Source organism: Sorex fumeus, unplaced genomic scaffold (genome assembly GCF_029834395.1).
Source record: "Sorex fumeus unplaced genomic scaffold, SorFum_2.1 ptg000265l, whole genome shotgun sequence".
Classification (NCBI taxonomy): Eukaryota; Metazoa; Chordata; class Mammalia; order Eulipotyphla; family Soricidae; genus Sorex; species Sorex fumeus.
Window position 1 is genome coordinate 41,483,598 of NW_026606322.1, and position 72,089 is coordinate 41,555,686.

The 72,089-nt window shown below is 36.6% G+C and overlaps 1 pseudogene; it reads left to right on the forward strand.

The window, feature by feature from the left end:
* Positions 1-5,543: 5,543 nt before the first annotated feature.
* LOC130018495 (poly(rC)-binding protein 2-like) lies at positions 5,544-51,971 on the forward strand (annotated as a pseudogene).
* The last annotated feature ends 20,118 nt before the right edge of the window (positions 51,972-72,089 follow it).

Sequence of the window (72,089 nt, forward strand, 5' to 3'; positions counted from 1 at the left end):
TCAGCATGGAAGCAGCTGACCTCATTTTGATCCCTAGCACTGTATATAGTCCCCTGAGCACTGAATGAAGTGACATATGATGCAGAGTCAGGAGTGAGCTCTGAGCACTACTGGGTGTGGCAGTCATTATATTTTCTAGGCCATACTATACCAGTTAATAAATTTAAATCTTAGTGATTTACCAAGTTACATAAATTTTTAAAAGTGATGATTTTAAAATACTTATACTATTTTTGCATGTATTAACATGCAGTTTTTACAAAAAGTTAAATGAGGATGTGGTGCAACTTATAATAATTTGGCATTGCTGTGTTGTTGGCAAGAAAAATAGAAGAGTGGGGTATAGAACAAAATATCAAAATAGAGCTAAAAATAATTTATTGCAATGCAAATATATTTCTTACTGTGACAAGTATTTTTACCCTCCCACCCGCTTCCCTCAACCTTCCTTCAGAATTTTCACCAGTTTCTTTGACAGGAACATGGCAGCTCTTTAAAACATGTTATTTAAGGAATAGAAATAATCAAGGGCTGGTGTTGTAACTCAGCAGTACAGCGCTTGCCTTGCATGTGAGACCCTGGGTTCAAGCCCTGGCACTTCAAAAGAGTGAAAAAAATGAGAAAGAGCATCAAAAATAACCCTGAAATGTAAATTACATAGAAGATTAATTTTGGAGAGAAAAAAGAAAAAAATCTTAAGAAACTAATCGCAATTTTTGACCAAAGCTGGTTAAATAAGTTCAGTGCAGTTCTCTGTAAAAAGCACGAGGGGAATTTAATTTCTGATTCTTCATTCTGCTCACTGAAAGTCATGGACTTAATGTAAATGATCCTACATTGCCTGGCTTTTCTGCTGCTTAATTAATAAAGTTGCCTTATGAAGTGAGGCAATAAAAGTTAACAGGCAGGAGTATATGCTCGAGATTCCAAGTGTCTGAAATCATACTAAAATAGCCTCACTCTTCTAAGCATTCTAAGTGGAAATAAATGTCCTTTGTAAGAGAGTTGTCATAAAAATAAAATAAAATAATCCATGATCAGAGCTTTAAACTTCTGAGTTAGAAACTTCTAACTATATTAAAAATAAACAATACCTTATCCCTATGCATGAGAAACAGATGCTCACAATTCATTTATATGCAGGTATTGTGAACCATTTAGAACATTAGAAGTCTGGAAATATAACTTTAATTATAGAAAAATTGTCATTGCATATTAGTGGTTTTAGTACTACTAGGTAGTGAAAAAAAAGAACAAGAAAATAATTTGGAAAAAACTATGTTGTGGATATCGTTGCATATGTCTCATAAAATATAATGCTGACCCACTGTGTTACTTTTTTATTATCTATTGATACACAATAAAATATTTGGCAAAAAGATTTCTGGTATCACCTCTAAAATCACATCTATATTTTTAAAATAGTTTAGACATATATCCCATTAATTATTATTATATTATCAACATGAACTTTATAATCATACTGATCATGGCCACTCAACAGTATCAAAGAGCAAGTCCTTTGAAAGAGTGAGACAAAGAAGGGAGAGTTAGGGATGTGGGCAGAAGCCTAGTGAGAAATAAGTGCGAAATGAATAATTATTTAATTCAATGATGTAATTGTACTATGTCTGTTGGCTCTGTTCCATTACCTTGTGCATAGATCTGATATATATATATTTTTTTTTCTCTTCAAATCCATTACCTAGTTGTCTTTATCCAAATTACCCTATCCGAGTCAATTTTTTTTTAATTTTGATCCAACCTATTCAGAGGTGAAGAGCATGGGAGGCCAAAATTCTTCTTGCAATAATTGAGTGTTTCTTCATTTGTTTGTTTTTTTAATCATTGACTAACATGTATTTTCCTGGCTGAATATTCCTTTTAGAAGGTATGTCGTGTCTACAAATGAGGAATGTAAAGCTGTCTCAAAAGGAATATTCTATTATTAAAATACAGGTGTCCCAAAGGATACTGGATAAACATTAACAGTTTAAACTTATTTGAAATATTTTCCACCATGAAATTTGCCATTTAAATTGCTTTGGGCATTTTGGTTTTCTCTACTCTCTCACAAACTAAGACATTGCTTCTTGTACTCATAACACACTTGTTTTTTTTTTAAAACCCTCAATAGTGAATCTATTAAACATTAGGCATATGAATGACTCAGGGTTATATTTCTCAGTCATGTTCTCTAATAAATACACATTGTGGTATTTATAAAGCACAATTACAAAAGAAAAATGAAACTAACAAACAAAAACTAAGCAGAGGCTATGATTCTGCCTACTTATTTCTTTTGAAAGTTTTTCTTAACTAAGAAAACTATAGCAGAGAACTACCAGTTCTAGTTTGTGGATGTGAGACTAATATCACTGTATCACTGTCATCCCATTGTTCATCGATTTTCTCGAGCAGGCATCAGTAATGTCTTCATTCATCCTAGATCTGAAATTTTAGCAAGTGCCACATTGGAGGCTCTTTCCGGGTCAGAGGAATGAGACCCATCATTGTTACTGGTTTTTGGCATATTGAATATGCCACGGGGAGCTTGCCAGACTCTGCCGTTTGGAAAGGATATACTCGGTAGCCTGCAGGGTTCTCCAAGAGTGAGAACTAGACAATTAAAAGTCTAATATATATTATATATATGTTATATATAACATAAGAGACTAATATATACCTATGAATTGTAGCTCAGCTGTTATTACTATGTAAACAGTCATTTTTGAAAACTTGTTGCAATTCTTTTTTCATTGAAACAGTAGTTTATTGAAGGATACAATTTCGGGGTTCTGTGCTTGTCAATGGAGTACATAAATAGTATTATGGTGTTGGTATGGAGATTACTTCTGAAATGCAGGGGCTTTTCCAAGAGGTGTCATTATAACATGATAAGGAAAAAGCATAATGGATAATTGCATAATATCCTCATACTATTACCTTGAAAACAGTCTAACAGTTCAAAGATATTATCATCTATAAGAGGAAAATGAGAAATGAAGGTTATGACAGAGTGGGGAGATCGTAAATCAACTACACAAAATGTTTTTATGACGAGATGAGTAACTATGAACTAGTAACTAGTTACCAGTAACTACTGGTAACGTAGTGCAGTAAGTAGAACACTTGCATTGCGTGTGGCTAATCCAGATTACATCTCTGGTTTTCCCACATGATTTGTTTGGTCCTGCCTGGAGTGATCCCTGAGCAAAGAGCCAAGAGTAAGACCTGGACAGAGCTGATTGTGACTCAAAGAACAAAAAACCCAAAAACTCAACAAATAAAAGCTATGACATTTTTATAGATAAAACTAACCTTTGTTGCTTTTCAGTACATAACCTACATTTTATTAATATCTCCTAGCAAACTCATTAAATAACTATAACAAATATGTATATATATGCACTATATATACACAATATTCCCACCTCAATTTTATCTGAGGCTTACTGCTTGTCTAATGTAGGACTTAATACTTTATTATTGTTCTGTAGAAAATTATATAGAGATAGAATGGATATAAGCATAATTAAGAATAGCTTCTTTGCGGGATAGACACAGAAAGATTGCATTCATCTGGGGAACATAAAGCAACAAAAAGGGAGACTAACACCCAGGAATGGCTGAGATTAGTACCAGGAATTTTGCTCCATGAATGGAAGGCCAGCCACACATTCTAGGTGAAAAGGAAGCTCAGATAGAGAAGAGAGCACCAAATGAAGGGTGTTGTGAGGACCATCCCAGGGTGGGAGAAGCATGCTAAAAGTAGTCTATAGACCAAACATGATTGCCACTCAATGCCTCTCTTGCAAAACACAGTACCCAAAAGAAGAGAGAGAGAACAAGGGGGAATGCCCTGCCACTGAGGCAGGGTGGGACGGGGGGATGGGGGGTGGGAGGGATGCTGGGACCCGTGGTGGTGGAGGATGGGCACTCGTGGAGGGATGGGTACTTGATCAATGTATAACTGAAACCAAGCACAAATATTTATAAGTCTATATCTGTACCGCATGGTGTTTCACTAATTAAAAAAAGAAAAAAAAAAGAATAGCTTCTTTGACTAATCATTATTTTTTTTAGGAAAATAACTATGGGTTGTTTAATTATTGAGTACAGTTGCATTCATTGTAGGAAGTATAACCACATTACCTTATATGAAGGTCTATTGCCATTCTTACAGATTTGAAATGTTAATGCAAATGGGTTCTTTATGACTGTTGAGGACTGAAGAAGTAAAACATATGTTACCTAACTTTTCAAACTTCTTGCAGTTTTCTTTAAAGTTAATTTATTTTGAAGGCTAAATAGTCTATTTTAAGAATATCTCAAGATCTTTTTGCAAGCAACATAACATACTGTGAAACATATATATGTGACTGAGATTTGAAGGTGAAAATGAGCATCATGTTATAGAAACTAAGCAATTTGCTTTCACTGCTAGTATGAGAGACTCTTGTGACATTTGTGTTAGTTTATAGTTTTTACATAAATTCAAGTGAATGCATTGAATTTTAAAGGTGTTGAGAGTTATAGGGCAGACACCTGTTTTGTGTTTGGGGACTCTAACAAGGTTCTGGGTGTCCATTTTGTGGTTGGAATTTCTACTTCTGAGATCTTCAGATTCCTGGACATACCAGATGAAGGAGATTTCAAAACTATTTTGGGTTGGGATTTTGTTTTGAGAATTCAGAAAGCTTTAATTAAAACCTGTCTCTTCTAGGACTGGTCAGATAGTTCAGTGTGTAAGGCATTTTCCTTGAATATGGCTAAGGTGGGTTCGATCTCAGTCATCCCATATGGTTCCCTGAACAGAACCAGGAATAATTCATGAGTCCAAATCCAGGAGTAACCACTGAGCAATGCTAAGTATACAACCCCCCCGACAAGAAAAGTTATAAAACCTCTCTTTTCTGGTATAACTGTATTCATATCTATTTGCTTCTGCTTTAAAGAGTTAGGATGGATGTAGTTCCTAACATATCATACAAATGACCTATATACGTGCATATATATAGTGTGTATACAAATATATGTGTATATATGTATATATAGTATTGTATAGTGTATATTGGTATACACTAATATATATGTGTGTTTGTGTATATATATATATATATCACAGTATCACTGCCATCACATTGTTTATTGATTTATTTGAGCAGGTGCCAGTAACGTTTCCATTTGTCCTAGTGTCAAAGTCTCAGGCTGGCTGCTGAAACCCCAATATCCCAGCGCTGAGATTTTAGCTGGGCACAGGGCATGAGTGTATGTAGGTGTATGTGAAAATGTGCATGCATGAGTCTGTACAAGCGTATGGGTGTGTATATTGTGTTTGTGCATGTATGCATGCATGTGCATATATATGTATATATATATTATATTATATGAATGGATATGGGGAAGAGTGCACATGTAGGTGCTGGAAGTAAAGGCCCTTTTGGTCTGCTTTGAAGTGTAACACTAATCCCTGGTCCCAGGGGGCAGATGTGTTGGGAGAGAAACACCTTTTGGTCTACTTTGTAGGGAAGACTGTTGCAATGTATATCAGAAATCAACGTTACCTGAGGACAGGATGTTTCTGGCAAATGTGCGGACCGAGTCACAGTGCCATCGAGCATGGAGTGGTGGCATCAGTGCATGAAGTGGCTCATCCACTGCAAGGTGCTGTCCGCCAACCACCGAGAGACTTGGTTATTGCGCAGATGTTTGACCTGGAACAGACGCTCCGCGTTGGGATCCCACTCTACCAGCTGCTCAACAACTTCCGGGCGCACTCTATCACCCTCAATGAGATCAACCTGAGGCCAAAGATGTCCCAAGTGCTGCCCAGAGATGCAGGCAGGAACATGTTTGTCAGCATGCAGATCGTTGCAAGGCATTACAATGTCTCTGTCCCTCTTGGAAAGACCGGCAAGCTACGGAGAGTATCCCGCCTGCATGGCAGAGCCTGACAAGCTCCCTGTGGTGTATTCGATATGCAAAAAACAGTAACAGTAACAATAACTGGCCTCGTTCCCCTGACCTTGAAAGAGCCTCCAATAAGGCAGCATTGGGAAGGACAAGTAAGGAGTGTGTGTGTATATCTATATAAATATACATATATACACATATATGTATATATACACATATGTGTACATATATATTTATATATGCATGTTTATTTATATATGTATGTATAATATATATGTATATATCTAGGATTTTTAATCAACATCTTTCCTGGAGATTTACTAGTGTTTCTTTCTCACTGGTTTTGGTAAAAACCATGGCAATGGCAAGACTGTGTTCCATAAGGAGAAGCTCACTTGATAAAGAAATATGGACAGTATTAACACATCACTATATCACTGTATCACTGTCATCCCATTATTCAATAATTTACTTGAGCAGGCACAAGTAATGTCTGCATTCATCCTAGCCCTGAAATTTTAGCATCTTCTCCTTACTCATCCTTCCCAATGGTGCCGTACTGGAGTCTCTTTCAGGGTCAGGATCCTGTCCGTTGATGGGATTTCATAGCACCAGGGGCAATTTGTGGGTGTAACTGCCTAGCAACTGAAAATGGGGGATCTTGGTGGAGGAGGCCCAGTCCCGATCCAAGCAGGGTTGGATATCTTAGTTCCAGGACCCACGCTCCTGGGTTCCTCTGCCAGTTCCTTCATGCATGAAGCTTGTCTGAGCATTTGCAGAGTGGCCTTGAGCATGGCTGTGGCTGGGTAGCAGAGATCTGCAACTGCCAGGCTCAGCAATACAAAAATCCTTGGTCCAACAAGGGCAAAAATGCCATCCCAGTTTAGAAATAGATCCTGAAAAGTTGAATTTAAAGTTGAGATAATATGACCAGTTAGCATATTGACTTAAGACTTTAAAGAGTTCTGAAGGAAAGAAGAAATTGGAATGGCTAAAAGGCACATGAGAAAATGCTCTACATCATTAATCATCATGTAGATGCAGATCAAAACAACAATGATGTCTCATTTCACACCAAATAGACTGGCCCACATCCAAAAGAATGAAAGCAACCAGTGTTGGCACAGATTTGGTGAGAAAGGGACCCTTCTTCATTGCTTGTAGGAGTGCCGAATGGTTCAGCCCTTTTGGCAAACAATATGGACGATTCTCCAAAAATTAGAAATTGAGCTCCCATTTGACCCAGCAATACCACTAAAGGGAATATATCCCAGAGAGGCAAAAAAAGTATAGTCAAAGTGATATCTGCACTTGTTTGTTCATTGCAGTACTCTTTACAATAGCTAGAATCTGGAAAAAAAACCTGAGTGCTCGAAAACAGATGACTCGTTAAAGAAACTTTGGTACATCTACACAATGGAGTACTACACAGCTGTTAAAAAGATGAAGTCATGAAATTTACATACAAGTGGTACTACATGGAAAGAATCGTACTAAGCGAAATGAGTCAGAAAGAAAGGGACAGACATAGAAATATTGCATTCATCTGGAGAATATAAAGTAACAAAATAGGAGACTAACACCCAAGAATAGCCAATATAAGTACCGGGAGGTTTACTCCATGTCTTGGGGGCCAGCTACACTCACTAGGGGAAAAGGCAGCTCAGACAGAGAAGGGAGCACCAAATAAAGAGTGTTGGAAGGATCCTCCAAGGATGGGAGAAGCATGCTGAAAGTAGAGTATAGACCGAACATGATTGCCACTCTATGCCTCTCTTGCAAACCACAGCACCCAAAAGGAGAGAGAGAAAAGAGGGGAGTGCCCTGCCATAGAGGCAGGGTGGAATGGGGGTGCTAGAGGGTGTGAGGGATACTGGGATCATTGGTTGTGGAGAATTGGCACTGGTGGAGGGATGGGTACTCGATCATTGTATAATTGAAACCCAAGCACAAAAATGTGTAAGTCTACAACTGTACCTCATGGTGTTTCTAATAAAAAATTTTTACTAATAAAAATTTAAAAAATAAATAAATAGTTCTGAAGGAGAATATTAATAAAACTTATGCTGAGATTGTATCACACAGTATGAGACTATAGAATAATATAAAAGTATTAGTTCATGGAATAAAGATTGTGGAATGTGACACATGATATCAACATCCATATCTATTTTATGCATATCTATCATTAAAAATCAGATTTTTCCAATAACTTCCCTTTGAATAGATCATTCTAATTCTTTACTCACTTCAGTGTTCATAGTGCTTGCTTTTTGGTTGATGTCTACTAGACAACTCATAATATTTTCTTATATATGTATTGTATATTACTTTTCATTTCAGGTCACACCCAGCTCTGCCCATGTTTTAGTTCTGGCTCTGGATTCAAGAATCGTTTCTGACAAGACTCGGAAGACCATATGAAGTGTTGATAATTGAATCCAGGTCTGCTGCATGCAATGCAAGCACCCTATTTACCATACACTCTCATCAGCCCTTATCCTAGGCAACATTTGAATCCTCTGTCTTTGTGATCACTCTCTCTCCCTCCCTCCCTCTCTCTTTCTCTCATGCACACACACAAACATACACACACATATATCCTATCTATTGTTCTAGTACCTTAAATTTGTTGTAATTATTTTTTTTAAATTTGTTGTTAATTCTTAAAAAGAAATTATGAAGAATATGCTAGCACTTTCATAAGATTCTAAGAAACATTTGTTTACCTAAGCGACATCAGTTAAATACCACATGGATGGTTGTCATTAAATGTTGAAAGAAGCTTCCTGATATTAATAAATAAGAGTACTATTAACAATAGTGTACATGAGGTAAAATATTTAATATTCCCTTTGTTAAAATAAAATGCTTATACCTCGTCTTAATGGAAATATAGCACATCAGAAAAATAATTAAAATCTGAGAGTTACTATGCCCAGAAAAAAAAATAATTACAAAATATAAGCAATGCATCCATTTATCTACGTATCCCTCTTGCTTGATAAAACATAAATATTTAATAATATAAAATGAATTACAAAATGACACATTTTATTTTGTTTTAATAATGATTCAAGTCTGAATCATGATTTACTACATCTTATTTCTTAAAGATGAATCTACTTGATGATCCATTACAAATATGCTCCATCTTTATTTGATAGACACGTTTTTGGATACATTTTTATTAACTTCTGATATTTTTAGCCTTGGCTAATAAGTAATACATTGAACACTGCTTGGATATGTTGTCAGAAAAACTGATTTGATCTTATCTACAAGGCGGTTTTTCATGTTAATTTCTATTCTGAAACTATGAAATTAAGTTATTTGAATGTATTTTGATTACTTTTTGACAACTGAAAATGCTTATTTTGAGTTCTTTTGGGATATTCATTTGGATGTTTGGTTGTACAACAAAATAATTAAAACATCCTTTCTATGCAACTGTCAATCAACATTAGCTTATATATATTGATTTAATGTCAACAGTATCAAAATAATATAGTAGTATCTATGTTTATATTATAATATTCATAAAATGGAAGGTATTCAATTTATTCTATTAAATTTATAAACATATTACAATCTGAATACATCTGTATCAATCTCAAGTCTTGTTCATGCACTCAAATATCTATTTAGCCACTGATAACATCCTTGATTCGTGCTTGCTTATAAATAGAAATATATATTGATATAGTTAAATGCTATTTAAAATTTGTGAGATATTTTCGTAAACACTTTGGCTTAAGGGAAAATAAAGTCTGAAATTAATAAAACATGCTTAAAATTAGGACACAAGACATGAAGAAGGAAAGGAGAAGGAATAAATTAATAAAGGCAAAAGCAGAGATAATTGAAATGGGAATGGAGATTCAAAATGAGGCAGCATTCAGTTATTGGATGGATCACCACTTTCTTCCTCCACAAATCTAAACAAAATAACAGAGATCTGAAGAGAAACTTCAGAAAACTGGTGAAGAAAAAAATACATATCAATAATAATATCAGGAATGAAAATGTCAAAATGTTGCAAGAAGTTAGAATGTATAGATTAATAAAAAAAAGTACTGCCTAAATATATGACAGAAAAAAATTGATGTTGAAAATTCTTCTATATTTCCAACAAAAATGATTCAAGTTTTAAAAATGTTGAAATAAGCTAAAACTCAAATAAAAGCATCCATTAGAGCTTAGTTTAGAAAGGGAAAAGTCACCAGGTACAGGTATTGAAATATCCAAACAAACTGAATATTATTGGCTAAAGCGACAATTCACTGGGTAGGATGTTTGTGCTGACTCAGGTTTGATTCCCGGGTCATATAAGGCCTCATGAGCACTGCCAGGGTTAGTTCCTGAGGGTAGAGTTAGGAGTAACCTCTGAGCATCAGAGGGTTTGACCCAGAAAAGGAAAAAAAAAAAGGAGAAAAAGAAAAGTTTGCCTTGCAAAATGAATAGCTATATTTGCTTCTCCACCTCCATTAAAACTAACCTTATTCAGTTCTATTTTAGTTGTTTATTTCAATGAGATTGTATATTACTATTCATAAACTATTATTTTAGATGACATTAATTCTTAACAAGTGAGGGCTTTCCTTACAATTATCATGAAATTATTTTATGACGTTTATATTTCAATTGTTAGGCTAAGCACAACTCTACATCTTTACATTACAATTTTATAAACTAGTTACTTGTAGTAAATGCTACAAACTTATATTTATATTATCTTCTTAACATTGTTCCTAACTCTGTGATCAGGATCACTTTGGGCATTGTTCTGGGGACTGTATACAGTGCTGTGGATGAAACCAGGACCAGCCATAGGCAAGGTAAATGCCTTACATTCTGTACTGTCTATCTGGCCATATTTACTTTTAATTTACCTTTTATTTACCTTGGATGAACATATTAGCATATGTCATTTCATTTGGTTTGTTTGGTTGGTTTGGACCACATCAGGAGATACTCAACTACCTTTTAAAAGTTCTGATTATCTCTGGTTCTTCTCTAAGTGATTGCTTGTGGCAACCTCAGGGTACCGTATGAAGTTCCAGGGGATGAACTTGGGTCTGCTGAATGCAAAGAAAGCATCCTACCCATTTAAGTATTATTCTGGCCTAATTATTCTGCTAGGCTGAAACAATGTATTTCAACCACAGTTAACTTACATTTTAGGATGGCATGGTGCTATACATCTCAGGAATTTGATTCAGGTTCTACAAGTAGAGATTGCAGATCCAAATATGGCAGCTGCCAGGTTTGGAGAGGTAACCAAAATGCTCCTTACTAGTTATTTTGACATCTATTATATCATATGATTTTATGCCCTATAGGACTATGGGACTGGAGTGCTGTATGTTCCATGTTCTAAGTGATTTCCAGGAATATAAAACTCTTTCTGATTGGCAGCTATTACTCTAGGTTTGGATTTATTTTATAGAATCACTTTTGTTTCAAGTAGCACTGTAGCACTGCCTTCCATCAATTTGCTTGAGCAGGCCCAGTAATAATCTCCAATGTAAGACTAGTTGTTACTGTGTTTGGCATATCAAGTATGTCATGGGTAGCTTGCCAGACTGCCACGCAGGCAAGATATTCTCAGTAGCTTGCCAGGCTCTCCGAGAGGGGAAGAGGAATCGAATCCGGGTCGGCAGTGTGCAAAGCAAACACCCGACCTGCTGTACTGTCACTCAAGCCCCTGTTCCAAGTACTCCTCAAAATACATATTAGAGTCCCAAAGCAGTTTGGGCCATCTGCTTTTGATACAGTAAACCCAGATTCAATTCCTAGCACCACCTTCAATTCAAAAGCATTGTCGAGATTGATGTCTGAGTACCATCTGGTATAGCCCCAAAGGAAAACAGAACGGAAACTAAAAAAGAAGAGATATTGGGTAAAAATCCTCAGATATTTCTTTCCTAAGAGTAAAGAAAATTACTGAACCAAGATAAACTAGACAAACTCTATCCTTTTTCAAAACACTTCTGGAAGCATTCTCTTTACATACATATAAAAGTTTTTATATATCCACTATTACAAGGTTGTCCAAATATTAGGATGCCAACAGCTTATTTAAGTGGGATTTTCTTTCTACAGATGTATCATGTAGGGTTTGTGTATCAAAGAAGAAAAGTCATACCTCAAGTCTGAAAATGAAATGAAACTAAAAAGAAATGGTTTCGGTAGTAGTGACAAAATAATGCACACAACTTCCCAATGCTTAATTCCACATGGGAAATATGAGTCATAATCAGTTTTATCTACTTATTGCCTTTGATTTAGTTGCTGTGATCTGCTAATGAAGAAATGCAATAACTTTCTTCCACCAAGAGGGCATTTATTTCTTAACAGAATCTGTCCTATAACCTAGAATGGTTCTCTTATGATGAGAAGTAGCTATATAAACAGATGATTTTCTTCAAGGGAGAAACTTGGAACTTGACATAAATAGCCAATTATTTCTTTGATTTCAGAAGTGTGAGTGAGGTTTCACTAAGTTTTCCTAGTTTTCCAGTGGTCTTTTTAAAATTCTTTCACAACTTCTTGCATTATCTCAGTATTTATATACTCTAATAACCTCCTGGATCGAAGTATTTTTCTTATCCATCTACAATTAGTAGTAATTTTAAAATATTGCTGTTTTAAAGGAAAAATGTCTGGATATCAAATCAAATGGGTTGTAGTGCATACTCTATATGTAGATGCTCAAGTTTATCCTCGGCAATGTGTGCCCACAAAGGTGGGAGCTTCAATGTATATTCCTCCCCCCCAAATTAGAATGGCATAGAGATAACTAATATTTTTTCACTTTTATATTGCATTTAGTACTTGTCAAAATGTGCTATTGTTATGGCAAAGTATATAACGTAATCTTCGGTAACTTGATTTTATACATTTTTGACCTGAATATATGCCTTAATGATTTTTAAATAGCTTTAAATCATATATGCCTGTATGAAAAAGTGTATTATCCATAAGAATTTTCTAGGATTCTGTAATTATTACACTAAATATTGTGTCCAAGGAATCTAAGGTAATAAGTGTAAAATCATATTGATATCTGTGAGCCTCCTTTGTTGTCTAATAGTTTGGTGCCACTAAAACTGTACATTCTTTTAACATTTATTTAGAGAGTACATTCAAAGCTTTATGGAAGAAATATATGAAATTCCTTCTTATAAGTAAAATAGAAAAAGAAAAATGACAGTTTGTATTTTGAGCTTTCACAATTAGCAAGATCTGTTCGGTGCTGAATTCATGCCTACATTCCCCTGTTGCCTCATAAACCTCTGGTTACAAATGCATGCTTCTAATAATACAATTGAAGTCAATCTACTATTGTTTTATTATATGACTTGATAACTTCTTAGGATGTCATCTTTTATATCCAATCTCAGAGTCCACGAAATTATTTTTATTTATACATCATCTAATTCCTGAGAATTGTTAAGTGAAAATGAAGTTTGAAACAATAAGTTACATTTTTTACAGACAATTAACAGGAGTAAAATTTTAGGAAGTATCTGAATTAAGACATTCCTGATAGAAATAGTCAATTTAAATACCATTTCTAACCAGAGTGTTTGGTTCAGGAGAAAGTTATCTGCATGGTAATAGCATTTCTCCTTTTCCTGTTTATGCTCCATTCTTCTCATGTTTTTCCTCACCTTTATCCTTCCTATCTCTCTAGTGGAAGCCTGTGAACAAAGAGCGACAGTGAAGTTGCAGCTGTCAGAATCAAGGAATCACCTACGAAGAAGAGTTTAGCAAGTGACTATTCTGTGGGAAGAACTTTAGTAGTAATTAACATGACAAAGAGAAGCAAAGGCCAGTTAATGGAAATTATCTGAAAGTTAAAATGTTGAGTTTAGACCTCATCTCTCAAGGCCTAACCCTTGAGCATGTGGTGTGAGAGAAACATTAAAGTTGCTGAGTATAAGTGTTTGGGAGCAGATGGGCAAGTAGAATGAAATCAATCTAAAATGTTTTGAAAAGATTAGATCATTTTATTTTATTTTTGATTCCTTTTTAAAACCTGGGCAGGAGCTATAGCACAAAGGGTAGGGCATTTGCCTTGCACACGGTCGACTGGGGTTCGATTCCTCCGCCCCTCTCAGAGAGCCCAGCTAGCTACTGAAAGAAGCTTGCCTGCACGGCAGAGCCTAACAAGCTCCCCGTGGCGTATTTGATATGCCAAAAAGAGTAACAACAAGTCTCACAATGGAGACTTCATCCCTCTTAACATTGACCCCAAGTTCCTTCCAACCTCAGTCTGTCTCCTAAAGGTTATTATTGCATGATTTCCACATGTATAGCAGTGTTGGGTTCAGTTGTTCTGTAAATATAGAGAGCCCAAACTTATGTCTCTTATGCCAACTTTACTTCCAAAGTAACTTCTCTCATTTTCCCAGTCCATTTGATGTAGGCAGGTAGACAGGGAAGGGCCCTTGGTAATGAAATTTAGATAACAAAATTTTAGGAAGGAAACAAGACCTGACAAGCCCTTCAGCAGACCCGGAAGAAACTTGATCCCTCACCAGCGAGCCGCCAGACACATTTGCACCTTTCAATCCACTTTTGGTGAATCTGCCCAGAGAAGATTCCAGAGCTTCCGGACCAAGACGACCCCCAAGAACCTATAAAACCCCACCCAAAAGCCCATTCAAGGCTCTCTCCATTTCTGGAGAAGCCCGCGTTCCCTCTGAGCGCGTTACTCTCTTACTCTTCATTTCCCCACTTACTCGCTTACCTCTCTCTCTTCCTCTCACCAAAAACCTTCAAATAAAATCTGTTACTTCACTGCTTGTCTACTCCTGAAATTCTTTTCTGCGAGCGTGACAAGAACCCTAGAAACCCCGGGTAAGGCTTGGGACTGGTCTCTCCTTTCCTGCAAAGAGTAAATTCTCGCCCCAACTTGAGTCCATGGCTCCCCGAGCAATCGGGTGGTGGGGATTAACTCCCGTGCCGAGAAGACCAAGCGGACTTCAGGTGTGGCTTGACGGCCACCTTGTGGGGCTGGCGGGGCTTAGGCCGGTACCAAGCAGGGGCTCACTGCAGACTTTACCAGTCCTAGCCTACCCAGGGACTCTTGGGTGGCTGAGGCGGAGTGAGAGAGAGTGATCGTCTTTCTCTCCTCCCGACTCGTGTGAGCCACCCATGGGGTCCACCGACATCACATTTCTCTCCTTCCCTGGCCCTTCATCAAGGTAAACCCATGATAGATAACTCGCATGACCCGGGCATGTTATTTTATTTATTAAATATTAGTGAAAAATATGGCATTTGTTCTTTTCCTTCTGGCTTATTCAGCAAACATAAATCCTCTGGTTCCATGTGTATCAAAGTAAATTGCATGATTATATAATTTATTGTGACTTTATAGTATTCCATTGTGTAAATATACCATAACATCATTACCTACTCTTCTTTCATTGAATTGAATAATTTTGGTATCCTGTCAGTTATTTTAATTGCTTTGATGAATATGGATGTACATATATTATAAATGATCTTTTAATTTATGATCTCAGGCTAGACACCAAGCAGAGATATCATAGGGTCACATGGGAACTCTATATTTAATTTTTGAGAATCACCATATTTTCCAAGCTGTTGAACCAGACAGCATTTCCTACTAAGTTCATGTGAATTCCTTGTGCTCCACATTTCCTCCAATTAATTTAGGGTTAGCTTTTGGTATGTGCTTTTGTCTCTGGTGTTTGGTGGTCTTTCATTAACATCTTAATTTTAATTTTTCTGATATTAAAAGACAAGATGAAAAACACTTTTTTTATATGCCAACTGATCACCTTTTGTCTGAATCCTTGAGAGAAGTGTACACTTAATTTATTTCCTAAATTTGTATATGGCTACTGGGTTTACTGTTTTGATCTTCACTAATGTTTTAAGTGTTTGGATGTACTGTTCATATGACGTGCTGGGTACTGAAATTTTCCCAATTCAGTTGGGTACATCTTAATCTTAGCCAACTTTCTTTAGCTAAGCAGAATATATATAATCTGATATATTTACGATTTTGTCATCTTTACCAGTGGAACATCATTGAAAATACCAGTAAATCCAAATCTTTGAACTTTCTGACATTGTTTTCCTCCATGTATTTTGTGGATTTTGGTAGAAGATTATTTTTAAAGAAAGAAAATATAACATGAAGGATACAACCAAATCATTAACTTCTAAAAAAATAATATGATAAAAGATTATTTCAGTATATTTACCATGAAATTACAAATTTCTAAAGGAGGAAATTTGTGGAGATATTGTTTCCAGAAGGTGGTAAGTAAATGGAGGAAAGGAGAACGGTACAGAACACATTTTAGAAAAGAACATGCAGATGATTTCTTTAGGATAGTATTAAAAGTTTTACTGTAGTACTGTCCTCCCATTGTTCATCAATTTCATTGAGCAGGCACCAGTAATGTCACACCACAAATTGTGAGACTTGTTGTTACTGTTTTTGGCATACTGAATACGTCACAGGTAGCTAGTCAGGCTTTGCTTTGCGGGCAAGATACTCTCGGTAGCTTACCAGGCTCTCCCAAATCTTTTTGATAGAAATATTATATGAGATTCGAAGCTGGTTCTTGGCTTTTCCTGAGTACATGCCCCAGGCATCCTCTAGGACCCTGGGACACTCACCATCCCTGAGACTCTTCCTGTTTATCCCCAACACTGTGCCCGGTCTTCTTTGTCCCCTAGGTTGTACACCCTCCACACACAGACCAGGTACCTGTAGGGAGTGTGTCCTCTTCAGAAGTGTGTGTGGCTTCTGTAGAAGTGGTCGTGGCCTAAATTTAGGCCAGCGGTCGCTCAAGTGGCCACAAGTAAGTAAATTATACCCAACAATCTGGTGTACCATCTCAGTCTCCATACCTCCACAACAACATAAAGAAACAACGTAAATCCCCACCATGAGAGGAGAATGATGAAAAGAGTCCAGAAGCCTCAGTAGGTCCTACTCACCAAAAAGACCTCTCTGAGAAAGAATTCAGATACGAAGTAATGAAGATGTTCAATAAACTCAATGAAACAGTGAGACAGATATCCAGTAAATTAAAGGAGGACATGAAAGAAACAATCGAGAAAATACGGGAAGAAATGAGAGCAGAAATTGGAAAGCTATGCACAGAAATATCATGAATAAAAGATTTCGTGATGAAATAAAAAAACTCAGTGTGTGCCCTCAACAGTAGAATGGCCACAGCTAAAGACAGAATCAGAAGCTGAAAGATCAGCTGCACAAAGCCAACAGGCAACAACAAACAATGGCAAGGGACCTCAAAATAGCTGTAGAGCCAATCAGAGTTCTAGGAGATTATTCCAAGATGAACTAAATTAGAATCATTGGAGTACCAGAAGGTCAGGGAAACAATCCCAATGGAAAAAACATGGTTAAACAAATCATTGCTGAAAAGTTCCCAGAGCTGGACGATACAGCCATTTAGATTCAAGGAGCCCGAAGGGTGCCAGCTAAAAGAGACCCTAACAAAAAAAACTTCAAGAAATATCATAATTAGAATCATGGATGCCGCAGATAGAGACACAATACTGCAAGCATGAAGGTCAAAGAAGGAAATCACCTACAAAGGAGCACCCCTTACAGCAGACCTATCAGAGGAAACCCTCCAAGCACAAAGGCAATGGTGGGATATAGTGGAAAAACTCACTAAAATGAACGCTTTACCAAGAATACTCTATCCAGCTAAGCTCTCACTTAAACTCGAAAGAACGGTACACTATTTTCTGGATAAACAGCAGATCAGGAGCTTCATAGACTCAAAATCAAACCTAAAAGAAGGGCTAAAGAGGTTACTATAAGACAGGACAAATCCTACGAGCACAACAGCCCCTTACAGAAAGATGACACAAAACCCCATAACAATAATCTCTCTCAATGTCAATGGCCTATATTCACCAATTAAGAGACACAGAGTGGCAAAATGGATTCAGAGACAGAACCCAATATTCTGCTGCCTACAAGAAACTCATCTGAATAGTCAGAACACACACAGACTCAAAGTTAAAGGATGGAAAGCAATCCTACAAGTAAACAGCTCCCTCAAAAAAGCTGGTGTGGCATGCTTGTATGCGACAACATAAATTTCAGGTTGAAAAAAATTAGAAGGAACAGTGAAGGGCATTTTCTATTTATCAAGGGATACATACAACAGGAAGAAATCACACTCTTAAATGTATACGCAACTAATGAAGATAGACGTGAATTACACAGAGGCACGGAGAACCAAATCAAATATTTGGAAATTAAACAACTCAGTGTTAAACAACGAGTGGGTCAGGAAGGAAGTCAAGAACGAAATCAAAGATACCTGGAAGCAAATGTGAATGAAGACACGAGCTACAAGAACCTATGGGATGAAGTGAAAGCCATGGTAAGGGCAAAGTTTATAGCTCTGCAAGCATATCTCAGGAAGGAAGAAATGGCCCACATAAACAACCTGACTTAACAGCTCAAGATCGTACAAAAGGTCCAACAAAAGGAGCCCAAACTAGGCAGAAGGAAAGAGATCATAAAACTTAGAGCAGAAATCAACGACATGGAAGCCCAAAACACAATTCGAAAGATCAATGAAACCAAGAGCTGATTCTTCAAAAAAATAAACAAGATAGATAAACCACCAGCAACACTCACAAAGAAAGAGAGAGAGAACCCTAATAAACCAAATCAAAAATGAGAAGGGGGATATCACAACAGAAACCAAAGAAATTCAAAAGATCATCAGAGGCTACTTTGAAAGTCTGTATGCCACGAAACAAGAGAACCTAGAAGAAATGGATAAATTCCTGGATTCCTATAATCTCCAAAGCGGAATCAAGAAGATCTGAAAAGTCCTATTAAAATCAAGTAAATTGAAACTGTAATTAAAATTCTTCCCAAAAACTAAAGCCCAGGTCCATATTGATTCACTAGCAAGTTTTTCCAAACATTTATAGAGGATCTCTTGCCAGTTCTTTTCAAGCTTTTCCAGGAAATTAAAGGAACAGAAACATTCCCAAACAGTTTCTATGAAGTTCATATCTCTCAAATACCAAAAGGAAACAAAGACACCACAAGAAAAGAAAACTACAGGCCAATATACCTGATGAACAAGAATGAAAAGATTCTCAACAAAATACTAGCAAATAGAATTCAACAACTCATCAAAAAGATCATACACCGGGGCTGGAGCAATAACACAGCAGGTAGAGCATTTGTCTTGCACGCAGCTGACCCAGGTTCAATTCCCAGCATCCCATATGGTCCACTGAGCACCTCCAGGGGTAATTCCTGAGCGCAGAGCCAGGACTAACCTCTGTGTATTGCTGGGTGTGACTCAAAAAGAAAAAAAAAAGATCATCCACCATGACCAATTGGGATTCATCCCAGGGATGCAAGGATGGTTTAACATTCAGAAATCAATCAACATAATCCATCATATCAACAAAAGAAAAGACAAAAATCATATGATCATATCAACAGATGCAGAGAAAGCATTTGACAAGATCCAACACCTGTTTATGTTAAAAACCCACACCAAAATAGGGATAGAGGGGAATTTTCTCAATACAGTTAAAGCCATCTACCAGAAGCCTATTGCAAACATCATTCTTAATGGGAAAAACTGGGAGCCTTCCTTCTAAATTCAGGGATGATACAAGGATGTCCACTCTCTCTAGTGCTGTTCAATATAGTACTGGAAGTACTTGCAATAGCGGTTAGGCAAGAAAAAGTTATTAAGGATATTCAAGTAGGAAAGAAAGAAATCAAGCTCTCAGTATTCGCAGATGGTATGATACTATACATAGAGAACCCTAAAACCTCCACCAAGAAACTCCTAGAAACGATAGACTCGTATAGTAAAATCGCAGGCTATAAAATCAATACCCAAAAGTCCATGGCTTCCCTATACGCAAATAATGAGAGAGAAGAGACATTAAAAACAAAAACAATCTGGTTCACAATTGTGCCCCAGAATATTAAATATCTAAGAATCATCTTAACTAAGGATGTAAAAGACCTGTACAAAGAAATTTACAAAATGCTACTTCAGGAAATAAAAGAGGACATGAGAAAATGGAAAGATATTCCCTACTCAGGGAGCAGGAGAAATAACATTGTCAAAATGGCAATGGTCCCCAAAGTATTGTACAAATTCAATGTGATACCTATAACAATACCCATTACATTCTTCAAAGAAAATGAGCAAACACTCCTGAAATTTATATGGAACAATAAGCTCCCATTAATAGCTAAAACAATTTTTGGGAATAAAAAATGGGAGGAATCAACCTCTCTAACTTCAAACTCTAGTACAAAGAAGTAATAATTAAAACAACATGGTACTGGGACAAAGGCAGAGCTGCAGACCAATGGAGCAGGGTTGAATATAGTGACATCTCCCCCAGAACATATGATCATATAATCCTTGATAATGGAGCAAGAAATATGAAGTGGAGCAAAGGAAGTCTCTTTATTAAATTGTGCTGCCAAAACTGAACAGCTACATGCAAAAAAATGGGCTGATTTCTACCTAACACCATGTACCAAAATAAGATCAAAATGGATCAAAGACCTCAACATCAGACTGGAGTACATAAGGTACATTGAAGACAAGGTTGACAAAACTCTCCACAACATTGAAGCTAACGGAATCTTCAAAGATGACACACCACTGGCCAAGCAAGTGAAAACAGAGATAGACAAATGGGACTATCATAAACTAAGATGCTTCTGCACCTCAAAAGAAACACTGACCAAAATACAAAGACAGTCTACAGAATGGAAAAGGATATTTGCCGACAAGGGGTAGATATCAAGAATATACAAAGTACTGGTTGAACTCCACAAGAAGAAAACATCCAAACCCACCAAAAAATGGGGCAACAAAGAAGAAATCCAAAGGGCAAAAAGGCACGTGAGAAAATGCTCTACATCATTAATCACCAGGGAGATGCAGATCGAAACAACAATCAGATATCATTTCACACCACAGAGACTGGCCCACATCCAAAAAAAAACAAAAGCAACCAATGTTGTCATGGATGTGGCGAAAAAAGGACCCTCCTTCACTGCTGGTGGCAATGCCGACTAGTTCAGCCCTTTTGGAAAACAGTATGGATGATTCTCAAAAAATTAGAAACTGGGCTCCCATTTGACCCAGCAACACCATTCCTGGGAATATATCCCTGAGAGGCAAAAAAAAATACAGTCAAAATGACATCTGCACTTCTGTGTTCATTGCTGTACTGTTCACAATAGCCAAAAAACTGGAAAAAAAACCCGAGTGCCCGAGAACAGATAACTGGTTAAAGAAACTTTGGTACATCTACACAATGGAATACTGTGCAGCTTTTAGAAAAGATGAAGTCATAAAATTTACATACAAGTGGTTCTACATGGAAAGTTTCATGCTAAGTGGAATGAGCTAGAAAGAGAGGGACAGGCATAGAAAGACTGCACTTATCTGGAGAATATAAAGAATGGGAGTTGCACCCAAGAATAATTGAGATAAGTACCAGGAGGTGTGCTCCAGTGATTGGAGGCCAGCCTCACATGCTGGGGGAAAAGGCAGCTCATATAGAGAAGAGAACACCAAGTAAAGGATATTTGGAGCACTCGCTCGGCATACGAGATGCATGCTGAAAGTAGACTATAGACAGAACATGATGGCCACTCAAAATCTCTATTGTAAACTACAATACACTAAGGGAAAGAGTGAGCAAAAGGGAATGCCCTGCCACAGAGGCGGGATGGGGGATATGGAGGGGTGGGAGAGCTATTAGCATCATTGGTGGTGGAGAATGGGCACTGATGGAGTGATGATACTTGATATTGTGTAACTGAAACCCAAACATGAAAGTTTGTAAGTCTACAACTGTACCTCATGGTGGTTCACTAAAAAAAAAGAAATATTTGAATTCTTTAAAGAAAAAAAAACCATAAATTTCCTCATCATATATTATTACAGCAGAAAGCACCCATATCATACTATCAAGCTTTGATTTATATGCTAAGTTAGGCATTCGGGCATGATTAGACTGGAACGATAGTACAGTGGGTAAGATTCACATAGTCAACACAGGTTTGATCTCCTGCACCCCATATGATTCCTCATGTCCTAATAGAAGTTACCCAGAGCAATGAGCCAGGAGTAAGTCTATGCACCAGTTGACTTAAAACAAAACAAAATAAACAACAACCAAAAAAAGGAATTCAAACAAGAGTCAAAGATATCAAAATGTTTATTGAAAAATAGTACACATTCAAGAGTCAGATGGCAAGCATACTCAGTTTTAGAAACACTGCCACTTACAAATTGTTCTTGTTGTATCAAGATTCAGATAGTGTAATTAAACAGATGTGGACTGTTTTTGATATTTCAAGGAAGAAGTCTCTGAAGTGGAGATTCTTAAGAGCAAAAGAACCATCTGGATTTTGACCGTACTTGGTGATTTTTGGGTATATCCATTGAAATGGTAACCTGTCATGGTGCAAGTGAGTGAGGTTTTGATATGAAAAGTATTTATAATGAGTGAGTCTATAATGGAGCTAGGAGTCATCACTCAGTGGTTCTCCATCTTAGATTTTCATGAACTCCAGTTAGTTTTAGATTACAAAGAGTTTTTCCTTTTCATTATTCATTCCTTTAAAGGATTTCACAATTTAACTCTTTTGGACATATTTGAATTATTTTGGATACATCTTAACATAGTAAATCTTTTGAAGAATTGAACATATTAACTATCAATAAGGAAGCTTACTTGCAAAGCCTGGCAAGCTACTTGTGACATATTCCATATGCCAAACACAGTAACAACAAGTTTCACAATGGAGACGTTACTGGGCCCCCTCGAGCAAATCGATGAACAACAGGAGAACAGTGCTACAGTACTACTTACTATATTTTAATAACTTAGTGTGTAAACACAAAAAGACAACAGCAGTCTATCTCTCCCGCTCCCCACGTTTGGTAGTCTCATGCCTCTTCCCCCACTCCAGGGAGGTTGATGGCGATGGGCAGGCGAAGGAAGAAAACGAGTGCCAGGCTGGTTGGTGTCAGTTTCAGTTTATTCCAATCCTAACTTTATTCTCCTCTGATTCTCCTCCTGTTTCTTCCTCCCCCATGCTACTTCATTCTCCTCCTCGATCTCCCTTCATTCTCCTTCTGGCTCTGGAATCTGGATCTTGATCGCCCTTTTCCTTCTCCTTCTGGAGTCTGGATCCCCCAATCCACTCTTATAGTCCACTTGAATCCCCCCGAATGAGGGGTTGGGGTAACAATTACACATAGGTGTGGTCACAATCAACAGGGGTAAAGTTCTTTCCCTCGGGGAAAGCCACTTTTAGGACAGATTCTCATTTAGCAGGTCAACCCACCCTAGAATGGAATCCCCTGGGTGTGTTTCTCTTCTCCTTGTCCAACAAACATACAAGCATACATAACATTAATCATTTTGTATGGACACAGTAAGAAATACATTATGCTTATAGAATTGCTCTCCTAGGGCTATCTCAATCTCAGACTACAGTGATCAGGCCAGATAGTCTTTCCTATCCCTAGCAGGGTCCTAGTCTCGTCATTACTTTTAGATCATGACAGCATCTGTCCATGATCAAGCTCTTAACTTATAGTTAAGAATCGTGGCACTTTGGCCTGGCCCATTTCGACACCAGGGTAGCTCATAGCTTGCCCTGGGTCCATTCAGTTCCTCCTCAAGATCCTGCTTTTTGGGTGCTAGGAACTAAGGGCAACTGAGGCTTAAGTTGAGAAAACAGATGCACGGGAGTGATTAATATTCAAAGTCAATTAAGTCCTACGTTACAAAAGCATAATATTAACTGTCTTCCTATATCTATACAAAAAGGACATTGCTTTAAAATAAACTATTCAAAAGGAGAGATGAAAGGCAATATTTCGCTCATACATATAAACTCATAGATTTCTGAGGAATCTGATCTTACAAGTTAACAAAGTCTGATTAGGGGGGAGAGCTGATTAACCGGTTAGGGGAGAGATCATAGAAGTGGTTACAGATAAACAAAAGAATAGGAGCACTGTGATGAGTGTAACCTGATAAACCTAAGCTCCTTGTGGCAAGGGAGAAAGGACAAATCAATTGTTATCCTTCATATAGGTAGTTTTATACTTTGATTGGTCATTTATCTATTTTACTTCTATTTAGGAAGGAGCAAACATTATGTCATTAATTACTTTTTAGAGACAATTAAGAAATCAAGATTTTTTTTACTGATACTTTTGGTAGAGATATTAATAAAACTTCTAAATGTAAGTTTGTTTAGAATAAAACATAATGAGGATTGTTCCCAAGAAAAATTAATTTTAAGAATAAAAAGTTTTCCAATAGCATAACAATTCCAAATAAGGTTATAACACACTATGAAAATAAGCAGCAACCAAGACAACTCATGGTTAAAAGGAACAATAAAAATCCAAAAAGAAAATTTGCATAAGCTACAATCAAACTAGAGTATTATTATTGAATATTAAAGCAAGCAAATTTGAAATATGACAGCACTAAATATTCACATAATACATAAGAGCAGAAAATAATTGCCCCCATATAAACATTTATTTCAAAAACTACAATATTACATTTTCATATATTCTGTGGATAGTTATTGGGTAGATGATGCACAGCGAGAAGTTATATAAACAATTTATGCTGTTCATTACCTTATTGTGTGGTAGCAGTGTGTTTTTATTTTCCTGTTGGATATTAATGAAGAGATACATCCATCCAAATATAGGAGAACTAGAATGCAAAACATTCCCTGTGAACCAAGTTCTCTAATGCAAATTCAGTCTGAAAATAGGCATACATTATTTTATGTTAACAAATTTATGTACTTTTTAACTTACCAGACTCTAACATAACAGGCACATAAAATATCTTACATGCATAGTCTGGTGAATATATGCATTAAATATTATATAGTGATACTATTGAATAATATTTTTGATCCCTGATACTCTAATTGCACAATATGTTGTTTTTCTTATGTAACTATTGCAAACATTTATATATGTGAAGCTGTAGTTTTCAAAGTTAGATGCTTATTTCTCAAGAAAAGAAAATTTACAAAATATAAATTATAAAAGAAGAAACTCTCTAGAAGGTCCTTCTCTAAATGCAGTTCAGAAGTCAGGGAGACAGTACAGGGTTAAATTATTTGCTTTGCATGCAAGTAACCTCAATTACTGATATCTTATGTTCTCCTACCTGAGAAACATCAGGCTCTCCTTTGTTATCTCTAGCACCACAGACCCTAAATACCAAGACATTTGGACTCTTGTACTGAATCACTAGTCCAGTTGGCCAAGAAACAGGGCACCAGAAAAAAATAAATAAAAAGACTGCAACTTTTATGACTGCACTTAAAATAATGTTCATTGAAACAATAAAAAAATTCACAGTATATCAGGTTATGACATATATGTGTCATTATTTCATTGTATTATAAAACTATGTACCATAATTCTTACATAAGTTTCTTTAACAATGTTTGTGTAAAGCAGCATTCTAGGGGTTGGAGCTATAGCACAGTGGGTAGGGCGTTTGCCTTGCACACTACCAACTTGGGTTCGATTCCAGCATCCCATATGTTCTCCCAAGCACCGCCAGGACTAATTCCTGAGTGTAGAGCAAGGAGTCACCCCTGAGCATTGCTGAATATGACAAAAATAAAAAGCAAAAAAAAAAAAAACAGGAAAACAAAACAAAACAAAAAAACATTCTATTCGGTTAAACCAAATTGGCTCTGTTAATACTCTGTGACAAGTGAAAGAGTTCGAATAGTCTCAGCAGGAAAAAAAAAAGTCTGTGTGTGCAGTAAATATAATGCAACACCTTATTAAACCATAAAGAAAATGCTCAGATGTTACACAAGTTCAGAATGTAGAGCAACCCAGATACTAGAAATTGTAGGAAGGTTCCAAACCCATGGATTGCAAAGGAGGAGTGGAAAAGATGGCATTACAAGGGACCTCAGAGAACAAAATAACCAGGCACATATTGTGTACAGTTTAGTTTATTTGGCTAGAGCAGATTTAAAGGATATATAGTCTATACCTGAACTGCCTCTTGAGATAGAACAGAAATGGAGAAAACATCTGGGCATTCCTAGGTGTCCTGCTCTTACAAAACCCATCAGGACTGCAGGAAACAGGCAATGCTGCATGCAAACCTGGAACAAAAACCTTCAAAGCCCTTGTACTTGGGTGCTGGAAAAGAGATGATTAAGGATAAAGAGTAATTCAAATGCATAGAAGTCTTTGATAAAGTGAAATTACATGCAACTCAACTTATTTAAATTTTGATAAATTTAATTAAGGTAAAGGTAAAGGCCCTCCCGTTGATCGTCGATTTGCTCGAGCGGGCCCAGTAACGTCTCCATTGGAGATTTTGTTGTTACTGTGTTTGGCATAAATATAATTATGTGCAATGATTGAACATTATAAAGTTATAATACCTGAATTTTATCAGAATATCAACGTTCAAAACTGAATTAAGAGTGTTAATAAACTGATAAGAATGCACATTAAATGAGTCATGAAATTGTGTATATATATACATATATATATTCTTATAGATAGATAGAAAAATGAATCAATTTTATATATGTAACCTAAAGGAGTACAAAATATATGCTGTGTTAAAATATAAAATGTGAGATGTTTTATATATAAACATAGAATATAAATTTATTCCACTGACTAGCATTTCATTTGACCTTTTCAATGATTCTGAAGTAGGGTAAAATAGTTGGTCCTATGAGAGCTTCAGAAAAGAATTTTTGTTTGTTAGTCATGTCATTCGTTAGTTCTAAGGCTTTGTTGCAAATCAGTTAACACTGACTTTTACTATAGTATGATAACAATTAATTTCACTACAAATGCAGGGTTCAAATAATGGATCAAATTCACTTTATAAATGTAAAATTTTCTTATATCCTAAGATGATTTTTAGTATTTCAACCTACAGAAAATATGGGTATAAAGTCTGGACTATGTTCTAAATACTTAAGTTTCAAAAAAATAGTTCTAATTGTTATTGTAACTGTGAAACATTTTGCTAAAAATACACACTTAATTATTAAATTTAAGTTAAAATTTTCTAAAGTTGAGGCTAGAGAAGCAATACAGGAGGTAAGGAAGTTGCATGAGCCAATTATGTTTCACTAATACCACATATAACTCCTTGAGCACTGCAAGAAGTGATTCCTAAGCATAAAGTCAGGAGTAAGCCCTGAGCACTATGGGGTGTGACCCCAGAACAAAACAAAAAGTTGCCTCAGGTAAACTGACTTATGGAAAAGGATATGAAAACTTTATTTTGAGGAGGAACTGTTATGTTTATCTTGAAGCCAGGTAAAAATCATGTCCTTGAATCATTTCAGAGCCAGTAAGCATTTTATGCATATTTGCTTTATTATAATTTGAAAATATATGTAACATTTTTTATATTATAAAAATTTCTTTACAAAGAGCTTAAAGATATTTTGAGCTCAAATTTAAATTCTGTGTGTTTTTGTGCCATGCATGTGTTTGTTTGCCTGTGTTTCTGTGTGAGAGAGATTTTGTTTTAGCCTTGATCTAAGACACAGGACACTTTAAATTCTTCCAGTGCTATTAAAGAAGTGTACTTTAAATCAGTCTGATTTTATCAAGGCAATTTATTTTGCCCTCATACAAATGTAGGGATGATTTACAATGAGTGTCTTTATCTCATAAAATAACTAAATGAGTTTTCTGCTTCAAAAGTACTTAAATCATAGCAGTCTTTCCATTTAGGCAACAATTTATGCTTTCAGCAATACAAGTATCATATCAAAATCTGTTATTTTTGATATCTTTTTTATATGCTCATTGTTTATAACTCAGTTTAATCTAATTACTCTTTGTTGTATTTCCTAAGCTCAGTTGTGTGTTTATAACCGAAGGTCTTATCTATATCACCATTATCATTAATCACTCATGATATACTTGGCTTCTTCTGCGTTTTTATAGTCTCCATTTCATTTCATTCTTCCCTCAGATGTAGCTAAAGCAAGTGTGTTTAATTTAGTGTAGACTTCTTAGTAAACAATTTTAAAACTTTTTCAGTTTTAAAAAAACTTAAAAAGTATTTGAAAAACTATTGTTATAACCATTGAAACATTTTGTTTGGCTTAACAGTAAAAGATTACAGTTAATAAAAATCACACAAAATCCTAATTGAAAAATAAGAAACTTTAATTCTAGCTGTTGTTGCTTTTAATTTTTTTTTTTAGTGCTTCTTGGATAGAAAACCCAGGACCTCACATATATGAGGTGTGTTCACTACCACAAAACTATATTCCCAGTAAAAGGAGGCTTTGCTTTCTAACTGAAAATATCTATCTTGATCAGAATAAATGTGTGACTTTTTGGCATGATGGCACCAGGCGTGTTAAATTTCTCTTTATATTTTTGACTTCTGAGAGTGACACCTCTTTCAAAAATTGAATAGGTCTCATGTCAAAATGGAACAGCTGCATCAGTGAAGTAAAAACTCTTGCTGACAGGTTTAGGGAAAGTTCTGACTCTTCTGTGTTTAAGTAAAAAAATAAAATTGGAAAATAACATGACAACAATATAAAAGGTGTATTGAAGCCCTCAAAATCTTTCTAAAAATTTTGAAATTTTAGTGACAGTAAAATTTTAGTGACAGTAAGTACAAAAATTTCAGAGCAATATATTCTTAGGGTCTGGCAGGGTTTGGGGATAGATAATTAACAAAATCATGCCTAAGATACTTAAAATATAGTTTAAGTGTAATAATTATATATATATATACAAATATATTTATATATAAATCTTTGAAACAAAAATATAAAGAAGAAATTGAGGTACCACCCAGAGAAGGATGGACCCTTTCAAAAGGAAGTTTCTGGGGAACTTAAGAGTCATGATATATATATCATGATATATACAGCCCGGTGAGATATATATATATATATATATATATCATGACTCTTAAGTCACTTCATTAAAATCACAAGATCACAAGCATCCTGTTGTTCGTCGATTTCCTCGAGCAGGCACCAGTAACATCTCCTTCATCCTAGCTCTGAGATTTTAAAAGAGCCATATCAATGCTCTTTCAGGATTAGGAGAATGAGACCCATCATTGTTACTGGTATTTGGCATATTGAGTACGACACGGGAAGTTTGCCAGACTCTGCCGTGCGGGCAGGATACTTTTGGTAACCTGCCAGGTTCTCCAAAGGAAAAAATAAGATAATAAGATGTCGCTGGGCCGCAAATACGGCCAGGCGCTCCCGGGAGCTGGGTTTTATAGTCTCTGCGTCTTGGCCGTTGATGGGACCAACCTCATGCTGGCAACAGCTGATGGGTGTGATGCCTACCTACTGGAAGATGGGGGGTCTGGTTGGAGAAGGCCCAGTCCCAATCTGAGTAGGCTTAGAGACCTCAGCCCCGGGACCCGCATGCCTGGGTTCCTCTGCCAGTTCTTTCATGCATGAGGCCCATCCAGACGTGTGGAGAGTGGTTCCAGCATGGCCGTGGCTGGCTCCAGAGGTCCTCAGCTCCTGGGGCTCTGCTCGGGGCGGGGGTGGGGGGAGAGAGAAACTCAACCTTCCCCCCTCCAAGGGGCCCCTGTGAGGACAGCCAGGCGCTGGGGCAGGAGAATATACTTTAATATTCATTAAAATATATATTATAATATTTTACATATATCGTGACTCTTAAGTCACTTCATTAAAAGAAAATATAAGCATTATCTCTATTGTAGCTAGGTCACTTAAACTACAATGAAAAATTTAAATATGTTAAATATAGTGATGACAATAGAGATATACATGTTCTGAAGCTAACAAAGTGGATTTGAGTAAGGTTTTAGTGTTCAATAGTTCACTGCACAGAGCAATGACTCTTGCTAGCAACTTCTGCCTGCTTTTCTGAGAACCATCCCTTTATCTAAATGCAACAGTCACTGGTACAATTTTCTCCAGGGCTCCTGAAAGTCAGAAGAGTTTTTCTTACCTTTTCTGTTCCGTGTTCTCTCTCTCTCTCTCTCTCTCTCTCTCTCTCTCTCTCTCTCTCACTCTCTCTCTTGCTCACTCGCTCTCTCACTGTCTTCCTTCCTTCCTTCCTTCCTTCCTTCCTTCCTTCCTTCCTTCCTTCCTTCCTTCCTTCCATCCTTCCTCCCTCCCTCCCTCCCTCCCTCCCTCTCCCTCTTTCTCTCTTTATCCCTTTCTCTCAGTGAAAGTGATGCACATATACTTAGGCGTTCACATACAAGAACAGTACACAGACCAAAGCATATATGTGGTGTCAAAGTGATAGCACAAGTGCTAAGATTCTTGCCTTGCATGAGTCAGCCCTTGCTCAGTCCCTGGCACCACCAGGAACCCTGGAGCATTGTGAACAGAGTAACCTATAAGCACCACTAGGCGTGATTCCCCAAAGCAAAATTCTACTCATTGATATTGGAATTCAGTTTCTCTTTTTTTTTTTTTATACAACCAGGGATGCTAAGGGGATTCTCCACATTCAGTGCCCATGGCTTGCTTCTGGTGGTACTAAGGGACTTTGTAGTGCTAGAGACCTAACACAGGCCTCCCGAGTACAAGTCATATTTGCTTGCTTCTTGATCCTAGTCAGCACCAGTGCATTCTAATTTTCATTGAATAGTTACCATGAATCAGATGTTGTCATAAACCCTCTTCACTTATTGGTGGATTCAATTCTCAAAATATTTTTATATTAACTTGTTTATTTTGTGTATAAAGAAACAGAGGTCGGGGACTGGAGCATAGCGGGTAAGCTTTTGCCTTGCACATGGCCAACCTGGTTTGATTCCCAGCATCCCATATGGTAACCTGAGCACTGCCAGGAGTGATTCCTGAGAGCATGAGCCAGGAATAACTCCTGTGCGTCGCCAGGGGTGACCCCAAAAAGAAAAAAAATAAAAAGAAACAGAGATCCAGATAGCCTGAGTGGCATTTTTAAACATAAACATATGTTAAGGGGTAGGTACACATATTAAATCTGCTTAGACTTATTTCTGACTAAAAAACAAACAAATAAAAAAGTGTCCACCCATGACTTATGCTGCTACTCACAATTACTTTACTGGTGAAAAGTTTGTACTGAAAACTAATATTTTAGAAATAAGGCATTGATGTTATTTTTAACCTACCTGCAATGTTATATGCAGTAACATTAGGTATGAATATATTTAATGAGATGTTTTATATTTGTCACAAATTAAAGTAGTAGGATATTTTTAGACACTGAGAAGGGGAAAAAATACCCAACCAGAAGTATTTGATTCAATGGTAATTGTATAAAAAGTGAACTTTATTGTTTTTGTCGTTAAAAGTAAATATTAAATACAATATTCTGGGCTAGGGATTTGTTTTAAAATAGAGTAGCTGATTAACTTCTTTGAAGTCCTGGATTGTCACTGGCACTGCAAAATAATACACATGTACAAGTGAGTGAATAAAGATAAAGTGCCTGCCATAGAGGCAGGGATAGGTAATAAAACTGGAAACAATGGAGGTGGGAAATGTACACTGATGTAAGGAAGATCATTGTTGTTACATTGTATGACTGAAACCAAGTCAAGAACAACTTTGTAACTGTGTATCTCACTGTGATTCAATTTTAAAAAATAAATTTATAAAATAAGTGAAATAAAAATGAAATCTTCCATTGTGCCACAACTTAGATGAAACTCGAGGGAGTTATGCTAAAATAAACAAGTCAGAAAAATAGCACATTTTCCAGATGATTTCACTTAGATGTGGCAACTAAAAAAGCATGTGTAAAGACAATGCCCAACAAAAACAAACTCTTGAATTCTGGTGATAGCACTAAGGGTAGTTTTGTTGTTACAGGGACGTTTGGACTATACCTAATTTTTTTTAGGATATACTCTTGTTTCAGTGCTTGGATTGCCCGTAGCAGTGCTCAGGGGACCTGTATGCTAAACAGGTGCTTACTCCCTCAGATAAGTAAGAAGGAGCTCAGGTCACTTTCCTGGGGCTATGCTTTATACTCTAAACCATTACTAAGCACCCCACATGTTTGCTTGAGAAACTTGAGAAATGATCCCTGAATACAGAGTAGCCAGAAGTTAGCCCACTGGAACTGGGCTACAAACCAAAACAATTTTTAAAAAAGTACAATAGAAATATAGTGACTATCTTTAAAGCTAACAAGACAATACATCATGGCGGATACTCAAAAGAAAACTTTGCATACTGAAACTATATACAAGAGTACATTTTCCACATAAAACTGACACATAATACAAACACAATAACAAAAGAGTCTAGCACTATGCTGTAGTGAGTCTTCACAAAAATATCATACAAGTTGAACTCATCCTTTTGTTTTTCATAAGAAAATATTTCTTGTACCTTCTTGATAAAGATTTATAAACCCAGGTTTGATTTGCTTTTATAATAGTCCACTTTAGAAAGAAAACGTATGAAATATGTACCAAGTATCTGAAAAATGAAAGTGAGAATGATTTCTAACAAAATGAATAGTCAAGAGGCCAGAAATAACAGTATAGCAGGTAGTGTGCTTGCTTTGCATGCAGTAGAGCTGGGTTCAATCACAGGCACTCAATGTAGTTCTCTTTGAGCCCCACCAACAGTAATCACTGAGCTCAAGTAAGGAATAAGTCCTGAGCACTGCTGGCTGTGACCCAAAAGAACAATGTGCACTGTCGTCCTGTTGTTCATCGATATGCTCAAGCAGGCACCAGTAATTTCTCCAATTGTGAGACTTGTTGTTACTGTTTCTGGCATATCGAATATGCCATGGGCAGCATGCCAGGCTCTGCAATGGGGATAGGATACCCTGGGTAGCTTGCTGGACTCTCCAAGAAGGATGGAAGAATCGAACCAGGGTCGACCGTGTGCAAGGCAAACACTCTACCCGCTGTGCTATCGCCCCAGTCCAAAAGAACGATAAGTAAATAAAATTAATATCATGTCACTATAAATATATATATATATACACACACATATATATACAACCCAGAAAAACTCTCCGCATGCATTTTTACATAAACATATGCATATTTGTGTGTACATATTTATGTTTCAATAACTGCTACAATCAATGTGGTAACAAAATTCATAAGTACTTCTTTTTCTTGGTATTTTAACTAAAGTCAGCAGAAGTTCATAGAGTCCTAAGTTTGCCCTGCTAACTATTCCTTAAATACTTCATGTTATGGTCTAAGGGTCATTCAGGCAGTTCTAAAGGAAGTATGTAATTTAAAGAATCAAATCTGGACTATCTACATGCAAAACATATTTCTTCACCCTATTAACTATCTCTTTCATTTAAGTATATGTTCTTATATGGAGATGGCCACAGTCCTTTATTGGTCATGGTCCTCCCGTTATTCATTGATTTGCTTGAGCAGGCCCAGTAACGTCTCCATCATGAGACTTGTTTTTACTGTGTTTGGCATATCGAATACGTCACAGGTAGCTTGCCAGGCTCTGCCGTGCAGGAGAGATACTCTGTAGCTTGCCAGGCTCTCCAAAAGGGGCGGAGGAATCGAACTCGGGTTGACCATGTTGGCCACTTGTAAGGCAAACGCCGTACCACTGTGCTATCACTCCAGCCCATATGGAGATGAAAGATAAAAATTCCTAGTGGAAATTAAGAAATGTGTTATCAAACTTTTTCTATTACTCATGATATTTTATATCTCCTTCTACAGTTAATATCATTTATATTCATTTTTTCTAGGCTCCCTAGATGATGGTTTTATTTTAACAGTAATTGCAATCTACCTCTTCCAAAATTTGAATCTAAATTAAATTTCTTACAAAAATCATATACATAAAGAAAAAGATACTAACATATTTTGGAATATTTTTAGTCTAGATTGCTTTTCTATTTAAAAAACTCATGAATGAAAGTTACATTCATCAAATAAACTAGTGAAATTGTAGGAAATTTTCAAATGTTAAGAATGAACTACAATATGTCTTTGAATATATTTTAAATAAATTGATAATTTATTCAAATAGAAGATGGAGCAGATAATTTCAATTCACTGAATATTGCTATGATATTAATAATGATATGCAAATTTTATTATTAAGAAAATCAATTGGTGTAGGATTCTTTTAAAATTAACATTAACATTAAAAGGCTACCAATTTTAGAGCAATTTCTTGACTTTGGATTAAATTATCATTTTACAAAAACATGAAAATTTATTTCTGGGGTCCTAGGTGACTGCCACTAATTGAGTACATTAGTGAGTAAAATTAAGAAATATACATTAACAACTTCACATTTAATTGTAATCTAATGCAACAAAAAACTTCAATTTAATTTAAGAAAACAATGTTTAATTTTAAGATCAATTATTTTATTCATATATTCAGGCTTATATTTTATCATTGCTCTCTAGAGTTGCAGAACTCAGAATCAATATACACAAAATTTAGGGTAAGTTGTTATATTTTACAACATGCAGGATATTCTGCCCAAAAAAATTTTTGTGAAGAAAAGACATCAAAAATTGTGGTTAAGGAACACTATAGATAGCTTCTTCGAGTACAATCACTATTTTCTGTCAAAAACATAAAAAGTTAACTTGCAAACTCCTGAAATTTTACAAGGACATATAGCAAATGAAAAACAGAATCAAAGAACATGTACTGTCTATATACTATGTTAAGAACAGTGACCCATCCATGAGATTTGAGTCAGCACCCACTGCATTACTTCTTATTCGAGAAGTTCTTTCCCAGTGCTTTTCTTAGATAACCACACATATTGGGACTGTCTGAGTCTCATATTCTAAACTATATTTCTAGCAGATACAATAAAGAGTTCTGTTGTCCATTTACCTGTACTTGGAACTACTTATCATATGACACTGATTTCATCTCAGAAAGTAAAAGGCAAGAAGACATTGTCACTCAGGTAAAACATTCAATCACAATCACAACCATCCTGTTATTCGTCGATTGCCTCGAGCAGGCCCCAGTAACGTCTCCTTCATCCTAGCCCTGAGATTTTTTTAAAAAGTGCCATATTCAAGCCTCTTTCAGAGTTAAGAGAATGAGACCCATCATTGTTACTGGTATTTGGCATATTGGGTATACCACGGGGAGTTTGCCAGACTCTGCCGTGTGGACAGGTTACATTCAGTAGCCTGCCAGTTTGTCCAAAGTAGGAATGAGATGATAAGATATCATAAGCTTCCAGGAGCTGAGTGTGATAATCTCTGGATCCTGGCCGTTGTTGGGATTACAAGGCAGTTGGTGGGTGTAACTGTCTAGCTACTGGCAGGTCCAGTCCCAAACCGTGCAGTCTTGGAGATCTCAGCCCCGGGTCCCACACACCTGGGTTCCTCTGCCAGTTCTTTTATGCGTGAGGCTTGTCCAAGTGTGTGGAGAGTGGTCCCAGCATGGCCTTGGCTGGGGCCCGGAGGTCTTCAGCTGTTGGGCCTTGGTTAGGACAGTCAGGCACAGGGTAGGAGACTCTGCCTTGAGGTAAAACACTAACAATAAAATTTCATAAATTAAAAATAACATAAGAATTGAATGGTCATTCTACCACTTTCCCTAATTGTGAAGATTTCTTAGTTTCTAAGCCAAGTGAACTACCTTAAAATAATAAATATGCTTATGTATGCATATACATATATCTCTATGGAATTGGGGGAGGAGGAAGTAGGTACCTGAAAGTATTTTAGTACAGTGTATAACATATAGTTAAGAATTTTATTAAGGCATAAATATCATTAAACAAAACAGTATATATAATAAATTCTTGCTTATTCAATCATCCAAAATAAAACGAGGTCTAACATAATAAAAACTTATAAGCTTTCATGGGCTAAGCAGCAGTAAAAGTAAAATGTAAGGTGAAAATGACAAGTTGTAATTTGAAAAATGATTTTAAAAATATGACATAGCACCTTAATTTTATTGAAAATTATTATCATTTTAATGCCTTTTAAATTAGTCATGGAAGCTCAAATAACATACAAATATTCATTTGTTCAAATTAATCATTTGTTCAAGGTTTAAAAATGTTTTAAACCTTGAAATAATTTTAAAGAGCAATTAAAAATAGAAGACAATGAATTATAAATGTATATTTTGAAAGAGCACAAAACATACAAACCCAAAATATTTTTTTTCTATTTATAATTTATCAAATACTATATTTTAAAGGCATTTTGTTAATCACAACATGATACACATCAACTTTTACTAGGCAAATAAAATTAATTAGAGCATAATAGGACAGAGATTGCAAAGGGGACATATAGATACACTCTTCAGTGAAGAAAAGGTTTTAAAAGAAAAAAAGAAGGAAATCAAAGAGCTACGTGTAAAGTTAAGTACATTCTATTCAGGAAGGGAGGGAGATTGAAAAATTTGCCTAAATGGATTTAACACCACTTCAGTGGATTAGTTAAGCATGCAGGAAAAAAAGTTTTCAAATTGATTTTTTTATTGATTTTTTTAATTTAATTTTTTATCTGGGGGAAGGTGTAGACCACACCCAGTGGTACTCAGGGAGGTTGATATTTAATGAGAATTAAATATAAAAGCATAGTTATTAACTTTTCAGCATTGAGATAGGGTCACACGAAGCTGGGAATTTATTCTGATTCTCTTTGTAAAACTGCTAGGTCTTTGTTCCCACATGCACATCAGATTGTAAGGATGTTTCCTTTGGTGCTGAGTAGATAGGGCAGCTGTCAAACTCTTGCCTTGGACGTGGCCAATATGGATTCCCCTTGCACCACAATAATTCTGCCAAGAATTCCAGCGGTCATTTCTCAGCACAGTCTACTCTCGGTCTCCAGGTATGAGGTCTCTCCCAAAAAAGCATTTCATTATTTTTTTTCTAGAACTGTGAAAGAGCACATTTTCAACAGAGTACTGGAACTGAGTCATAGTAGAAGAATCATGAGAACTGTAAGGGGTTTGAGAAAAGCATCAGCAATCTGGAAGGATATTGTTACAATGATGGGAAAACTATAGTAGCAGATTTTAAGAATATACAGATTTGGGGTTTTGGTGAAATTTTTATATATTTTATTTTTGGCTTTTGGGTTTTTGGGTCACACCTGCCAGTGCTCAGGGGTTACTCCTGGCTCTGCACTTGGGAGCACTCAGGAGTTACTCCTGGAAGTGTTCAGGGAACCATATGGGATGCTAGAGATAGAACTGGGTTGGCTGTGTACAAGGCAAATGCCCTCCTACCTGTGCTATCGCTCTGGCTCCTATACAAACTTTGTGATTACATATACTCATTTGATAAAAATAGGAGTAGGGATTTGATGGATAGATCAAGTAAAAATGTAAAGCAAACACTATTTTTTTCAGTGAATTTATCAAATGAAAGTTATTGCTGAATTTGTTCCAGAATATCTGCTGTTTCTTAAAGGTAGAGTCATTCTGAAGCTGCATTTGAACTCACTGAAAAATGTAAGAGATTTGCCAAAATTAATTTTCTGCAGGTCTAATTGGTAAAAATACTAACATATAAAGGTACTGAAAAAGTCAAATATATAAAGATTTTTTAACTAGATGTAAATGTATTTATATTGATTACATAACATATATGCTATGGACTGAATTGTGTTCCTGATAAGTCCTATTTTGAAATAATCACAGAAAATATCAGAAAAACTGTGCAGACAGAATTATATATATATATAATTTTTTGCTATTTTAAATTAGTTTGCAGTAGTCGCGGTGTTTGCCTTGCATGCGACTAACCCAGGTTTGATTGCTCCGCTCCTCACCGAAAGCCTGGCAAGCTACTGAGAGTATCTATCTAGCCAGCACGGCAAAGCCTGGCAAGCTCCCCATGACGTATTCAATATGCCAAAAACAGTAACAACAAGTCTCACAATGGAGAAATTACTGGTGCACGCTGCAGCAAATCAATGAACAACGGGAGGACAGTGCTACAGTGGTAGTAGTGTCAGCAAAGGTAAGTACAGTAATGCCTGTACTGTATAGTAAATGATAGTGTTAATACAATGCAATTCTGTAAAGAAAGATTATATTCTAAGATACTCTTCTCCTGAGTGAACTTTATTCTAGGGTACAGAGTAGAATTTATTGGTCTGTGTAATCACATTTTTTAAAATTTTTGTGTCACACCCGGCAATGCACAGGAGCTCTGCACTCAGGAATTACCCCTGGCAGTGCTCAAGGGACCATATGGGATGCTGGGAATCGAACCTGGGTTGACCGCAGACAAGGCAAACGCCCTGCCTGCTGTGCTATTGCTCCAGCCTCTGCGTAATTACATTTAATTTCTTCTTTGTAAAATGTTTCTTTGTAATTATTCCTTATGCTTTGAATCATTTGTCCCATTTTCACTTCCTCTTTGCCTCCAAGATCATCTGCCTAGATTTATTGCCTTAAAGAGCCTGATATATGAGTCTTACCTACAGATTTAGCCAGTGCTCATGATTTATTTCTGCACTGAAATGATATCCATGATAAAACTGACTATAACTGGCTCTTTAGCTATAGTGCTGAAAAGTTTTTTGTCTAGTATCACAACTATGAACTTTGTCCTTGAACCAGCTTTGCTCATATGTAACCCTTCCCCAATCTTGAACTGGAATTTTGAATAATACCAACCATTCACAGACTCTCTCAGAACCCTGTGTGTTCCCAAAGAATCATTTAATTCCTTGGTTGGTGATTGTCTGAAGCCACATAGTATGCATTGTCTCTAAGCTGAATGTGGCACTATAAGCTTCATTAAGACTCTTTCAAAGTTCAAAAAATTATCAAGAGAGACAATTATCAATTTTGAATGTCCTTGGCTTCCTTAAAGTACATTTGTATTTTTCTCTCACGTTGCTATTAAGGAAAAAAACAATAAATTCCTACAACAAATAATTAATTTTATCTTCTCCCCTTTTATTTACCTACTTTGCAGCAATGGGTAGGGTTTTCCTCTGACTCTCTGTCCAAATAGAATTGGGTTATGACACCATGATGTTCCTTATCCTCTGAAAAGTTTTTCAATCTGTGTTTCTGATATGGAAAAAGGCACAAAATGAGTTCAAATCTCTCTTTTATCTCTGAGAAATGAGCCCATCATAAAATTGTGTCTCACTAGGGTTGGAAAAATATAGCCAGCTTTAAGCAGACCAAAGTTACAATGACCGTTTTATTGTCAGTAGTTTTCATCTGGGACTTGAAGGGATGGAAGGCATTTATTTAATCATTTATAACTGTAAGATTACTGGATATGAAAACACATTTTCAAATAGATCAAAGTTTGCAATTCTTATAACCAGACTTTTAGAATAGATGACCATTCATTTCATTTTATGACGCCTCAGCTCACATTCCCTCAATATTAAACTTCTCAATATATTGGTGAAATAATTTATTGATATTTATCCTTTAACTTATAATTTTGCTTCTCAAAAATAGCAATTCCTGGTACAAAATGTTCAAAGCACATCACAAAGGTAAATCTGTTTTAAGATAATTTTATTTTGAACTTTATATTATAGAAAAATCAGACTGATTGCAAATTATTGAGATGAAAATTGACAGCTTCAACATTTATAAAGACTAATCTGTTGGTCATAAGTAAAGCCATTTGAGTATGAATGCTATAAAGCATCCACACTTTCTTTAAACAAGTGTTTTAGGCAACTTGTAGACAAAAATCTTCATATATAATTTAAAATTCTCTAAATTAAAAATAGTACAAAATCTTTAAAGCTTTAAAAATAATCAATAATATAAATATAAACCACACATTTATATTTATAATAAAAATTGTTTTGCATCATAGTTATAATAAACTAGTATAGTACAATACTGTTTTTGCATATGAATGAGGTTTAAAAAAGCAATCTTAACTTTCTTACATATTCTAATGAATAAATGATTAAATCCTATATTTTCTATTGGAAGTAAGTTTTAGATAGTTTTGGGGGATTGTTGTTGTTGTTTTGTGTAATAATAGGCTGTTGTCAGCCTGACTCTTGACTCTGTGCTCAGAGACTATTCCAGAAAGGACTCGGGATTATATATGGTTCCACGGATTGAACCCTGGTCATCCACATACAAGGCAAATACCTAAATTGCTATACTATCTCTCAAGCTCTTAGAGAGTTTACTGATAAAATCATCTTAAACATGTTCACATATATTGACATGTGTAGTTTTTACTTGTTTGTTTAGGGGCTAATTATGAAATTAGCACTGTAGCACTGTCCTCCCATTGTTCATCGATTTGCTGGAGCAGGCACCAGTACCGTGTCCATTGTGAGGCTTATTGTTACTGTTTTTGACATATCAAATGCACCACAGGGAGCTTGCCAGGCTCTACTGAGCGGTGGGATATTCTTGGTAACTTGCTGGGCTCCCTGAGAGGGACAGAGGAATCAAGCCCAGGTTGGTCATGTGCAAGGCAAAGGCCCTACCTACTGTGCTATATTAATAATAGATTACCTCTCCATCTTGTGCCTCATGAACAAAGTGTATGCTTTCATTCTTTTTTGCTTCATTTTAAAATAGATGTCATTACAATGTTAATGAGGTCAGAAAATTAACACAAAGAAACTACAATAAAAGAGCAGGAACTAAATGCAAAAGCAAATCCTTGAAGATATTCATTTCATTTTCAACATAATTATTGATTTCTTGCAAATATTTTACACAGTCTCAATTTCATAAATTGTACTTCCTCATGTGCATGGATAGCACAGCGATAGGGTGTTTGCCTTACAAGCGGCCAACATGGCCGACCCGAGTTTGATTCCTCCGCCCCTCTCAGAGAGCCTGTCATGCTACTGAGAGTATCTTGCCCGCACGGCAGAGCCTGGCAAGCTACCCGTGGTGTATTCAATATGCCAAACACAATAACAAGTAAGTGTCCAAGGGAGACGTTACTGGACCCGCTTGAGCAAATCGATGAACAACGGGAGGACCGTAACCGTGACTGTACTTCCTCATGAAATTATTGTTTTCCTAAATGAGCTGCTTGACAACAAAGTCCAACATGTTAGTTTGCTTCTTTGGTTTTCATAAATCAATAATGATTTCAAAACATCATCTCTGTTTTCAAAAAGATGTATGCCTTTGATAAACAAGGTAGATTTGTTTAAATATTCCATTTTTTTATAAACATTTACCACCAATCGTTCAGGTATATGAAAACTGTGAACTTAGTTTTTGCCTTTTATTAATTTTAAAAACATAAACCGGGTAGGGCGTTTGCCTTGCATGTGGCCGACCTGGGCAATCCTCTGCCCCTCTCAGAGAGTCCAGCAAGCTACCGAGAGTATCTCGCCCACCTGACAAAGCCTGGTAAGCTACCAGTGTCGTATTCAATATTCCAAGCACAGTAACAACAAGTCTCACAATGGAGATGTTACAGGGCCTGCTTGAACAAATTGATGAACAATGGGAGGACAGTGACAGCGACAGAAAGTTCCATTCTTCTAGATGGAGCATGGAGGTTTTATACATTTATTATTATCTAGTACAATTGACCTTTTGAAGAAATTTAACTTCTGCCCCATTTTACTTCCACAAACTTTCTGTTGAATAGATATTATAAACCGTGATAAAAGTAATATGAATTGTAAAAATTTATCATGCCATGTGATTAAATTAAGTTTTGCTTATTTTTTATGCAAAGTTCCTCATAAAGAAAATTTAAGCTAATAATTGCAAAAATGCAAATATATTTCAATGAATTCATTTTGTGAGGATGTTCAGTTTACTTCTACATAAATAAATTAGTATAGATATAATACTCTAATAGTCTTATCAGGTCTTAGTTCCTGTGCTCACAAGTGGATTCCAATGGTCTTAGGGCTAATTAAGTTTACTACTTTCTAAGAATTTCGTTACCATGAGGGCCCTTTCCTGTCTACCTGCCTAGATCATATCCACCTGCTCCAGAGCAGCAAATTTAGAGATTCTATTGAAATTGTAGAAAAAAATATATTAGAAGACTGTACATGAAATTCTACAATAAATAATACAAGTTCTACATAAGGGAGGGCCTTAAACTATCTGCTATATTACTGAAAAGTTTATAACAGGAAGAATAATGTTGGAACTATTTCAACAGGAAGGGTTTGGTATGCCTGTATTTGGAGTACGTTTCTAGTGATCAAATCTGATAAAAGCAAAGTGAATTGTTTAAGTATTCATTTATCTGCAAGGTATTTTATTTTCTAGTAGTTTGATTAGGAACTCAATTTTTCTATCACTAGTAGGAACAACAACATATTGTTGCTAAACTCTGCTTTCCCTTCACAAGAAATATAGCTCGTCAAAATCTGATTATATAAACTTTCTTAGCTTAGGGTTTGTTTCTCTCACACACTGAGAAAAATGCAAGCCTTTGAAGTCAATTATCATGACAGCATTTTAAATACAAATAAATGATTTTCCGAAGGATTAAATTTCACGTGTTTGTGAGGAAAATAAATTTTGAGTTACCCTGTGCATAAAAGATGTGAAATGGTTAAGCTTTGAGTACTATCATAGCAAGGTTTTTCAAAAAGGCCTGATGTTTTGTCAATATTGATTCAAGCTTCTCAGTGTCACTGGAGTAAAAATAATAAAGTTCTGTTGCTGCAGGGACATGAAGGGGGAAAAAAGCATTTGATTGATTCTTCTATTATCCAATGACAGGTATTATAAAGTAGAGAATAAAAATGACAATTAGATATTAGATCTAAAGGGAAAATATATGAGACTGTGTAAGACTATAGCAAGAGGGAAAAAAGTCTAAAATGTAAATTTTTTAATAAGGGCCAATCAAAGATTTCATTCAACAGAATTGATTGTTACATTCATCTAAATTATAACAAATAATCTGAGTATTTTCTCTCTTAGACTTACTTTTAAAACCAAGAGCTGATTTTAAAATAACACAACAAAACTTTTTGCATGCCTGTATATAATTAATGATAAGGTATTTGAATAATATTTTACAGTTTATGAAGCAATTTAAGAATATTATTTTATCAAATGCATTAAAAATATGGCAAAACCAAGCTGAGTATTCCATTAACATAGATAGTAAATGACGGCAATGTCTAATGAACTACCAATTGTGCTTACCCAGAATTCAGTTTTATTTTTGTTTCATATTTCAACTATTTTTTCATATTCTACTCACACAACTATGTGCAGATTCCTGGCTAATAGTAATATTCTTTTGATTAACCTTTAGGACGAATTGTGCCAGTAAGAGAATAATAAAGTTCAAGGAAAAATAATTATACATAACAGTTAAAATTGTTTCAGGATATTTTTCAAAATGGCATAAGTACTATTTATTAACTACATATTTAAATAATATATTTGAATAAATATATATCTAATTAAATTTAGTATTTAGTATTTACTTACTAAACACATCTATTTAAATAATTTTAATGTATGCAATAGAAAGGAAATAAGTAAGCGAAAATATAAAGTTTCAAATAATCTTGTGAGAAATAATATTTTCAATTGGATAGTTAATTAAATAGTTTATGATAATGAAAATATTTATAGATATATGTATATTGCACACTACTAGAAGACAATTAAATGGTAAAAAATAATCAAGAAAAGTGCACAATACCTCCCCACATAGAGTTTATAATCTAATAAGGAAGACAGATATCTAATAAATAAATGCCAGTGTTATGAGTAGAAAGTGTAAATTAATTTTGAAATACAGAGATTATAAACTTAAACTATCCTTAAAAAGGAGGTGCAATAGAAAAGTAACTGTAGGCATTTGAATTTTTAACCCTTATATTTATATTTATAAAAATCTTCCTTTAAGATGGAGAACATATGCGATAATCAAAAGTCAGAATCTAGCTTAGAAAATTTTAAATATTCTATAAAACGAGTGATTTGGTTATCAGTAAAGCTATTTTATACCTAAAATGGAGTAATACCAAAGTATGAAACCTTAAGATAAATGTCATTAAAAAATAATAGAATAGTAGCAACTGGAGTGATTTTTTGTTTGTTTTTCCTTTTTTTTTACTAGATGGAGTAAATGGGTTAAATTTCTGGTTCCAGAGTATGATTTTTTTTAAGTACTTATGGAAAAAAGTAGGAGCACCCTGATAGTTACATCAGCTAAATGATGCATTATTTTAGAATATAGACACTTCGTTGTACCGGTTTTATTTATAAATGCTATTGTAATATGCACTATGCACAAAATATAACATTAATATTTTAATTAGTTACCCTTCCATAATGCTGAAAGTATTTGCATGCATACACTATTCTGTTCTTGAACTACATTAGCTTCAGTAATGAGTGTCTCTGATTCCTAGCACATTATTCTAGGAGACTCCCATTCTGTGGGTCAATCTTTGGCAAACTAGGTGGTGGTGTCATTGTCCTTCTTGTATTTCATCATAGCATGGTGGCAGTATTTCTAGATATCACCCTTAGGCAAAGTAGAAAATGACCATGTCCACAGTATTGGTACTTGCATGTATAATCTCTAAAAGGGAGTTCTATTCAATCCACAATAAATTCATTCCTTTTTCACATCAGCACAGAGATGCCAGCTGTCACTCTAAGTCAATGATCAAGGCATTTTTTTCTAAAAAGAAGAAATTCATTAAGGAACACTAAGACTGTTTAGTTGTCTACAACCATTTGGTGGAAAGGCAACTCCCCTGGAAGGGCAGCAGGGAAACTATCTATAGCTCACCTGCAATCAGGACATGCATGATCCATTTCACTTTCCACTAGATAATACTGGGTGATCTGACCACAGGTAAATTATAAGGCAGGTTGAGGGATATAATCATGATGTGTGTCCATAGAGAGGAATAAGCATGTCTGGATGAGAAGCCAGCATTCTATACTAAAACTTTCATTCCTTTTTATTTCCTTTTGACCAAGCTGAACTTTGTTCTTTTTCTATTGTGTGGTTTTAATTCTGCTACAAAGTTTCCTACTATCCTCTATTATGTTCTTCTCAATTCTTCAAGTTTCTCTTCTACTTGTTGTAAGTTACTTCCTATCCTTAGATGCCATCTGAAATAGCATTTCTTCTGGAAAGCCGGTGCAGTTTATCCTTCCTTCTACTGTAAGATGTGACTTGATGTTTTACCATTACATTAAGTCACTGTTTCTCTTCTTCTAGAAGTAGGGTCTGCTTACTGTATTCAATTCAAAACGATCCTGGAAATACCAAACACTCAATCAATATCTCTTGATGAGTATGCTTTACATTTTACGTGCAGTCACATGTATATTTGCAGTTGTCTGTGCATACCTTATTTAGGTAAAATCCAATGTAATTATTTTCATAAATATAAAGAAGTGAAAGTACAGCTATATTATAACAGTATAGAAAAATAATAGACTATAAATAACACAGTATCTAGTCAATTTTTGTTAGTCTATCTTTGTTTATTTGAAGCACATAATGTCTTCTTTAAATTTTCTTTAATAATTCTCTTCTCGTTTTTTCCACATTTCACGCTATCATGCTTGCATTTCCAAGAAGAATGGGAATATCCAGGAGCCCCAAAGCATTGATGCTGAATACACTGGCAGGCTTGTATGCTTATTGTCCATCCACTGGTCCCCACCAACTAAAATAGTATCTTCACCCAATGTTTCCTAAGCTATGGGCTTAAATATGATCTCGCAGTTGATAAAGTGAATAAAATCTTTTTTTATTTTTAATTGAATCACCTTGAGATAGACTTCATGATTGGGTCTCAGTCATACAACATTCCAACACCATCCCTCCAGCAGTGAACATTTCCCAGCACCAGTGTCCCCAGTTTCCCTCCACCATGTCCAAACTCCCCCAACATCCTCCTGCCTCTTTGTCTCTCTTTCTCTCTCTCGCTCTCTCGCTCTCTCTCTCTCTCCCTCTCTTTCTCCTTTTGGGCTTTATGGTTTACAATGGAGATACTTAAGGGTTATCATGTATATCCCTTTACCTGCTTTTAACACTCAGTTCTTGTCTAGAGTGATCACTTCCAACTATTACTGTCATTCTATCTGAACTACTATCTTATCACTCTCCCCACCACCGCAAACAGTGGTAACTTTCAACCACTGACCTGTCCTCCTGGGCCATTTCCCCTGGTCTTGGATATTAGTCTCATATTGTATATTTTTAAGACGTGAACAGAATCTGCATCATTCAGACTAAAATTGATATTAAAGTTCCCACTAATACAACCTACCCTATTCACTTTATGAATGCCATCAATATGGATAAAACTGCAGAGGATTTCCATTGATCTATTGATCTATAACACAAATTAGATGATGTGTTGCTCATCCTGTTACACCTGAGGAATCCAAATACAAGTTGCTCAGAATGAAGAAGGTCTTCGAGAGTACCACGGAATTCCTGCTCTGGTGACGAAAATACACTATTTACTAGCCTGATTCCCTTGTTAAGATAAACACCTCTACTCTTATCTATTTGAAAACTGGCAAGAATACAAATTTGATTTCCTCAAGTTTGGTGTTAGTAACTTGTGCAAGGTGATCAGAGGTACAAAACTGGGAAGAATCAATCTGATCACTGACAGGGAGAAACATATGGTTCTTTTGATATTGTCATATGAAAGATATCAATGGAAACAGCTTTGACACCCTCTATACAACATTATTATTATTATTGAATATTTTATTCCCTGAGTAAATAGAGTTAGAGATATATGGGTCACCATCGCTGAAGAATGATCAAAAATTGGCAAAATATTGGCAGGTGAATTGATTTCTTAATGGTATGGTTAGATGAAAATGATTTGATACTGAGTCAATACAGCAGGAAAAATACACTTTTTTTTTAACTTTGTTGAAGTAGTCATCGCAAAAACCAAATTCTTAATGGAAAGGAATTTTGATGTAAAGGATGGAAGAATGAGAAAAATTCAGGTTTATAGGCCAATCTCTTGAAATATTAATTTTGAACTATTAATTTATTCCAGGCTAGAGCAATAGCACAGCGGTAGGGCGTTTGCCTTGCATGCAGCAGACTTAGCCAGCTCAGGTTCCATTCCTCCACCCCTCATAGAGAGTCTGCCAAGCTAGCAAGAGTATGTCGCCTGCATGGCAAAGCCTGGCAAGCTACCTGTGACATATTCGATATGCCAAAAACAGTAACAACAAGTCTCACAATGGAGACATTTCTGGGCCCGCTTCAGCAAATCAATGAACAATGGGAGGACAGTGCTATATTAATTTATACCATCTTTTGTGAAGTAAGTTACACCTTATGAGTAAAGTTGCATTTTTCTGAAACTATAAAATAGGATAAATGATGTTCAACAGCCTCAGAAACACACTTCCAAATACATATTTGACGTATTTATAATGTAATTTATTAATAAAAATTATGTATGAATATCAAATGATTTGGTACAAATTTTCTATCAGAATTATGCTCCAATTATTTAACCTGTCTTCATTATAATGTTTAGTCTATCCTCTACAGGAATTTTTAAATCCATCACAGATTTGGAAAAGGAAGAAATATCAACCCATATTTGTTTTTTAACAAAAGGGGTAAGCAAAAAAGTTATGAAAAAATTAGTCTTTTCATCAGTTATTTTTCTGTTAGGAAAACTTTTCAAGGAAGTGTGAATTAATGTTTGTGGAAATAGAAATATATAAGCATCTGACATAGACAGTTTTATGATACTGCCTACACGTTCATGCATCATACAAACAAAAGCAATTTATAATTTTCTAGCTATATTATATCTTAGTCATAGCAACCAAATATTTGAGTTACATTGGAAGTAGTTTCTGGAGCCATAATTTTGGTCACAGACTATGCCACAATGATTGATAGGTAAAATTGAGTTTTTACTGCAAAAGTCTCAATTTGTTTAGGTCTATAAACAGAAATAAATGTATAGACCAATTGGAATTTTAGTAAACAGAATTTTATATTAATGCCTCAACTTGATGCTCCTTAGTGATACTTTGTATACTTTGGAGAAAAAAATTCCAACATAATTATATGTTCCAAACTCGTTTGAGCATTAGAATACCCTTACAGAATCAGCATGAAATAAAAGTGTGCCAGGAAATTCCAAAGGGAAACATTTTGCCAGATGACATGTTAGACTAGAATAAGGTAAATTTTCCTGAACTACTCCCCAAAGCAATTTGATGTTGCAATTGTTTTGTTCAACTTAAATTACTCCTAATGTTTCCCAAATGATTCTTAATAGTCTGATTGTTTTACTAGTGAATGTTAGTATAGCTTTTGTATGTTTTACCTTGCTCTTCAAATTGTTTTAAATACAAATGCACAGTACTCTAAGTTAAGTATTGTACTCTGTTGCATTTATTTTCACATCTTTAGTTTTCCTGGGATTAAATATTAATAGAGTAAGGGTAAGATATGATTAATATATTGTCAAGTAAGTTGGTAAAAAATAGATATTTTCAAATATAGAAAGTATTTAAATATAAAAAGCATATTGGAGAGTGTATGTGATATCTGGAGCATGTATGTATATTAAACAAATAACGTCTATTTAGACCAGAAAAACTCTAAGACACACATGTCAACTATATTAATAGTCCTCGCATGAATGGTTTGTGTGTGTACATGTCTGTGAAATTTACACTTAAAATTATGCATTATTTCATGTCTTTACTGTGTATTTTTATTAATTCATGCAGTCATACATTAAAAAATCTGAAGCGGCTTCAGATTGTGTTAATTATGTCACCTGTGGTGAATATAAAATACAGTTATTAACTTTACATGTTAATTCAAAATGAATTAACTTCATTTTGTTTCTGAGGATGTTTTTTATTTTTATCATTTAATTGACTATATATTTTCAATTTAAGATAATAGACTACCCAACAAAATATGGAATATCTTTGCAATATCACAAAATTTTATATATTTATAAATCTAAGAAAAAAATCAACTTTTGCCTTTGATGGTATTTTAATAAAGGTGTGATATTTAACATAGGTATATGTAAAGCTGCGAATTTTTTGACATAAATAAACTGAAATGAGGCTATATTGAAATTAATAGACAACATGCTGAAATAGTCTAAGAATGACAAGACAGAGGTCACAATGAACACACAAAAGTACGGATATCATTTGTGTTAGTATATTTTATTTAGTAAGTTTATAAATAACACCTCTCCTTGCTATTTAAAAAAGGAAGTGCTTGTTATCTACTGTCAAATCAAAAGAGGTATTTTTATGTGTCAGAAATTGCCACTTTTTTTTCCCCTTGCTATTAAAAGCCATTACTTTAACCCGAAGCAAAATCTTTAAGCTTTCTAACACTTCTCTGAGCTCCCTCCAAAAGCAATTTATATCAGCTGGCAAGGTCATTAAAGAAACTGGTCAAAATGCAGGTGGGAAATGCAACCCTGTTGGGTAGAGCCCTAATGCTTCCATTTATCAGGAACACAAGGTCATATCAATGATGTTGAGTATTAAACTTTGATTTTCAAGGAATCCCAGGGCAATTGCCAACCTGAGGTCTAAAGTTTGTGAAAAATGTAAGTCTGCAGGATATTTTGTTTTATATGTATGGACAAAAATTTTGATGGTTGTATATAAACTTATTTCAAGAATTATGAATTTTTTCTGGAAATTAATATCACAGTTCTGTATATTGATGACAAATTTATTTTTTACTACTTATTTTAATAGTAGTGGCTGGTCTTGTCAATGTTCTAAAAATCCTAATAGAATTTCCATGTACCCTACAGAATAAGTCCCTCACTAAGTAAAAAATACATGTGTGTCACACACGTCATATATACTGTCTTTTTTAAATTTAGTATTGTAGGTGACAATATTGTCCTTTGATCTTCTCTCAAAAACCCCACTGGAGAATTCTGGGAATATTTCTCAGTCTTTAAAGACAACATATCCAAGAACTTTAGGGTCTAATAGAACTTTAGGGTTTCCTCAATTGTCATTCCCTTTCCCTTCTTCATTTCTAACTTCTTCATTAATATTCTGCTAATGCAAATAGACTTGTTGCACTTTTATTTTTAAATTGTCGACCTAAGATCAGTAGACATGGGTCAATCTCTCACTGTGGTATTACAATTTCATCTTTGTAGTTTCTCCTCTCTCAGTGGATTTTTGCCAAGTTCAAATTAAATTTCAACTGTTTAAAAACTAAAAGAAAACCACTATTGAGATTGGAGAGATAGAAAATCATAGGACACTTGTCTTGCATAAATCTAAACAAGGCTTAACCTTTTGGACCCCATAAGGTCAGTCAGAGTAATCCCTAGGCACAGAGAGAGGAATAATCACTTAGCATAACAAGGTGTGGCACCCAAACAAACAAATGTAAATTCTATTTCTTTCATCAATAGCAGGTCCTCAAAAAGTCATTCATACTCATTCAGAGAAAAATATCCATGCTCTAGGGCTGGAGCAAAACTACAACAGGTTAAGCAGTTGTCTTACACTCGGCCAGCCTTAGTTTGATCCTTGTCATACCATGTGATCCAGTGAGCAGTTCCCGGAGACATCCCTGAGCCGAGAGCTAGGAATAAGCTCTCAACACCACTGAGTATCGCCTTCAAACAAAATAAAAGAAAATTTCTCATACCCCAAGTGATTGCATGGCAGACATTGACAAGCTACCTGTGGTGTATTCAATATGCCCAAAACAGTAACAATAATAGGCCTCATTCCCCTGACCGTGAAAGAGCCTCCAATATGTCAGCATTGGAAAAGACGAGTAAGGAGAGGCTTATCTCAAATCTCAGGTCTGGGACTAATGGAGACATTACTGGCACCCACTTGAGTAAATCGATGAACAATGGGACGAGGGTGATACAGTGATACCCAAGTGATATACCTATTAATATATTTATATTTCTGCCTGTACATTTCCTTCTTTTCTCTCTTCCTCTTCCACTTCCCCTATCCACTTTTGGAGGTGGGATGTGGGCGGGTGGGGTGCTCTTCCCACTATGCCCTTTTATGTGAAGAGGAAGTGGGAAGGGAGTGGAGCATCTCAGAAGGGAATTATCCTGAAATAAATTCACTTTGGCTGGACTGATTAATGTCATCTTTGAAGCCTTTGCTATGATCATTGACATAGTGGACAGAGCATTAGCAGCTCTATAACCAATAGCACAGCTGCGGGTAGATCCATAGTCACCTGAGGCTGGTGATTCCTGCTCCTCAGTGTGGTTTTACTCACCGGAAAAAGCATTGCAAGTCAAGGAAATAGGAGTTCCATGAGCTCAGGTCAAAGTGACGGGGAATATGCTTCCAATTCCAGTGAGCCGGCCATCACTACTACTGGCATTCTGCCATTTATCATTGAGTATGTAAAACATATTTGGATGGTCATGTTGCTGACCCTGTCCCAGTCCCCTCAAAGGGCGTGACCATCTGTACCCACCCAATTTGTCTAGTTTTTCAAATCATTTTTGAAGGTTGTCAGGACAGGTTCTACAGCAATCATACACCATGTGTCTCAATCATCACCTGGAGGGGCCACCTCTAGAGGCCTTTACCATTCAACCAAACTCCACCAGCTGACAATACAACCATCTCATTTGCCCATTTTGCATGGCCACGGAGAATGCAGACACGTTTAATACGGCTCGCCAAAGGTGAAATGCTATTGTGCAGACTTGGATGCATTTGCTCAGACTATTTCTCATGAATTTTCCATTCAGAATCATTTGATTGTATAATCGGTCATCAAGGCACTAAAATCAATGAGATCTCTCACATCTCCGGGGCACAAATCAAAATTATGAATCCAGAGGAAGGATCTACTTATAGAAAAGTTACCATCACTGGATCTGCTGCCAACTTTAACCTGACTCACTATCTATCTAATCATGGTCAGCTTTTCTGGGAGATGAGTGGTGTGGACAACCTAAACAATGCAGACTCATCCATAACTCCTGCTGTTCAACAACACCCAGGATACATTGTTGTAGTTCCTGAACAGTCAGTGATTGCTGATAGTGTATAAATTTTCAGTTTTTACAATGATAATCACCCACCCTTGATCTTTAAGGAAAGATTTCCATTCCTTTCTCTGTTAAGAAGAATATTTTTTCTAAATGTCTAAAACTTAAAACCTGAAAAAGAATCCAGAAAAAAATAAATTGATAGGACATAGAGACCTTAGAGTGCATGGAATGGCTGAAAATAATTTGTGATTGAGGGCAGTTGGGTAAAAAGGATAGATATATAGTGTGTGTTAGTTGGATTCTGCAAGGCAATCACCAACATAGAATGAAACAGAAATAAGTATTATTGTAGTAAGTGTGTCATGAATGACCAGTTAGGAAGCAGAAATAAAGGAGAACAGGATTAGCTGCCTTTGCATAAGACAAAGAGCAGAGGAATGTTGATAGTTAAAATTTCAGAAAAAAATAAAAAGAAAATAAAACATAAATAAACTTTGATTCTGACAATAACAAAGAAGTTAATCAGTAGGGAGACTGGGTAAAGATTGGCTAAAAAAGAGACAGGAGCAGAGGCTGGAGCTATAGAACAGTGGGTAGGGTGTTTTCTTTGCACATAGTAGACCCAGTTTCGATTCCCATATGGTCTCCTGAGCACCACCAGGAGTAATTCCTGAGTGCAGAGCCAGGAATAATTCCTGGGATTCCTGGGTGTGATCGAAAAAGCAAAAAAGAAAAAAAAACAGACACAAGAGTTCAACTGTTGATAATTGAAAACTATGTTAAGGAAATGGAAATGTATCAGAAAAACATGCACATTTGTGCAAAAAAATGTTACTTTAGCATGTTTAAAAGGTGAAATATTTATTTAAATTAAAAAAAGATATATACTGTGAAGACCCTTAGATTATACAAGCCCTGGAAAAAATTTAAGCCATATGAAAAGAGGTTCTTCAAGAAACTATTTTTCTTTTAGGAGCCAAAAATCAAGTAGAAATGCTATAGATCTATAGATTTTATTCTCTTTAATACTCTCTGGTTCATGCATTCTAACTTCACACACACGCACACACACATACACACACACACATAAATAAAGGCCTTATAATCCAAACCACTTGAATAAATTAGTAAATAGGAACATTTCAGAAAAAAATCTAAACCAAAAATATTGATTCATAATTCATTTTGACTCAGAAAATTCACTTTAAAAATTCTATGCATTTTGAGCTGGAGCAATAATAGTACAGCAAGTAGGACATTTGTGTTGTACTCAGCCAACTAGGTGCAATTCATGGCACTCCATATGGTTCCCAGAACCAACCAAGTGTGATCCCTGAGCAGAGATTCATGAATAAGACCTGAGCATTTTCATGTGTGTCCCAACCCCTTCAACTCCCTCAATCCCTGTAATCTCCATCTAAGAGATTTTCTACAGGTTCTACTGGCTGAAATTTGTTGTGCAGCTTTTTATTATTATCATTTTGATTCACTTATTTTACCTAGCCAGGTAGTTTGATGGGAACTATTTTCTATTTTCCTTTCCTTGATCACTTGATCACTTGACATCCCGTTACTCATCAATTTGCTCAAGCAGGCGCCAGCAACTTCTCCATCCATCCCTGTCGCGTGCTAGTGTAGCCCAATGGCGTCTGCTCTTTCTAGGAACATGAAGAGCCTCAAACTGATTGTTCAGGGTCTTGATGAAGAAGTCTGACCATCTCATAGGTGGGAGGACACGGTATCTTTTGACGTCCTGTGGAATCCAGTCGGTAATAGCTCTATTCCAGCAGTTGTCTTCAAATCTCATTACATGTCCAGCCCATCTGAATTTCAATGCCTTGGCAAACAAGACAATGTCTCTGATTCTTGATCGTCAATGGAGGTCTGAACTCCAGATTCTTTCTCTCATTTGAGTGAAGCGTGATACTCCAAGCATAGCTCTTTCGATTCCTCTTTGGGAAACCCGAATAGAGTTCTCATCCTGTTTTCATAGGGTCCGGATCCCTGAGGCTTATTTTAACGCAGGAAGAACAGTAGAATTGGAGATATGTGCCTGGCATCGTAGATTCTTCCTCCTCTTAGCTATTTCTTAGACTCTCTTGAAGGCTTTCTAAGCCGCTCTCTTCCTCCTGCACAACTCAGGTGCCAGGTCATTCGTCATGTTGACTTCTGGATCTAGGTACACATAACTGTTGCATTAGGAAATGTTTGTTCCATTGAAAGCAAATGAAACATCAGGAATGAGACTGTTTCTCATAAACATTGCCTTCATGAGATTCATCTGTAGTCCGATCTTTCCACACTCACAGTCTAAGTTGTCAAGAATTTGTGAAGCTTGGCTGATGTTTGGTGTTATTAGAACAATGCAATCAGTGAAGTGGAAGTGGTGTACTTGCCGACCGTCTATCTTCACCCCCATTCCTTCCCATTCCAGTTGTCACATGATGTTCTTGAGGGCGGCACTGAAGAGTTTTGGTGAACCCCTCTCTTGATGTCAATGATCACCTCCCTGTAGAATGGTGAGATCCTGATAGTCAATTCACAGTACAGCTCACAGAGAATCCTGATGTATTGAGTTTGAACGCCCTGTTATGCTAGGGCTTCTATGACCACTTCAGTCTCAACAGAATCAAAGGCCTTCTTTAAATCAATAATTCCCGAGAAACCTCAATGAGCTTGGTTATCATGTGATTATGTCGATTGTGCTGAATCCTTTGCAAAAACTGGCATACTTGCATGGTTGTCCTTCATCTAGTGTTCTGCCAATCCTACTCAGGATGACTTGAGTGAACAGCTTGTAGACAACGGACAATAGGCAGATCAGGTGATAGTTGCCAATGTCGTGGATGTCTCCCTTCTTCTACAGTAGTACAGTCCTGCTGGGTTTTCACTGGGATGTAAACTTGCATTCAGACAGGTAGCGTGTGAAGAGCCAAGCCACTGTATTGATGAGTACTGATTTTCCTTTTAAGTGTAAGTAAATTAATGTTTTCATTATTCTATTGAGGACCTATTGTAGTTAAGTATCTTGATAATAAATGAAAAATCAACCCATTGATCATCACTATATTTATTGTCCCAAAGTTATTGACTTGATAGAATGTGGAACAGCTTTTCAGCCTGAAGATGCCAATAAGCACAGTTATCAATACATCCTCTATAATGTACTACAAATGTTTAGTTGAAATCACAGGATGTTGTTTCACCAATATCTAAAATGGAAATGGGAATAAAGGAGGAAACAAAACTGACCTTTTGCACTATCCAAATTGAATTAATTCCCTAATTCTGTGAACAATTTCAAATTAGACTTTCGTACTCTGTAACTTTATGATTTGATATCACAATACTCCTTGGATTGTGTTAGGAGAATATTTAAATGTATAGATGCAATAATAATTTCCCATACACTAATACTGTAATACCTGTCTAATGATTTGGGAAGTCATGGTGATCACACATCAAACCAAAGGAGTTTCTAAAACATTATGGGAGCAGAAAGTGTTATATATGAATTGGAGGCTTTCACTGTAATAGTTCATGATGTTTCCCTGCCTGCTGATAAGAGCAAATAAAAATTACAATCATGAGGCACAGTAAGCAGAAATCAGATAAAGGCAATCATCTATACATTCAGAATTAGGCATAAAAAGTAAGACAGTTATAGATGGGTAAGAATTTATTTGAAAAATGGTTCATATTCATTATGTCATGATGGCCTCAACATAAATTGTAATTTAATTGACCTTTCTTCCCATAGTCTTCATAGAGATGTACTTACTGCCTTGTCTTTGTCATTTCCAGCTGTTATACAAACATAAAAAATAGCCGGTTACTTCATTCAAATATTTATTTCCATCAGTCTTAGAATCTGAATATTTGAGATCAATGTGCCAGTATGGTTGGATTCTTAATGAGGCCACAATTTTCTGAGCTATCAGTAATTATCTTTCTATTCCTCCAAAGTACAGAAAGAGAGACTATATTTTTTTTTCAAAACATCAGTTTATTCTACTCAGGACTTCATTCTTATGACTTAATTAGGTTCTAAAGGTTCTACCTTTAAAATCCTTTACACCAGGCATTATGGCTTCAGTATGTAAATTTTAAGGTGAAGTGCACAATCATTCCACACTTACCCTTAAGTAGTAAATGCACTTATTCAAAGATTTCTGTGAATTTTAAAAAAGAGCAGGTAAGTGGCAGTGGTATATATGCACATCTGTTTACACCTCTATAGAATTTATCTGTGACTTCCACAGTTTCCTGTATTGCAACAGTTTCCTCACTTGACTTTATGTATTAACTTATGTTAATATTCTTTTCTCTCTGGCAGTTTGTGCCAGCTTCTTCAAGGGAACACTCTTACATTATCTACTAAATCTGATACTACTTCAATTCATTTGCTTGGGGATAACTACAAACCAAGTATATGAGACAGTAAAAAAAAAAAAAAACCCTGCATCCTCAGTTTCTTAATGGGATGTTCTGATGTGCATTACCTAGTCCTTTTTTTGGTTTGTTTTAATGCACCATGAGATTGAGCTTCAATTGCTTTCAGTATTTGAGTTAGTGATTTTTTTAAATTAATTTTCTCTCTTTCACATATCACAATCCCTGGTGCCTCATTTGCATTTCCTAGAATCATTTATTAAATAATCTGCCTGAACTCAAGTCTTGCTTCACTGGTTCGTGTAGTGAATACAACGAAAACACATACAAAAGTTTGGTGAAATATTTTGATCAAGGTCTTTTTATTATGATTATATTTTGAAAATATATTTTTGTAAAAACATAGGTTTAACTGAATTAAAGTCCCTAGCACAATAGTAATGTTTCCGAGATCCAGGTAGTAGAGAACTCTAAAACCTCTACACAGAGGACTGATTGTTCAATGTTTCAATTAATAAGTACAGAATAGAGAACAACCATTTCACACCTTCAAACCTATTGGGTCCAATGTCATCCTTCCTTCAATATGGAACAGAGATGCTAAAATGTCTGTGTCTGAGTAATGCTATGTAGGGAACGCTTGGAAAGCCATCACTGAGATTGAAAATAAGAAGATTTAAGTCAAGGTGTGTATTGACAGATTTTAACAGAGAAAAAAGACAAGGAATTGGAATCATCCCTGGAGTGGGCCTCACTCTGCTAATGCCTTGATTTTAACACATTGTGATTTATTTTGGACTATCAAGGAAGTTTATGATATTACAAGTATGTTGTTTTAAGTTAATATATTTGTCACAACGGAAGTAATGTTAAACAGAAAAGGTTTATTTATTTCTAAAAATGACATTGACAAGGAGATGTTGAGTGACTTGGGAAGAATTGCTATTGAGAATTCCCCAGTGTATAGAAGTGAGAGTAAAAATGTCAGGTGGTGGAAGAGTAAATGTGAAGATGATATCAGAAATCTTTCAGGTCATCAGTAAAAATAGTGCTTTAACAAGAAGCAAGTTGAACGCATCTTTCTATAGATTGCTTCAAATACGTAAACAGTTTTTGTTTACTAATTACTGTTCGGGATAAAATGCATTTCTTTAACAAGTATATGTTGAAATCCTAGAACTTATATTGAGTTCCTGAAACCCAGTACTTCAGAATTGAATCTTGTTGAGCTAAGTATCATTATTTTATTTTGTTTTATTTTATTAATCTTGATCTGGGAGCTATGCACAGTGGTCTACTGGGGATATTCCTGATTCAGTGCTCTTGGGTTACTCCTAGAGCTGCTTAGGTAACCAGATATGCTGGGAATAGAATACAGGCCTCAGGAATCCAAAACATGTGGTTCAACACATTGAACTAAATCTTCATCCCTGGACTGTATCCTAAAGAGAAAATTGAGTTAAAATGAGTTAATCCATCCAGGGTCAAGACTAACAAGACCAGTGTTCCTATAAGAAGAGGAGATTAGAACACAAACTTATATTTATGGAGTTAGAGAAGAGCAGGAGATACACAAGACAAAAATAGAGTCCTCAGGTACAAACAACTTTCAATATCTCAATTTCAGACGTCTTTCCTCATGAGGGAGCTCTTCAGCACTACAACAAAATAATCATTTCATCATTTAAGTAACTACAGTGGAAATTCTAGCAACTGATATTGGATTCTAAATATTTTGTCATTCAAATATATTAAAATATGCTTTTTTTCTTTTTGTAAAATTACATTTAATTAACTTGTCACAGTATAATTACCTTTTTTTTTTTCACAAAAGCATACCCGTGAGTACTTGAACATTAAGGTTTCTTTCTTAACACAACGAACATGCTTACAGATAATTATACCTTTAAAACAAATATTTCTTTGAAATATTGTATAAAACTGGGTACAATTTAGAACTCAATTGATGTGTTCCAAAATTATGACGCCTGTGTTATTAAATATTTCCTCTTTATCATTATTTCTACTTGGAAGTTAAGATTTCAAGCTCTCTCCCAATATTTTCTTGCTGTTTGAATGTCAAAATAGTAAACGCTCTTCCAATACCAAAGTATTTTGGACAATAATCTTCTAAGATGAATCAATGGAACACAGGGGTTTCACAAATCAGGCTAGAGACAGATGGATGCAGGAGGAATATAGATAAAGACCGAGGTAGGTCTTTTTAGTTTTTCAGGCAGAATTATCCATTGAAAATTAACAGTGATATGCAATTTTCTTTTTAGGATGGGGTGAGGGTGTTGATCAGAGCTTACTCTCAACTCTGCTCACAGGAATCATTGTTGGCTGTCACAGGAGCCCAAAGGGATGCCAGGGATCAGAACAGGGTTGGTGCCTGTAGGGTAAATGCTTGCCACACCATCACTCTGCCCCAAATCTTATTTTTTAAGAAAAAAATAACAAAATAGATTGTCATACTATTGCTAAGTACAGTTTCTGCAGAGTAAAATTATACATATTACTTTTAAGTGTATATTTATGATATATGTATTCCCAAAAGATTAGGGAAATAATTTGTTTTTGATAGCAATGAATTATACACAGGAGAGGATTGCTTGTTTTTTGTTTTTTGTGTTTTTTTTTTATAGTTCAGCTACTATGGTGGCATCAGCTAGGTCGCCTCACTGACTGCTTGGAAAACAAACTGTGTGGCAGACATACCATATGCCCTTTTTAATGTGTGCATGGAAATTGGGTAAAGAACTTTCCATTTATTTTTACAAAATGGACAGTCACTGAGATGTGCAGAGGTATGATGCAGAACAATTTACTCATGCAGAAAGAGCCAAGAAAGCAAACACTTTAACTCCTGTACTTTCTCTCTAACCCTGTTCTGCTTCTTTTCTTTTACTCTTAGGGATAATAAGATCTCTGAAAAGTCCATTTCAGCTTATAAAAAAATCAAGAAATACAACAACTGGAGAAGAAGCAAAGTTCATCTATAAAGCCAGCTTGCAGTTCAAACAGACTATACAGACATTTCACTCTATGCAGCATAACTGATCAGTGAACAAATATAAGATCCAGAAAAAATAATATAATTTATTTTGAATTAAAAAAAACTTTTAATTCAATTTATCTATGTTTTTTAAATTTATCTATGTTTTTCCTCTTGGCTTAAGTGAACAAAAAAAAAATTATCCTTCAAAAAGAATAAGAGAAAAATTCTAGACAAATTAGAAAAAAATTAGAGGTAGATATGATTAGGATATGTTGTTAGAAAATCACAGAGAAAATATAATTAAACTTTATAATAGTTAAGACAGAAAAATAAAAAGCTTGTAAAAAAATGAGGAAATATAAACGAATTTTGTGAATAAATGATGAGCAAAAAGAAAGAATAGAGCTCTAAATTAGAACTAAGTACAACCAACTTTTCATATGCAACTAAGTTTAAGAAAAAATATGAGTCTAAAATTCAAATTTACTCTTATAATAGCTTCCAAATGCCAACATTCATTTTTCAGAACGTTTTAATATTCAAATTCTATTTGGGGAAATGCTTTTATTTAGTATTATTGTAAAAAAAAGTTTTCTGAAAAATATGAAATACTTTAGATAGTGTCCTTTCTACTTGCACCTGTTTTCTGGGGTCAAAATGTTTTCAGGTCAATTTTAGTAACCTAATTGGACACTTAGTCTCTCCTGTTATTCGTCGATTGCCTCGAGCAGGCCCCAGTAACGTCTCTTTCATCCTAGCCCTGAGATTATATTCAAGGCTCTTTAGGAGAAGAGATCCATCATTGTTACTGGTATTTGGCATATTTGGTGCGCCACGGGGAGTTTGCCAGACTCTGCCCTGTGGGCAGGCTATATTTGATAGCCTGCAAGTTTGTCCAAAGTAGGAATGAGATAATAAAACATCATAAAAAGATGTCCTGATAAGATGTCGCGGCCGCGCGGTTCCGGGAGCTGGATTTTATAGTCTCAGAGTCTTGGCCGCTGATGGAATTACACGGCGTTAGGGGGCCAGGTGGTGGGTGTGACCCCCGCCTACTGGAATTTGGAGGATCTGGGTGGAGGATGCTCGACTCCAATTCGAGTAGGCTTGGAGATCTCGGCCCTGGAACCCGCGTGGCTTTGTCCCTCTGCCAGTATCTTCATGTGTGCGGTAGTCTCTCCAGTATGTCAAAAATTGCAGAATGTCTCATTTCCTTCAAAGATAGTAATTCAAATGTCCACTCAAATCCCACCTCTATATTCTGAGACACCTGAAAAACTCACATGGCAATTATGTTCATGAAAATCCCTCTTTAGCCATATGCACTTTAGTTCGGGATTTTAAATATCTTAATAATGGGATGACCACACCTTGTACAAGATCATTTTGGGTGATTTCAATGCCAAGAAAGGACCAAGAAGATCAGCCAAAGAACTTCACATCGGGACCCATGGCCTAGAATGGAACAAACAGGGGGAGAGACTGTCTGAGTTCATCATGTCGACCAAGATCATCCATGATAACTCAAGATTCCAGAAGGTCTGATCTAAATGTTGGACATGGGAGTCTCCTGGTGGACGATTCCACAACAAAATAGAACACATCTTATTCAATTGACGTTTTGGCCTGACCGATGTCACTGTTGTCCCAAAATTCCAAACGGGATGGGACCACCGTCTCCTTCGTGCAAAATTCTACTTCACAGAGCAGGGAGAAAGGGCTGCAAAGTTTAAAAAGAAAACTCCCAGAACGGCCACCAACTGGGAGCTCTTTGTCACTATTGCAGCAACATGGGAAGATGCCATTGTTGACAACATTGACGAGGAATACGATCCACTGGTTCAGCACCTCCATGAATGTGCAAGGAACGCCAAGAGAAAGATAGCCACAAAAAAAGCCTGTCTTCAAAAAACTCTTGAGCTTATTTGCCAACGTGGTTTGGCGCATGCCTCAGGCAACCGCAAGCGAACGTCCAAGTTCGCAAAGTGGTGCAGAGATGCGATCAAGGAAGACCTCAAAGAGAGAAGAGCAGAAGTACTGGTAGATGCGGCAGAAGCTGGGAAAAGTATTCGTAACGCCTGCCTGTCCTTTGCCAACTATAAGACCAAGATGACTGCCCTCCGACATCCTGATGGATCTATCACATCCTCCAGAACGGCAATGGAGAAGATTATCCATGACTTCTACTCAAATCTCTTCGATCGCCACATTCACCTGCTGACATACCAAATTCCACCGGATGGATATGTCGTTCCCAACGTTCTCCCTTCCGAAATCCGACACGCCATTTCATCGGTAAAGAAACAAACAGCACCCGGCCCAGACAAGGTCAGACCTGAACACCTGAAGAACCTGCCGTCAGTACTCATCAATACACTGGCTCGGCTCTTCACTCGCTACCTGTCTGAATGCAAGGTTTCATCCCAATGGAAAACCAGCAGGACTGTGCTACTGTACAAGAAGGGAGACATCCATGACATTGGCAACTATCGCCCGATCTGCCTATTGTCTGTCACCTACAAGTTGTTCACTCAAGTCATCCTGAATAGGATTGGCAGAACACTAGATGAAGGACAACCATGCGAGCAAGCCGGGTTCCGCAAAGGATTCAGCACCATCGGCCATATCCACACGATAACCAAGCTCATTGAGGTTTCTCGGGAGTTCAAGATGGTGCTCTGTCTAACGTTCATTGATTTAAAGAAGGCCTTTGATTGTGTTGAGAGGGAAGCAGTCATTGAAGCCCTAGCCAATCAAGGCATTCTTGTTGAGTCAGACTGAAAATCTTGAGTTGTTGCAGTTGCTCTCAAGTTTGACATTATAGAGGTTTTCACATATGAGACCACCAACTGAGTATTGCTGTATTGTGGTCCAATAAATCTAGGAAGGAACATTTTGTTCCTGTTTATGTAATAAAAAGATACAAATATGCAATCTAGAACTGCAGTCTTAAAGAAACTTCTGTATATTGGGGCTGGAGTGATAGCACAGCAGGTAGGCATTTCCCTTGCACGTGGCCAACCCGGTTTCGATTCCCAGCTTCCCATATGGTCCCCCGAGCACTGGCAGAAGAAATTCCTGAGTGAAGAGCCAGGAGTAACCCCTGTGCATTGCTGGGTGTGACCCCAAAAGAAAAATATATCCTGTATAGAGTCTTAGAGCTATGTACAAAGGCACAATAAAGATTAAAGCATGAAAAAATAATCCTGAATGTCTGTGGAAATATAAAAATTATATTTCAATAAATGAATAAACTGTAATGATAGACAACAAACCAGAAAAAAGTAATATAGAATGAAAAGAACATAAAGCAAAGCAAAATATGCAAAGAGTGATTCTATTTAAGTATCAGATTTCCAATTAGTTCAAACTAAAGGCACTCATTTATAAGCACACAAAAGTAGAATTTCAACACAGTGCAATTCTTGTAATGGGGTAAGTATATGTACTTGGAAAGTGTCCCCTGATTGTGAATGAAGTGTAGTAACTACATCATAAGCTATATTATGGTCATTTAACTATTTCATTATAAGTTACAAATTATATATTATAACCTTTTTAATATATAGGCATGTTATATCCAGAAAAATAATTATATAGAATTATATAGCTCTATTTAGAACAATAATCAATGAGATAATTAAAACTGCTAATTGTAAAAAAAGTTTTATTAATTTTGCCTGTATAGTTATGATAGAAAACCACCAATTATTTAAGCTTAATCTAGACAACTGTAATTTCTTCCTAATTATTTCCCCACTACATTTGAATATAATTACTATGTTTTTGAAAAAACTTGGAAAATAATACTGTGAGCATGTGTTTGTTATCTTTTGATTGTTTGGACTTTGGTGATATTCTGACCCTCCAAAACACTTATAAACTAATGTTTCACTTTACCAATATATTATTCATATATTTGGTCTGTGATTAGTCAGATTGCCATTGTCTTTTTGTTAGTAATGTAACTAAACTTTGCATGCTTCAAACTGAATAGTTAAGAAAGGAACACATTGCACTTTGAATTAGCATATTTTCACTTTAAATAGAAAGCTGTGTCTGTTCTTAGTTAAATATGTGAAGTTATGCATTTCACCTGGAGGGATAGCACAGCGGGTAGGAAGTTGGCCTTGCACGTGGTTAACCCTGCCAACCAGAGTTCGATTCCTCGGCCCCTCTTGGAGAGACCAGCAACCTACAGAGAGTATCTCGCCCACATGGCAAAGCCTGGCAAGCTACCCGTGATGTATTCGATATGTCAAACACAGTAACAAGTCTCACAATGTTACTGGGCCTGCTTGAGCAAATCATGAACAACAAGAGGACAGTACTACAGTGCTACATTGATAAAGCAACTTTTAAAAGTTCCTTCTAGTTGCAGTAAAACTCTTTAAAAGAAAGCAAGACACCATGATGTAAAATTAAAGAAGATAGATGAAGACACTATTTACAAAGTAGGTTGATATATATATATATATATATATATATATATATATTATGTAGGATATTGTAGCAAAGCAAAGGGCAAAGTATACAACTGCTTTAAAACTTCTTTACTCAATTAAAAAATAATGTATATTTTAGTCCTGATTCATAGCAATGCTTAATAACTATAATATTTATATCAAATATAAAAGTGTGACAAAATTGAAAATATTAATAAATTAAATAGAACAACTTTTTTAAAAATAAAGCACTGGGGAATATATTAAAGGCTATATTATTTTTCAAATTATTACAAAAATTTTTAAAAAATACAAAAATTGAAAAATAGTGAATAATTTAAAGGACAATTCATTCATATGAAATATATCATACCTTATATTTTTGTTTTTCTAAGTTGAACGTATCACTGTATCACTGTCATCCCATTGTTCATTGATTTACTCGAGCAGGCACCAGTAACATCTCTATTCGTTCCAGTCCCGAGATTTTAGCAGCTACTCCTTACTCATCTTTCCCAATGATTGGAGGCTCTTTCAGGGTCAGGGGAATGAGACCTGTTATCATTACTGATTTTGGCATATTGAATATGCCACAGGGAGCTTGCCAGTCTCTTCCCCTACAGAAAGGATACTCTTGGTGGCTTGCCAGTCTCTATGAGAGGCATACATATATATTTCTCTATATGATTTGTTGCCTACTGTCTGAACCCCATCAAACATGGTGTGGTAATTATGGAAAATAGGTAGAAAGTGTCTTATGATGATGTGTCCAGGAAGAGGCCTAGAGAGTGTCAACGGGTGGGCAGTTGAGGTCGAATGCTGGGACTGGGTCCCTTAGGGCAGGGAGGGCTCTCACCACCCCCCTTTGGGGCCCCCAGATTGAAAACAGCCTGGTGCAGAGTCCCAGGCTGAAATAGATCACGCCTTATATTTTTGTTTTTCTAAGTTGAATTTAATACAGTAATACACTTTTTGAAAAATGGGAACCCCCCCAAAAAATGGGAACACACAGGAAAATTAAAGACTTCAGAGCAGTTTAATTTTTTTTTCTTTTTCCATTTTTTATAATTTTATTTATTGAATCACCGTGAGAGCAGTTACAAAGCTTTTGGGTCTAAGTCTCAGTCATACAATGAAACACCCGTACCTTCACCAGTGCCCATTCTCCACCACCAAAAATCCCAGTATACCCCATCCCACACCCTCCCCCTGCCTGTGGGGCAGATGATTTCTACATTACTCTCTCTCCACCTTGATCACATTCACTATTTCGACACCAGACCCACCATTATTTGAGATTTTACCCCAACACTCAGATCTGCTGAAAAGGCAACAATAGACAATTTGTGTTCTATTGCTGGTTATGAATAACATATGATGTCGTGTGGCTGCAGTAGGGCCATGTGGTTTTGAAATTCTGAAATTTTAACACTTAAATCTGGAGGGATTTCTGCCAAAAGCCACTGGGTTTAGAGATCTGCTCCTGAGTCTCTGGGATCATGGCCGTTGAGCAGCTTGATGAGGAGCCAGAGAGGCCGTTCGTGGGCGATGACTTTGGGTCTCATTGGGGTGGGGAAGACAGGCCCGGCTCCACCTCCCCCCCCATCCCGTGATACCCAACAAGTTTCGTCACTGTGGGTCCAAGCCTGACTGTCCAATGGCCTCTGGAGGATGACAGCCACCAAGTCGCCAAGAGGGAGCAGATGGGGTGGACAGCACCCATTCCCCCCTGGGGTGGCCCGGCGACAGTAACCTACTGCAGGGTCCGGACACATTTCTGACAAAAGCCACTGGGTTTTGAGATTTGTTTCTGAGTCTCTGGGATCAAGGCCGTTGAGCAGCTTGATGAGGAGCCAGAGAGGCCGTTTGTGGGCGATGACTTGGGGTCTCGTTAGGGTGGGGAGGACAGGCCCGGCTCCACCTTCCCCCCCCCATCCCATGAGACCCAACAAGTTTCGTCACTGCGGGCCTGAGCCTGACTGTCCAATGGCCTCTGGAGGATGACAGCCACCAAGTTGCCAAGAGGGAGCAGGCGGAGGGACAGCACCCATTCCCCCCCTGGGGTGGCCCGGCGACAGTAACCTACTGCGGGGTCCAGACACATTTCTGACAAAAGACTCTGGGTTTCGAGATTTGTTTCTGAGTCTCTGGGATCAAGGCCGTTGAGCAGCTTGATGAGGAGCCAGAGAGGCCGTTTGTGGGCGATGACTTGGGGTCTCGTTAGGGTGGGGAGGACAGGCCCGGCTCCACCTCCCCCCTCATCCCGTGAGACCCAACAAGTTTCATCACTGCAGGCCCAAATCTGACTGTCCAATGGCCTCTGGAGGATGACAGCCACCAAGTCGCAAAGAGGGAGCAGGTGGAGGGACAACACCCTTTCCTCCCTGGGGTGGCCCAGCGACAGTAATGTACTGTGGAGTCCGGATGCATTTCTGCCAAACGCCACTGGGTTTTGAGATTTGTTTCTGAGTCTCTGGGATCATGGCCATTAAGCAGCTTGATCAGGAGCCAGAGAGGTCATTTGTGGGCGATGACTTGGGGTCTCATTGGGGTGGGGAGGACAAGCCTGGCTCCACCCTCATCCCATGAGGCCCTGTGTGTCTCGTCACTGGGGTCCCAAATGTGACTATCCAGTGGCCTCTGATGGATGGCGGCCACTGGGCTGCCAGGGGGAACAGGCCAAGGCACGAAACCTATTCCCACCTGGGTTGGCCCAGCACCGGTAGCCTACTGCAGAGACCAGACGCATTTCTACCTAAAGCCACTGGGTTCTGAGATTCGTTTCTGAGTCTCTGGGATCATGTCCATTAAGCAGTTCAATCAGGAACCAAAGAGGCCTTGCCTCCAATTATATAGCTGAGCCGGAGGTGGTTTGTGGGTGTGTTCCCCACATGCCTAACTTTTGGCCATTTACTTTCTTGGTAAACTTTGCCCCAAGTTTTTGGGGTCTGACCAAAGGCACAGCAGCAATTTTGGGGTATCTGGAAGTCTGAAGGCGCCATGAGGCTGCTGATGCACTCGCCTCACAGGTACAGTTGGACCTGCTGGCGGCAACATAACCCCCAGAGCAGTTTAATTTTTAAGAAAACTTTTTAACAAATAAAATGACACATCAAAACAGATAGCATGTGAAATGTAACTTTTTTCCATTTTATCCTTCATCTTTTCTGACTAATTACAATTTTGATGAAGAAAATTGCCTATCCTCTCTGTAGCACTGTAGCACTGTCATCCATTTCTTCATTGATGTTTCTTCCAGACTACCTCATTGTTCATTCTCATCCCTACTCCCTTTATCTGGCACTCTTAAATCATTAATAACTATCCAAAATTAATTGTCTGTATCTTGTCTCTATAGCCCATAGGTGATTAAGATTATCTTGTATTTGTGCTTATGTGTCTGATCTATTTTGTTTAGCATAATACTTTCTAACTCCACTCAAGTTATTGTGAGTGCAGAACTATTTTTTTGGCTGTATAGTACTCCATTGTGTAAATATACCACATTTTCTTTAGCCACAGGTCTATTGTTAGACACTTAAATTGGTTTCATACCCTGGCTATTATACTGACATAGTGTGCTTGTTTATCTTTTTGAATATATCTATTTTTTTTCATTTTTAAAGTAGAACCTTGCATGCGTAGAAGTGAGATAGAGTGAGGATTGGAGAGATACTACAGGGGGTAGGGTGATTGCCTTGCACATGGATGAATTTGGTTCAATACCCAGTATCCCATATGGGCCACTGAACCCTCTAGGAGTGATTCCTGAGTGCAAAGTTGGGAGTTAGCCCTGAGGACCATCACATTTGGTCTTCACACCAAAATATTTCATTTCATTTCATTTCATCATCCTGTTAATCGTCGATTGCCTCGAGCAGGCCCCAGTAACGTCTCTTTCATCCTAGCCCTGAGATTATATTCACGGCTCTTTAGGAGAATGAGACTCATCATTGTTACTGGTATTTGGCATATTTGGTAGGCCACGGGGAGTTTGCCAGACTCTGCCCTGTGGGCAGGCTACATTCGATAGCCTGCAAGTTTGTCCAAAGTAGGAATGAGATAATAAGATGTCCTGGAGGTCTCCGGCTGCTGTAGCCCTGGCCGGGGCGGGGAGGAAAGCTCAACCCGCTCCCCTCCAAGGGACTCCGGGAAGGAACACCGAGGCGCGGGGGCAGAGACTGCACTGTTCTCGTCCGGGACGAGAACACACCAAAATAATATTAATGAAATGGAATAGCTGGGTTTTCTGATAAATCTTCATATTATTTTCCAAAAGGGCTGTGTAATCAGGCATTCCTACCAATAGTGAATGAGCAGTCCTTTTTTTGCCACACTAACACAAATCTCAGTGAAGTGCAAAATAGATGATTGTATAGATAGAACTAGGGATGGATTAACTTTCTAAGGCAATATTCTCGAACTTTGCCCTACTGTGAAAAGGTTGTAAATATACAGTAAAATATACAGTCTCTAAAAGGATTCTCTCTCCTACCAAAAAATGTTCTTTCTATATTATTTTACTACTTTTAGATTAATGATTTTGGGCACATTAATAACAAGATGTGGGTAAGCACAAGACAGTATGAATTTAGTAAAGAAAACCAGTAAATGATTTTTTAACTCACTATATGTTCTTCCTGTGATAATAGATTTATTTCTTAAAAATATGTGTGAATTCTATTAGAAATTTCAATAGCTATTTTGTTTGTAAGCTTCCAGAACTAGTCTATAGTCTGAGATCTTAATTACAGTTAGCAAATCTTTATTGTTGCTACTAACACATTCAAGTAATTGAGTAGCTAAAAATTTAAAACAGAATAGAAGTCATTCTGGTTGTGTGTAAACCTTGTCACTTTAGCCTATTTTCGTGACGTCAACAACTGTTCCTTATAGCACTAACAAACATTCTTTTGTGTCTTTTTCCCCAAGGACCTCTTTTAAGAAATGCTCAATAAAATATAAGCATATATTCATAGATTAATTCTTTTCACAATAGGATACATTCTCTCACATATTCTATTTACTGTTTTTTCTTACTTTATTCAATAAAACATTTTATAACTTTTATAATCAGAACTAAAATAACATTCCCATTATATTTGACATCTGCACAGAATTTTATTGTATAAATATGAGTTAATTTATATGAAAATAAAACTATCATATAGCCATTCAGATTTCTTTTATCAATGAAATGAATGATCTCATTCCAGTGGCATTTGTATAAGATCATTTTATATAATATTGTATTTCAAGGTATTTTCAGACATGGAAATCTATTTTCATTAGTGAATGTTAATAGTAAATATTATTTGTATCTACCATGGTAGTTGTACTAAATCTGCAGCATACTATTAGTACGTTAAAGTGCTTGTTTCGCAAGAGTTTTTCTAAATCAGTTTATTAGTAAATATTTAAAATTTTTTCAACTTCTTATTCAAATCAATCTTAATCCCATTTGACCCATTATTGCATTTTTATTAGACAAATTACAATACTTTATTCATCCTTAGGAAAGTTAGCACGTACTTGTATTGCTACAAAATTTCTAAGATAAATATTATTATATTAATCACATGATCACTGGAAATCATGTTACTCATTGATTTGCTCTAGTGGCACCAGTAACATCTCCTTTCATCCCTGTCGCATACTAGTGTAACCCAATGGCATCTGCTCATTTTGGGAACACAAAGAGCCTCAAACCGATCGTTCAGAGTCTTGATGAAGAAGTCTGACCATCTCGTAGGTGGGCGGCCACACAATCTTTTGACGTCCCATGGAATCCAGTCGATAATGGTTCTAGTCCAGCAGTCATCTCCAAATCTCAATATGTGTCCAGCCCATCTGATTTTCATCACCTTGGCAAATGAGACAGTGTCCCTGATTTTTGATCATCGATGGAGGTTGGAACTCCGGATTCTTTCTCTCATTTGAGTGAAGTGTGGTACTCCAAGCATAGCTCCTTCGATCCCTCATTGAAGACCTGTATAGTGTTCTCATACTGTTTTTGTAGGACCCAGGTCTCTGAGGCATGTGTTAATGCAGGAAGAACAGTGGAATGGAAGAGATGTGCCCAGAGCTAGAGGTTCTTTGTCCTCTTAGCTATTTCTTCGACACTCTTGAAGGCTTTCCAAGCTGCTCTCTTCCTTCTGTGCAACTCAGGTGCCAGGTTATTTGTCATGTTGACTTTTCCACCTAGGTACACATAACTGTTGATCTGATGAGATGTTCGTTCTGATGAGAGAGAATGGAATGTCAGGAATGAATCTGTTTCTCATAAACATTGTCTTTGTGAGATTCAGCTGGAGTCCAACGTTTCCACACTCACAGTCGAAGTCGGCCAGCATTTGTGCTGCTTGGCTAATGTTTGGTGTTATTAGAATGACGTCATCAGTGAAGCAGAGGTGGTGTAGTTGCCGACCATATAACTTCACTCCAATTCATTACCATTCCAGTCATCACATGATGTTCTTGAGGATGGCACTGAAGAGTTTTGGTGAAATGGTATCACCCTGTTGAAACCCTCTCTTTAAGTTGATGATCACTTCCTTGTAGAATGGTGAGATCCTGATAGTGAATGCCTAATACAGCTCACAGAGGATCCTGATGTATTGAGTGTGAAGGCCCTGTTTGGCTAGAGCTTCGATGACCACTTGCGTCTCAACAGAATCAAAGGCCTTCTTTAAATCAGTGAACGTTAGACAGAGCGGCAGCTTGAACTCCTGAGAAACCTCAGTGAGCTTGGTTATCCTGTGGATATGGTTGATCATGCTGAATCCTTTTTGAAACCCGGCTTACTCGCATGGTTGTTCTCCATCTAGTGTTCTACCAATCCTATTCAGGATGACTCTAGTGAATAGCTTTTAGACAACAGACAACAGACAGATCCAGCGATAGTTGCCAATGTCGTGGATGTCTTCCTTCTCGTACAGTAGAACAATCCTGCTAGTTTTCCATTGGGATGAAATCTTGCATTCAGACAAGTAATGTGTGAAGAGCTGAGCCACTGTATTGATGAGTACTGGTGGCAGATTCTTCACATGTTCAGGTCTGACCTTGTCTGGGACGGTTGCTGTTCTCTTCTTTACCAATGAAATGGTGTGTTGGATTTCGAGAGGGAGAACATTGGGGATGACATATCCATCCTGCGGAATTTGGTATGTGGGCAGGTGGACAGAGCTATCCAACCTCTGGCAACCCAAGGATTATGCATAGAAGACCCACCCTACCGGTACCAGATAAATACCTCATCTGCAGACCTCCACTACCTCCCCTACCTCCACTACCTAGCCGCCTCCACTCTCCAGGACACTTTCCTGACTTCCCAGCCACTTAATCATAAAACACTTAATACCCATCTTCCGAGATTATCGCACCATATTTGATAGGGTTCAAACATGGTTTGGACCATGGGGACACCTGCAAGGGCGATTAGAAACCACCCTAAAAACCTCTATCCCTCTCAGAGAGCCTAGAATGCTATATTTTGACCATCATGTAGGTGGACGGCCATGCGATCTTTTGACATCCCTTGGAATTCAATTGCATAAGAATGAATTGGAAAACATAATTATTTATATATTGGTAAATTGACATCCTTGTGATGTTGACTTACTGTTGTTATAAACTTGCAAACAACTTTGGTAAAGTTCCAAAATTAAGTTAAATATTTCTACTGATTCATGTGGTTATTCCTTTTGGTTTGGAAAGGGATGGACTGATGTACACTTTGTGATTCTCAGGCCTTTCTCCATGCTTGGTGCACAGGATTATTTCTGTGTATGGGAGGCAATACACAGTGGTGGAACTGAACTACTATGTTTGACCACAGGTACGTCCAGTGCCTTATTCTTTGTACTATTTGTCCTGTCCTCACAGGCTTTTCTTTTTTCCTTTTTATGTATGTATTTATTTATATATTTAGTATTGATTCACCACGAGTTACACAGTTACAAAATGGTTCATTGTTGGGTTTCAGTCATACAATATTTCACCACCCATACCCGCACAAGTGTATATTTCCCACCACCAGTACCCCTAGTTCTCTACTGGCCTGGCTCTATAAGCAGATTTCTTCTCTCTCTCTCTCTCTCTCTCTCTCTCTCTCTCTCTCTCTCTCTTTCTTTTTGGTTTGCAATATAGGTTCTGATAATTTATCATGTTTATTCCTTTATAGGTTTTTTGAATGAGATTATTACATGAAAAATTCTGTTCTTAAATGAAAGTGTATAAATATTATTGAGTTTCTATTAATTGTTATGTATTTTGTTGCCAGTGAACTTGAAATATATATGATATATATAGTGAGTGTGTATGTATATGTATGCATACAT